The 72,089-nt window shown below is 45.2% G+C and overlaps 1 protein-coding gene across 1 annotated transcript; it reads left to right on the top strand.

Annotated features, from left to right (window-relative positions):
- Window positions 1-11,679: 11,679 nt before the first annotated feature.
- Window positions 11,680-66,715, top strand: SLC14A2 (solute carrier family 14 member 2). Its single transcript, XM_004266048.4, has 19 exons — window positions 11,680-11,859; window positions 20,624-20,804; window positions 21,789-21,978; window positions 24,476-24,604; window positions 29,015-29,207; window positions 33,079-33,226; window positions 34,742-34,876; window positions 36,410-36,459; window positions 36,947-37,121; window positions 52,292-52,414; window positions 54,816-54,898; window positions 55,954-56,113; window positions 56,902-57,091; window positions 57,411-57,539; window positions 58,409-58,601; window positions 61,522-61,669; window positions 62,305-62,439; window positions 63,506-63,555; window positions 66,515-66,715. The coding sequence occupies exons 1-19, from the start codon at window positions 11,680-11,682 to the stop codon at window positions 66,713-66,715; spliced, it is 2,793 nt and encodes a 930-aa protein (XP_004266096.2).
- Window positions 66,716-72,089: the final 5,374 nt, after the last annotated feature.

Below are 72,089 nucleotides of genomic sequence, written 5' to 3'. Positions count from 1 at the left end.
CTTGATTTTTTTCCAAATAGTTTTTCTGTTTTCTTAGTCTTAAAGGGTTATAAAAACCAAAAATATTTCCTGTGATAAACACTTATCTGAAGATCAGCAGTTTCTTTAGTTTCACTTTAATTCATTTTTCTTTTGTTAAGGTCACATAAAATTAAATATAATACTTTTAACTTTAAAAAATATTTTGTAAAGCATGATCCTATTTCTAGAAAATTATTTTTGTCTGTCCATTTCTCTGGCTGCTTGTGACTATAAGCAAAGAGTTGTTTGGAATGATAGATCCCCAATGTTTATGATGGCCTTTTCTGCATCTGGACAATGGAATGAGTTTTTGCTCTCTTCCTGTACTCTTCAGTAGTTTACGTTTTCACAATGAATGTATATGATTTTATGAACATGATAAGTATAAACATGGTTAAATTTTAATTTAATTACAATTAAATTAATTTTAATTTAATTCTTAAAAGAATATGATTATTGGGTGGGTTATACTGTCATATCATTTTTAATGTGTATTCCCAAAAATTTATGTCTTAGAACCTCAGAAGCCCTTGAAGATGTTATAGATGGGTCATCAGTTTTTAGAGGGGTTTTCCTGACTCTTGTCTTAGTGAGTTAGCATACAGACATAATGCAGCCAAAGACAGTGTGTTCAGATCCACAATGAGCCATTTGTCTTCTCCCAAATCTGTGGTCCCCATCTGTACCCCTAATCAAAGCTAGACTCCTGGTAGAGGCAAATCGCTGATCAAGGGGGTCTGTGAATCCTAGAATCCTGATTAAACCCCACTTCTTAGTTCACAGTTGGTTGCATGAGCTTTGTGCGTGAAGGAATTAGGAATATTACCAAAAAATGAATGTAATCATTATATAGAAGGCAAGGCCCTAGGAGAAAAAGGCCTAGAAAATCTGGAAAACAAAAGAAACAGGATACAAGATCCCTTAACACCCAATTCAAAGATCTCTTAAAAGCTGATGTTAGGGAAATGATGATATTAAAAATATTTCTACCAGCAGGCAAGTTTTTGGTTTCCATGACTTTTTTCACACTTGGTCTATGATGGTTTCTCACCGAGCATTTTGAGTGGGACAATCCCTTGTCATATAGGCTTGTCCTGCATATTGCAGGATTTTTAGCCTCCCCATTCTTCCTCCCAAACATCCTAGTTATGTCCCTCAGTCTCTCAGGTCACCAAGAGGTGCTCCCTTGTTTTCACTTCCATAATCTACACTCCCGCCATGGGAACCAGACAATCCCATCCCTGGGCACTTACAGGTTACCTTCTGGTTTCCCTTAGGACAAGAAGGGCTCTTTCTTTCTCACTGTTGAATCTCCAGTGACTGGCACATAGTAGGTGCTCAACAAATACTTTTGAATGAAAGAATAACATCCGATATAAGACCTGCTATGAAGAAATTTTTGGAAGATTAACATTTCTAAATATTTACATCAGCCAATCCACTCTCTTAAAATCCCTGGTAGTTGGAGTCCTTAGAATTTGTGGACAACCCCAGAACATGTGGGTGGATAGAGGTAGAAACTGACACCGGTTGACACCCACCGCATGCCAGGCAGTGAGCTAGGCCCTCTGCATGTGGCCTTGCAAGGTAGTTACCAACATCCTGCTTCACAGTGAGGAAGGATCTGTGTCTGAGGTGGCACTGTGGTGACTGGCAGAGCTGGAATTTGGCTGGACTCCAGAGTCCATGTGCTTTTTGTTCCATCCCAGTGGGATTTGCTCATCAACACTCACCCTCCTTTCAGATGTTCAAGAGAAAACACATCTTCAGAGATTTCACAACAAGCTCAATTTACTTTCCAGTGATGTCCAGACAAATTCCATCTCTTCAGATTTTTGGCTGTTTAAATATAGCCGACTTAGCTCTCCCATTACCTCAGTCAAGCCTCAGGGAGTCAGAAAACAAGCAGCTCGGCAAATACCTTCAGCCACTTCCAAATGCACACATTCCTTGACACCCAACTGATGCAACCCCAAGTGGCTTCTTTGGGCATCTGAAGAAAGATTGTTTTGTCAATCTGATTAGTCATATGGGAGGAGTGAGGGTGGGATGGAGCTGGAATTGTTAAGCTCCTCTTTTCCTTTTTAGATAGCTGGCCCGGGGGCTAATTCTGAGTCCAGATGATATGCCAGGGTGATGAAAAAGAAGCTCCCCGATTCCTCTTCTCTATCCTTCACAGGATTCATGGAAGAGGGGAGGAGGGGGAAGCCAAGCCAAGGGGTGTGGCAGCTTGAAGGCCGTTGCCCCATCAGAGCAGAGACAACTGGCTCAAGGGCTGCTGTCTGCCTGCCCCGCCCCGTCCGTCTCCTCCGCAGCCTGGTTTTGCCCCCTTTCCTTTACTACCAGCACGTCAGCGTCTACAGCGTCTACTGCGCTGTGACTTCATTTTCTCTTTTTTCCTCTCCTCAGTCACATCTTTTCTCCTTCTTCTTCTTCCTCCTCCTCTTCTTCTCCTTCTTCTTCTTTCTTGTGTCTAGAATTCTCCAATCCTTCCACTTTTTCCTTCATTTCTGCCAATCCCAGCTGTATTTCTCTTCTCACTACCTGCACAAAATGTCCCTTTCCACATCAGGTGGGGCTCTCTCTGTCCTCTCCTCTCTGAGAGTGCACACTAATCTCTTGATCACTGAGTGTTTTCCTCTTGTTGTGTTCATCCCCACTGAAGCTTCTGGCAAGGCTGCATGAGGCCGCCACAACCGAAGCCCCCTAACTTCCACTCACCCCAATGTGGGTCCAAGCTTCTGTTCTCTTCGGGGATGGGCAAATCCACAACCCGTCTGTGTCTCCTCTTTACATTCTTGTATGGGCTTACAAGGCAAGGTGAGCATTCGATTTCGATATTCCAACAACTGAATGAGCCTCTGTTTCCATAGGCAGTACATGCTTATTTCTGAACTTGTGCAGCCCTTATAACTAGCTTCCTTGAGAGTAGGCCATTGCTATGACCCTGAGCAGGTTGCATGGAAAGCAGGCACTTAGCTTCTGCAGGCCAAGGCACACACTGGAAAAGACTGGAGTGTTTGCTACATCCTTTCATCTGGAGATAGAGGACGTAATGACATTTAACTAAAGTCATACATCTTTTGTTTTGATTTTGTTTTGCTGTTCTTAAATCTGTCTGGTTTTGCTTGTTTACTGCATGCTCTGACCACTAAGCAAAAAAGTTCTGAATTGAATGAAGATCTTTTCCAGGCCCTCTCCTACAGCTCCCACAGCCCACCCCTGCCACCAGCTGAGACCCCTACATCTGTGCCACTCAGACCTGAAGGAGCAGACATGGGGCTCTTGTTCAAATGCAGATTCTGCTTCTGCAGGTGGGGCTGAGCTCCTGAGTTCAGAACTGGAGCTGATGCTCATCACACATCTTGAGCAGGTGGGAGCAGACTGTATGCAAAACAAGAACAGACTTAGCGACCTAGGTCAGCACTTCTCCATCTGTGCTGCACGTCAGCATCCCTGGGGAGTTTTTAACCATCCCAGGCTGCAGCCCAGACTACTTAAGTCAGAATCTCTGGAGAAGGAGCCCAGGCAGCAGCATTTTTAAAGCTCCCTAGAAAGAGACGATGCCCGTGTGCTGTCAAGGTTGAGGACCTTAGCTCTCAGGGTTTAAAGGAAGGGGCATTCACATCCGGCTGGAGGGAATGGGGAGGTGCTTTGAAAACAATTCATCCCTACTCAGTTCCCACCAAACCAGATGAAAACGGTGGCTTGGGTTCATCATGTGCAGAAAATGGCTTATGTGAAGCCAGTTTTGAAAACTGGGAGACTGGGGTAAAGCCAGCTCCTAAGCATGTTACAGCACATTGAGAAGCGCTGTCTAAAGCCGTGGAGGATGGGGCAGGCGGGATGCCGCACTGGGAGGATCCAGTCCAGTCGCCCCTTCGGCTGGTGCTTAAGAATGACCTGAGATTGAACACCGGCCCCTTAGCTGCCTCCCCTCCCCCTCCCATCAGTACCCCTCACCCCATTCTAAACGCCTCCACTCTGTCCACAGAGGCCTTCCATATTCACCTGACTCTGTTTTAGCTGAATAAGAGGCTCCAAGGACAGCGCCTGATGGGATCTGTCCCAGTTTCTGCACCCTCCCAGGGACAGGCTGACTCCCCTCTCTAATCAGTGTCGCTTTCAGAAAGCAAACATCTGTGCCGGGAAAAAAATTATCAAAGTTTGGTTGAAAAGAAAGGGCGTAGCTCAAGGGCATTACGGACATGCCAAACAAAGCCTTTTGGAGAGGTCAAGTACAGAACTCTCTCCCTGCCACGGTGGCAGATGGGGCTACACACCATCCCAGTTACACACGCAAAGTCCCAGCTCACACTGTGGTCCAGTTCATGAAAGGAGGCATGTGTTTGTACACACGGCATCCAAAGACCAAAAGCATAAACTATATACAGCCAGGCCCCTGGTATATGCATGCGAGGTGAGAGTCCTCCTCAGGGAAGAGTCCAGGACCCGTAGCAAGGGTGTCAGTGATACAGAAAGAGCCCAGGTCTGAGCATTAGGAGGCAGGGTCAGCCCCAGCTCCTGTGTCAACCCCCATGTGACTTCAGGCAGCTAGCCTCACTTTGCTGGGCCTGTGAAGTGAGATGAATACACCATCCTACCTCTCTCCACACATCATGGGATCGTTTGAGGAGACAAATGCAGTTATAGTAGGGAAAGTGCTTTGTAAAGTATGAAATACTATGCGCATGAAGGCTTAAAGCAGTGCAAAATGTGTAGTGCTCATAGTGTGTGCACGTGTATATGTGTGTGCAAGAGATATGTGTGTGTGAGTGTATGTATGATTGTGTGCGTGTGGCGGGGGCATGTACATGAGTGAATGTGTGGATGAGTGTGTGTGTGTGTGTGTGTGTGTGTGTGTGTGTGACTCTTGCACTGTAAAACAAATCCCAGCCACCACATGGGTCAAAGACAAGGTCAGAGCACCTCCGGGTGGTCAGGAAGGTACCGTAGTGATGACAGGGCCAGGCTGTGGGCAGAATCAGGGTGGATAATGCAGAGCACCACACATGACGCAGAATCAAGCCTGAGGGGGCCATGAGGCCAGAGGAGACCTCCTGCCCAAGCCAGCGGCACATGCTCAGGCACAGGGGGCCCAGCCCTCAGGCAGAGCCGCAGGGGAGCGAGAACAGTGGCCTCCTTCAGTGCTGCTTAAGTTTTCCCCCAACTGATGGAAGCACTTGACGCATTGTCCCCAGGCGGTCTGCGGACGTGCCCAAAGCAGCCAGCTACATCCAGAAATGTTTATCTTAAAAATTAAAATGTTTGCACGCTACTCTTTTATAAGCCATGTTTGCTTAAATATACAACAATTTCCCACCAAAAACAATTAGCATGTGGAGCAGTGTGCATATCCCGTCCAGAGGTAATGAGACACTCAGACCTGGAGCACCTGGGAAGCTTTTTGAGCCGTGGCATGACCAAGTAGTGTTTTAAGCTAATATATCCACCACCGGTGGGGAGGTAGAAAGGGATGTGAGCTGGCCTGGAGAGGGGAGGGCCTGGCCCAGAGGGAAAGAATAGACTGATGCAGACAAAGGCCCTCGAAGGGAGCTCTGACGGCCTGGTAATTGCTGCAGTTGGGATGGTGAGGCAGTGGCTCAGTACATAGCCCATGGAAGGGTCATCCCACTTGAAAAGTGTCAGCTGAGAAGGGTGTGGTGCGCGCCTCTGAATGTCCTTCCAAACACAAGCTAGTATCTAAGGCGGAGATCAAAGGTCTGGTCTCTTACCTCCACCTCACATAGACTCCTGAGACTTTCAGCTGAGGGCCCTGGTTAAATTCCCAGCTACAGGCCCCAGCCCTGGCCCTGAAGGAGAGGCCAGAAAGATACGGCCCCCGGCACACTGGCCACCAGCCGTCTAACCCCAGACAGTCTGCTGATGGCCCAGAGGAGTTTTGCTGCCTCCTGACTCCCGTCCCACCCACCTGACCTTCTGGCCCCAGTGAGTCAGGCTCCTCTGAGCCCAAATCAAACTCATTGGGCCGGAGCTGCCAAGAAAAGCTCTGAGCCACTCCTAACAAGAGGCAGCACTTGGACAACATCTTATACAACTGACCCTGAGAAAGGCACCTCTCACCTAGGCCCGGTGGCCTGCCAGGCCCCTTCCTTTCTTCCCCAGCCTATCTGTCTATTGACCAGACCTCTCCCTGGCCTCCCTGGGGATGATCCACCAGCCCATGGGCCTCTTCTGTCCCCATTCCAGCGTCCACTGAGCCCTGCACAGCTGATTTCTCCCTTTCAGCAGCTGTCCACCAAGCTCAGGGATCCGCAGAGCCCCTGGCCTAGGGACCCAGCCTGACTCAGCAAGGTCCTTCAGAGCGAAGTCCCTGCCTTTGATCCTGCTGTCACTGTGATCGTAGCAAGACGGCAGAGAGTCTGGGGGCCTTGTCTGCTGAGCCAAATCAAAGGAAGCTCAAGGGCTCTGCCCTAGAGAAAGGAAGGTTTGGACTCAATCCCTGAAGTGCTCTTATGTGGCACAGGTAGTGCGAGCATCCTGTGCCAACGTGATAGACAGAACCAGAGCCCGCGATGGGTAAAACTCAGGGGCTTGATGTCAGCTCCACAGACCCAAGGGTTTCCAGTAATCAGAGCTGTTCACAGTGAGAGCAGACTGCCTCATGGGATTGTGGGACCCCAGCCAACAGTCAGAGGCACTAAAAAATGGACCTTCTAAGTTTGAAAGAGGCAAAGGATATCCCTTTCCGTCCTACGGTTGTAGAAATTTATGGAAACTCTCCCTTTCCATAATTGTATCAATTGTAAAGTCTTGGGTAAGATTAATCAATTCAGTAAATATTTTGGAAAACATACTAATCACTTTTCCTTCTCCAGAACACTGCAACCTCAGTAACTCAGCTGGGTGGAAGATGACGTAAATGAGGCCATTTTAGATTCACTCCCCATGACAAGGTCACAGGCAGACTTAAACCCAACAAGCCACAGCGAGGGGGAGCTTCAACTGTGCACTGATTCACACCAAAAACTCAAGAAACCCTTCAAAAAAAAAAAAAGATGGGCTTCCCTGGTGGCGCAGTGGTTGAGAGTTCGCCTGCCGATGCAGGGGACACAGGTTCATGCCCCAGTCTGGGAAGATCCCACATGCCGCGGAGTGGCTGCACCCGTGAGCCATGGCCATTGAGCCTGCACATCCGGAGCCTGTGCTCCGCAACGGGAGAGACCACAGCAGTGAGAGGCCTGTGTACCGCAAAAAAAAAAAAAAAAAAAAAAAAAAAAAAAACAGAAACCCCTCAATCACAGGCCCTTACCTCTCATAACTGCAGGAATATGCCAGGGAGGGTGCAGCTTCTCTCCACTGGGCAGAGGCATGTTTTTACATTGCTATTGGAAACAGTCTTTTAGAGAAAAGAGCTAGAAGAAGAATTTCAAAATTAGTACAGTAGAGTGGAAGCCACACTTTCTGATGTTGGGAGGTGAAATGGGGTCCAAGTATATGGACTGAGAACTCACAGTCTGGCTTCTAACACCCAGCTTCGCCTTGGCTGCTGGCTGACTCCGGCTCCAGCAGGCCCACAACTGGGATTTCCTGGCACAAAACAGGTGTGTATTTTTTCAGGCATTTCCTTGGCTGGAGTGCTCGCCTGCCTCTTGCCTGCTCAGCCAAGCCCTAACAGGAAAGCCTGGGCTGGTCTCCCTGAGGCAGGGAGGTTGGGGAACTGCCCTGTGCTTCGACAGCAGTCCCTGCATCCCCCCCACCCTGCCCCACTTTCCCTCCACACCGAGAGTCTGCTGCCTCTCTCCCTGCTTCTCTACCGCCAGAGCAGCAGCTCCGTGCCCCCTGGGATAGCCTAAGGGCACACAGTAGGTATTCAACAGGGAGCTTCTTACAAAGAGGAAGGAGGGCCCAGTCTATCTGGGGAGCCTCCTTGCGGAACGTTGAGGCCTGGCTTTTTGGAGAGATAGGAGGCTGATCCAAACAACCATTTCTGTCCACATTTCTGAGGGAGAAGAGGAGGTGCGGGCAGCCAAGGAGAGCGTTCTCACGCCAAGCAGATAATTATGTGTTCTTGGAAGCAGGTTTCATGGACTGGCTCAGAACTGAACTGGGAATGGGCTCTGAGGGCTGCCGCCTTCTGACGGGACGTGGCTCGGGCAGCGATTTCACTGTCCAGTTTTAACAAGTGGCCGACGCCTTATGGAAACTTTTGAAAGGCATTCTGCTTCAGACCAGCCAGTTTGAACCTCATCTGGTTGCTTTAGCCATCTTTCCCTTCAATTTGGGAGAACACGAAGGGAGGAAAATAAAAATCACTGAGCACCTACTGTGTGCCAAGAACCAAGTCAGCAGTTTCACTGTCCTAAGAACCCGTTAAAGAGGGAGAGACAGAGGCCCATGCAGCAACTCCTAGCAGAGAAAAGAGTGAAGCTGGGCATCTCAGCTTCCACAGCCTTTGCTCTTTCCAAACAGTGACCTTCTCTTTACAAGGCCATTTTTGCTGCACGTCTCGCCCCTACCCCAAAGCCAAAATTCCCCCATTTGAACAGGATAAACATTCCCATGGCAAAGGAACGCTGTGTTCCCCAGAGGAGATGCAATCACGTTGTGGGCTTATGAAATAGGACACTGGGCTGAGGGCCTGGCCCCAGGCTGGAGGGCTGCCTGCCTCCCCCCGCCTCCCCCAGCTGTGCCCTGCAAGGCAGTTGGAGTAATAGAAGGAGCCCAGGGTGGGAAAGTGGGTCTAATCTTGACTCTGCAGCAAGCTGGTGTCTTCTCTGGGTCTCTGCTCCCTGTAGCCGTCACAAGGCAGCAAGTTTGCTTCAGAAAGTGCAGAGAGTTAATCCACGTGAGAAACAACTCTTGCTTTGCTTTCCTGGGCCTTGATTTCTCCATCGGTAATTGGGAATATTATCTGCATACAGGAGGGACTCAAAGGAAGGGAAGATGGAGCCTTTTTGGAGACACTCTGGAGAGTACTTCCGTTGTGCAATCATTCATTCTTTCCATAATCATTAAACATATATTGAGGGTTTATTATGTGTCAGGCTTTCTGCTGAGCAATGCAAATACAGAAATCAACAAGGTAACAGGCCCTGTTCTTAAAGGGCTCATAATATACACACACATTTTTCATCAAAAAAATATATAAATGTTTGAAGTCCCGTAGTTAGAAAACAATTCCTACTCCTGTATTCCTGAGCCGCATCACTATGATTTTTATCATGTTTCCTTGATTATATAATATACATCTTTCTCATATTTTAACATTTCTTAAATCAGGGTGCAACCTGCAATTTTAATTGCCAGCATTTTCTTCTTTCTTGGTTATATATGAAACAATGATACATCTTACAGTTGATAACATCTTAGATTCAATGAAATATGTTTGGGGAAAAAACTTATTTTTCAACTGGATTTTTAATGTAATTCACAGCCACTGAATTTAATACATGATTTTTCCAGAACATTTCTAGTTCATTCAGATATATAGTGTCATGCAGATCGTGTGTCTAGATATCTCACTGCCCCTCACGTTTTCAACTAGGTGACTTGGAAGGAATCGTACCAACAGGCCGGGATGCTGTATCACCTCTTGGCCACCAGAGGGAGAGAGTGCATTGGGAAGGGACAGATTCTCAGGCTTGCGGGCTTTCCCTCTCCTAAACCTTTCCAGGGTGCCCCCTCCAGGGCAGTCTGAAACTCACTGAAACGCCACCTGCAAACTCAGAATAGAGGAAAGGCCCTCTTTCAGAGCCATGGCAGAACGAGAAAGAGGAGTTGGTTGGATCTGAATGATGTTTGCTGACCCATGCTAAAAATCACCCATGGTTCAAATGAGCTCTTCCTGGGAATGAGAACAAGTGCTAGACACAGCAGAGTTTTGCCTCAAAGTGCAGAGCTGGTGGGCAGGCCCACACCTTCTTAAACCATTCAACACCTGAGACCCACAGTGATTTGTAAAGTTCCCCCACTCTAGCAGTTACCTATAGCTTTCCACCCTTCCTTCCCCCTTTTCTTCCTTCCCTCCTTCTCCTTCACTGAACTACTTATTTATCGAATACCTACTATGTGCCAGGCTCTGTGCTAGGAGCTGGGATACAGCAGTATAAGGAAAAATACTGGGTCCCATGAGGACATGTGACAGGAGACCATCAGGGAACGCATCACTGATAGGTGATAATTGACACAAAGGGAAAAGTAGGAGTCACCCAGGTAAAGAATGAGGGAGAAGCCTTCCAGGCAGATGGACCAGCGTTTACAGAGACCCTGAGGTAGAAAGTGCTAGAAGGAGGCCAGTGTGGAGCCCAGTGGCTTTCCCTCTGTAGCCACTGAAGGGATTTAATCAGGAAACAGACATGAGTAGTCTTGAGTGTTAATATGACAACTCTGACTGCCCGTGGAGCACGGCTTGGAGGAGAAATCTGAGAAGAGGTAGAGGTGATCATTTGAGAGTTATTGGAGAAGTGACAAGAAGTAATGACAACTAGGTGGTGATACTGTACATCAAGGTGTATCTTAGAGATAGAATTACTGGATTTGGAGAGTGGAAGAGAAGGGAGCATGAAGTTTGACTCCTGAGTTGTCTGAAGGAGCAGCTTGGAAGGGGGAGGGGACTTTTCCTGGGATGGGCCCCTTTGAGGGAGGAGGACAGGACTTGGGAAGGGAACATTATGAGTTGTCTCAGTGTATTAAGTTTAAGCTGCTTCTGGAACATCCACATGCAAGTATGAAGTAAAGAATTAAATCTATGAATCTAGTGTTTAAAACTGGGCTGGAAATGTTAGATTTGGGAGTTACAGGTATGTAGATGGAAGGTTAACCCATGGCAGCACGGACCAATGAGGAAAACTCTAGCTCATACTGAGATGAGACTGTGTGCAGATCCAAAACCACCTCCCAAAGAAGCAATAAAGTCAAAGTCAAGGAAGACGTAATTGAGCTGGAAGAGGCCAAGGAAGAATGGCTGAGACAGGAAGAGGAGAATTACAGAACTACGAGGGGGCAGGCGGACTAAACTGGAAACTAAGGACGCTGGGCAGAGGTTGTTTAAAACCAAGTCCTGGCATAAGCCCTGGCCCAGTGGTGAAAGGAAAAGGAGCCCCACATGGAGGGACCAGTGCACATAGCCTCCAAGAGATCGTATCAGAGCTGCTTACTGCTCCTGGGGAAGGGAAGGGGGGAGGAGCTGGAAAGGGCACTGAGGGCAGAGGGGAGAGAGGGGGCACTGCAGGCCAACTGTCAGCAATATAAGCTGCACAGCAACTAAGAAAACAAATCTCTCTTAGACCCCCATTTGGTTGGAAGACCCAGATCCACATGTATGTATCAAGGGGAAAATATATGTACAACTAATTACCACAATAAGAGAGTACAATGGATGATATGAAAGGTAGAGAAAAAATATTTTAGTGATTAGAAAAAAAAAAAGAGATCTAGTCTAACTGGGTGGTCAGGGAAATCTGCACAGCAGAAATGGACTTTCTTCTGGGCTTGGAAGAATGGGGGATTTTGAAAGGTACAGGTCACGTGGGTTGAGGAATGGCTTCAGGCCCCTCTGGAGACTGGAGGAGTAGGTCCCTTGTGTCAGGACAGACCTCAGTCCTCCTGGGGCCTCCAACCAGCCTTGGTCAAGTCCCTGAGGCCCCATCCTGACTCACCTGTTCTTTCCCTTTCCTTTCACCAGTCACATGATCCATGAGTGACCGCCGCATGGAAGAGATGTCTGACACTCACATTCACAGCAGTCCTCTCCTGCCAGAGCCTCTTTCCAACAGACACAAACTCTACGAGTCAGAGTTTACCAGCCCTAGCTGGCCCTCAAGCCCCCAGGATACACATCCGGCTCTGCCCCTCCTGGAAATGCCTGAAGAAAAGGTGAGGAACGTCCCTCCCAGGGTGTTTCCTAGGTGGATGGTAGGAGAAAGAGTGTAGAAAGATGCTGCCTCCCAGCACATGTGACCTAATGCCATGGAAGTGTCGCCACTGGGGAGATTCTGCCCCCCATACGTTCTCACACCCACAAGCAGCCCTACTTGGCCTTAGATGGAAAATGTGGCTCTGTGTGCGACATGATTTTAAGGACAAGTAGAGAATGCACACACACACATACCAGTCTTCCAACCAGTCCCCAAAATCTTTCCCCTTACACCTGCACCCTTGAATTACTCTACTATCTCCAAAAGGAAGCCCTCATTCAAACACAGGCCTTCAGCACTCCTTGGACCCAGAAGCACCAAGGCAGCCTGGCTAGCTACAGATTCAGTGGAAGAGAACCCAAGACAGCTTAGGTTTTTTTAATGAGATGTAATTCAGGTACCGTAAAATTCACGCCTTTCAAGTATACATTACAGTTTTTTAGCATATTTACAAAGCTGTGCAAACATCATCATTATCTAATGCCAGAATATTTTTATCACCTCAAAAAGAAAATCCATACTCATTAGCAGTCAGTCCTCATTCCATCCTCCCCCCAACCCCTGGCAACCACCAATCTACTTTCTGTCCCTATGGATTTGCCTACTCTGTACATTTCATATAAATGGAATCATATAATTTGTGGCCTTTTGTGGTTGGTTTCATTCATTTAGCATAATGTTTTTGGGTTCTTTCAGTAGATCATTCCTTTTTATGGCCAAATAATATTTCATTGTATGAATATACTGTATTTTATTTATCCATCAGCTGATGGACATTTGGGTTGTTTCTGCTTTGAGGCTGTATAAGTAGTAATCCCACTATAAGCATCTGTGTAGAAGTTTTTGTGTGGACACGTTTCTATTTTTCTTGGGTATATACCTAGAAGTCGTATTTCTGGGTCATATGGTAAGTCTATGTTTAATATTTTAACAAACTGCCAAACTCTTTTTCCAAAGTGGCTGCATTAGTGTATATTCTCACCAGCAATGTGCACATCGTGCCACTACACCTCCTCACCAAAATGTGTTGTTGTCTTTTTTGTTACAGCCTAGGTGAATGTGAAATGGCATCTCATTGTGATTTTGATTAGCATTTCCCTAATGGCAAATGATGTCGAACATCTTTTCATGTTCTTACTGGCCACTTGTATATCTTCTTTGGAAAAATGTCTTTTCAAACCTTTTGCCCATTTTTTTAATTGGGTTATTGGTCTTTTTATTGTGGCGTTGTAATCATTCTTTTTATATTCTGGATATTAGACCCTGTCCAGATATATAATTTGCAAATAATTTCTCCCACTCTGTAGGTTATCTTTTCACTTTCTTGATAGTGTCCTAGAAGCAGAGTTTTTCATTCTGATTAAGTCCAATTTATCTATTTTTTCTTTGATTGCTTATGCTTTTGGTGTCATATGCAAGAAAACATTTTCTTATCCAAGGTCACAAAGATTTACTCCAATGTTTTAATCTAAGGGTTTTATAGTTTTAGCTCTTACATGTCTTTTATCCATTTTGAGTTCCCTTCTGTATATGATAGTAAGTAGGGGTCCAATTTTAATATTTTACCAAGTGAATGTCCACTTGTCCCAGAATCATTTGTTAAAAAGATTATCCTTCCTCCACTGAATTGTCTTGATATTCCTATCAACAATCAATTGACTATAAATGTATGGGTTTGTTTCTTGACTCTCATTTCTATTGAACTGATTTATATGTTTATCCTTATGGCAATACCACACCACCTTGATCACTGTAGCTTTGCAGTAAGTTTTGAAATCAGAAAGTATGAGTTCTCCAACTTTGTTCTTCTTTTTCAAGATTGTTGTATCTATTCTGAGATCCTTAAATTTCCATATGAATTTTAGGATGCAACTTTCAATTTCTGAAAAAAAATAAAAAGGCAACTGGCATTTTGATAGGGATTGTGTTAAATCTATAGATCAATTTGGAGAATATTTTCATCTTAACAATATTAAGTCTTTCAGTCCTTGGACATAGGTTACCTTTCCTTTTATTGAGTCTTTAATTTCTTTCAATGATGTTTCGTAGTTTTTAAGTGTACAGTCTTGCACCTCTTTTGTTAAATTCATTCCAAAATATTTGATTCTTTTTCATGCTGCATAAATAGAATTGTTTTCTTAATCTTATTTTTCAATTGTTCATTGCCAATGTGTAAAAATAAATCTGTTTTGTATATTGATTGTCTATCCTGCAAACTTGCTGAACTCATTCATTATCTCTAATAGTTTTTTGTAGATTCCTTAAGGATTTTATGTATAAAAGGATGTTCCATCTTCAAATAGAGATAGTTTAAATTCTTTCTTTCCAATATGGGTCACTTTTGTCTGTTTTTTTCTTACCTAATTCCTCTGGCTAGAACTTCCAGTACAATGTTGAATAGTAGTGACAAGAGCACACATCTTTCTCTTGTTCCTGATCTTAGAGGGAAAGCATCCAGTCTTTCACCATTAAGTTTGATATTAGCTGTGGGTTTTTATTATTAGGTTGAGGAACTTCCTTTCTATTCCTAGTCTGTTGATTGTTTTTTATCAGGAAAGGTTGCTTAATTTTTCAAATGTTTTTTCTGTTTATCAAGATAACCATGTGAGTTTTTTTCTTTATTCTATGAAACAATCTGTTGATAGTTTTTATAGGTTGAAACAGTCTCAAATTCTTAGAATTCTCTTTTGGTCATAATCTTTTTTATATTCTGCTTGGATTTGTTTTGCTAGTATTTTGTTAAGGATTTTTGCATCTATATTCATAAAGCATATTGGTCTATAGTTTTCTTTCTTGTGATTACTTTGTCTGGTTTTGATATCAGGATAATAGTAGCCTCATAGAATGTGTTAAGAAGTGTTCCCTTCTCTTCTACTCCTTAGAAGATATTGGTATTAATTCTTTAAACATTTGGTGCAATTCACAAGTGAAGCCACCAGGACTTGGGGTTTTGTGGGAAATTTTGGTTTGGTTTGGTTTGGTTTTTAACTAATTCAGTTGCTTTACTTTGTTATGAGTCAATTCAGATTTTCTATTTCTTCCTGAGTCAGTTTTGGTAGTTTGTGGCTTTCTAAGAATTTATACAGTTCATCTAGGTTATCTAATTTATTAGCATACAATTATTAATTTCTTTATAATCCACCTCCTTATAATTTTTTCTTTAAGGTTGGTAGTAATGCACCCTCTTTCATTTCTGATTCTAGTTATTTCAATCTGCTCTTTTTTTTCTTTGTAAAACTAGTTAAAAGTTTGTCAATTTTGATCTTTCCAAAGAACCAACTTTTCCTTCCTTCTACTTGCTTTGGATTTAATTCGCTGTTATTTTTCTAGTTTCTTAAAGTGAAAGGTTAGGTTGTTGAGATATTTCTTCTTTTTTAACATAGGTATTTATATTTACAAATTTCACTCTACTCAGTGATTTAGCTGCATCCCATAAGTTTTGGTGTGTTGTGGTTTTGTTTTCATTCATCTCAATGAATGAAATATTTTCCAATTTCTCTTCTGATTTCCTCTCTGATCCATGGATTATTTAGGAGTGTGTTGTTTAATTTCCACATATTTTCCAAATATCCTTCTATGTTTGATTTCTGATTTCACTCCATTGTGACCAGAGAACATATTGTGAATGATTTCAATCCCTTTACTGATTTTTTTTTCCTTTACTGATATTTTTATCAGTAAAAATGTTTCACTTATTTATGGCCTAGTATGATCTATATTGGAGAAGGTTCCATGTGCACTATAAAAGGTATATTCTGCTATTGCTGGGTGAAGTGTTCTATAGATATGTATTAGGTCTAGTTAGTTTATAGTGTTGTTCAGGTCTTCTATTTCCTTGATCTTCTGTCTAGTTATTCTATCCATTTTTTCAAGTGGAGTATAGAAGTCTCCAATTATTATTATTGAGTTGACTTTTCCTCCCTTCAATTCTGCCAACTTCTGCTTCATGTATTTTGGGGCTTTGTTAGGCATGTTAGTGTTTATAATTCTTATATCTTCTTCATAGATTGATCCTTTTATCATTAAAATTGTTTTTCTTACTCTCTAGTAACAATTTTTGTCTTAGCAAAAGGTTTATTTTGCTGATCTTAGTATAGTCACTCCAGCTTTTTTTTTTGGTAACGGTTTGCACAATATTATCTTTTTCCATCTTTACAATCTATTTACATATTTGAATATAAATTGTGTCTCTTGTAGACAAGATATAGTTGTATAACTTTTTAAATTCCGTTCTGCCAATCTCTGTCTTTTAATTGAATTGTGAATCCATTTATATTTAATTTAGTTACTGATAAGGTAGGATTTATGCCTGCCATTTTGCTATTTGTTTTCTATGTCTTTTTTCTGTTTCTCTATTATTTCACTATGCCATCTTTTGTCTTAAACAGATATTTTCTAGTGTATCATTTTAATTCTTCTGTCATTGTTTTCTATATGTTTCTAGTTATTTTCTGAGTAGTTGCCCTGGATATTACAACTAAACATCTTAATTTATAACATTCTAGCTTGGATTAAAACCAACTTAATTACAATATTATCCAAAAGCTGTGTTCCTATGTAGCTCTATCCCCACCTCCTTTGTGCTGTTACTGTCATACAAATTATATCTTTATACACTGTATGCCCATCAACACAGACTTACAATTATTTTATGAAGTTGTCTTTACATCAGAAGGGGAAGAAGAGAATTACCAAAAATACATTTATACTGTCTATTGTATTTACCTATGTAGTTACCTTTACCAATGCTCTTTATTTCTTCTTGAGATACTAGTGTCCTTCTTAATGTCCTTTCATATCAGCCTGAAGGACTCATTTTAATATTTCTCATAGGCAGGTCTACTAGCAATAAATTCTCTCAGTTTTCATTTATCTCAGAATGTGTTAATTTCTCCTTCATTTTTAAAAATCTGTTTTGCTGAATATAGAATTCTTGATTGACAGTCTTTCTTTCAGCACTTTCAATATGTCATTCCACTGCCTTCAGACTTCCATGGTTTCTGAAATTGGGTGTTAATTCTATTGAGGATTTCTTGTATGTAATGACTTGATTCACTCTTGCTGCTTTCAAGAGTCTATACAAAATTACTCTTGTCTTTGACTTTTCATAGTTTATGATATGTCTAGGTGAAGATCTCTTTGAGTTTATCCTACTGGAAGTTTGTTGAGCTACTTTGATGTGTCTATTACTGATTTTCATCAAATTTGGGAAGTTGTCCAATATTCCTGCCCCTTTCTCTCTCCTTCCCTTCTGGAATGCCCATTATGCATATGGTGGTACACTTGATGGGTCCCACAGGTCTCTGAGGCTATGTTCATTTTTCATCTTTCTGTTTTCTTTCTGTTCCTCAGATTGGATAATCTCAATTGACTTGCCTTTAGGTTTTCTGATTCTTTCTTTTTTGTTGTTTTTTTTGTTGTTTTTTTTTGTGGTACGCAGGCCTCTCACTGTTGTAGTCTCTCCCGTTGTGGAGCACAGGCTCCGGACGCGCAGGCTCAGCAGCCATGGCTCACGGGCCCAGCTGCTCCGCGGCATGTGGGATCTTCATGGACCGGGGCACGAACCCGTGTCCCCTGCATCGGCAGGCGGACTCTCAACCACTGCTCCACCAGGGAAGCCCTGATTCTTTCTTCTAAGTGCTCCAAGCTGCTGTTGAGCTCCTCTAACAAATTTTTCATTTCCATTTTTATACCTTTCAACTTCAGGATTTCTATTTGTTTCTTTTTTATAATTTCCTCTTTATTGATAATCTCTATTTAGTGAGATTGTTCTCATATTTCTCATACTCTCCTTTAGTTTTTAAACATGGTTTTCTTTTGTTCCCTGATGATATTTTAAGGTGATTTTAAATCTTTGTTTAATAAGTCTGGCCTTCCTCAGGGACAGTTCCTATTGATTGCTTTATTTCCCTTGTCTCATACTTTCTTGTTTCTTTGCATGTCTCATAATTGTTTGTTAAAAAACTGGATGTCTTAAATAATGTGACAACTCTGAAAATCAGATTCTTCCCTCTCCCCAGGTTTTGTCGTTGCTGGCTTGTTTGTTTAATGGCTTGTCTGGACTAGTTCTGGAAAGTCTTTATTTTTTTGTCATTTGTAGCCACTGAAATCTCTGCTCAGTCAGCTTAAAGTTTAGCTAATTATTGGCCAGAGATTTCCTTAAATGCCTGGGATCAGTAAGCTTCTCAGTCTTTGCCAAGGAGAGCTGTCTGTGTGTTGGGGCATCTTCAACACTCACCTAGGCAGTTTTCAACTCCACCTAGCCTTTAATTTCTGCTTTCATAGAGATTCAAACTAAGCCAGAGGTGAGAGCTTAGGGCATTCTCAGGTCTTTCTTGAGCATACATACTGTCCTGGGCATGTGCAAGCCCTACACATGCATGAGGTGTTCTAGATTCACAGCAATATGCCCAAGGCTTTTAAAGCCCCCTTTGGATGTCTCATTCCCCAGTTTTTCCTTTTAAGCTTTTTGATGAGCTTCTTGTTTTCCTCAATTGTTATCCACCACCTCCAGCACATTTTTTTCCAATGTTCTCATTGCCTTAATGGAGGAGAGAATTTGAGGAGGTCCTTACTTCACCATTTCTACTGACATCTTCAAGACATTTAAGTTTTGATGCAGTGATGAGGTTAGAGAAAGCTGTAGACCATCAGTATACAATAGTAACGTAATATGAGCCACACGTGTAAGTTTAAATTTATATTAACTACATTTTAAAAAAGAAAAAGAAAAAGAAGCAGGTGAAATTAATTTATTTTTTATTTAAGTATGGTTGATTTACAATGTTGTGTTAGTTTCAGATATACAGCATAGTGATTCTGTTATATATATAACTATATATATATTATTGTTCAGTTTTATATATATATATATATATATATATATATATGTTCTTTTTCAGATTCTTTTCCCTTATAGGTTATTACAAAATATTGAGTGTAGTTCTCTGTGCTATATAGTAGGTCCTTGTTGGTTATCTATTTTATACATAGTAATGTATATATGTTAATCCAAACTAACCATCCCTCCCCCCACTTCCCCCTTGGTAACCATAAGTCTATTTTCTAAGTCTATGAGTCTATTTCTGTTTTGTATATAAGTTCCTTTGCATTATTTTTTCTTTCAATTCCACATATGAGCAATATCATATTTTGTCTCTCTCTGACTGACTTACCTCATCTAGTATGATAATCTCAAGGTCCATCCATGTTGCTGCAATTGGCATTATTTCATTCTTTCTTATGGCTGAGTAATATTCCATTGTATAAATATACCACATCTTCTTTGTCTATTCATCTGTTGATGGACACTTAGGTTGCTTCCATGTCTTGGCTATTGTAAATAGTGCTGCAATGAACATTGGGGTGCATGTATCTTTTTGAATTATGCTTTTCCCCGTATATATGCCTAGGATTGGGATTGAAGGATCATATGGCAGCTCTATTTTGAGTTTTTTCAGGAACCTCCATGCTGTTCTCCATAGTGGCTGCACCAATTTACATTCCCACCAACAGTGTATGAGGGCTCCCTTTTCTCAACACCCTCTCCAACATTTATTATTTGTAGACTTTTTGATGATGGCCATTCTGACTGGTATGAGGTGATACCTCATTGTAGTTTTCATTTGCATTTCTCTTATAATTAGTGATGTTGAGCATATTTTATGTACCTTTTGGCTATCTGTATTAATCAGGTGAAATTAATTTTAATAATATATTTTATTTAGCCTAATATATATAAATACATATATTATTATTTTAATATTTAATCAATATAAAGTATCACTGAGATCTTTTACACATTCTTTTTTCATACTAAACCTTCAAAACCTACTTCGAGCACATCTCAGTTCAGATTAGCCACATTTTAAGTGCCAAGAGCCATATGGATACTATATTGGAAAGCACAGTTTTAGAGCAAGGAGTCCTGACCCAGGCATCCATAGACAAGATTGACGGGGATATGAACTTGGATGGAAAAACTAATTTATCTTTATTTTCCCTAACATCCAATGAACTTTAACATTTACTTCAATTATAAATATAAGCAAAGAACAACAGCCGTATTAGTAGTACCTGAGATTTTTGTCATTGTCACATGATTGGGTTCCCCGAGAAAGCTGACTCTGAGATGGAGAGTTGGATGTAAGAAGTTTACTGGAGTGTATCCTTGGGGTCAATACTTGTAGAGAAGTAAAGGCAGCAGAATTAGGCAGAAGTTGGGCTGTGATGCAGTCACAATAAAGGCCTCAGGTGAGCCTACGGTGAGTTCTGGAGCTAGAACGGCCCTATAGAGTTGTCCTGAGTTGTTATCCCCCATAGTCACTCATCAATGCTTTAAAATTGTAATTGGTGCCCCTATATGCATAGCAGTTTTTTTTTTTAATACTGTGGTAACTGCATTTCAATATAATTGGTTTTCATTGCAATCTTATTTATTTTATTCATTTACAAACATTCTGGAAGGAAGCCCACAGGCCTACCAAACTGCCAAAGGGGATCCATGGCACAAAAAGTTAAGAACCCTGCTATGAGGAACGTGTAGAAGTCCTGGGAAGAGCAGGCCTGCGTGGGGCACTCTAGACAGCATTGCACAATGGACATTTATTTGTCTCATGATCCTCTACCTTTATCAAAAAATCTGACAATCTTCCCTACCCCCAAATGCCCCTGCTCTCAAAAAGCTATATTATTTGATGTTTTGTCATGGCTTCTCCTTGAAGGATCTTCGGTCATCCAGCGAAGAAAGCCACATTGTGAAGATTGAAAAACCCAATGAAAAGGGTAGAAGAAGAGAAAGTGGGGCAGCCCCTCAGGGCTCTTTGGGCCAAGGGGGCATCAGCCTCTTTCAAGCTGTGGGCTACCTCACAGGCGAGATGAAGGAATGCAGGAACTGGCTGAAAGGTAGGCCAATGCCCAGGGCAGAAGCAGCCAGGCCAGGCCAGAGAGCCAGCCCTCCCTCTGGCTTGGACTAAGGAAGCTGCTCCCACACTCATCAATGGCAGGGCCCCCACATTTGAGGTCCTCCAGCTCAGGGCTGGCTCTGGGTGGCCGTAATGTATCCTACTACCTGAATTCCCATGGTTTCAGAATTCAGTGCATTCCACTGATTTTAGTTCTTTGCAAATTCTTCACTCCTACATGGAACAGATATAGGACAACCACATTAGCAACGTAGAAGCCATTTTCAAACAAACTGAATGGTCATTCCTTCACTTATTCCATAGTCATTTTCTATGTGCCAAGAAAATATTGGCCTCAGCCTCCCCAATGTTCCAGATTCTTCCCTTTTAACATCATTCTTCTCCTAGTTTCCCTAAACTAAATGTTGCAACAAATATACCTAACCTACCCTCCCCCACTTGCCCCCCACTTGTATATATTGTCCTGGAAACCAAACCAGAGAATGAGACAGAATGCATGTCAATACTCAATGTCAATACATAACTCAATGCTGATTTCACAGCTGGGCTAAAATCATTTCTTTCCAAGCCTTTTTTTTCTCCAGACTGTATTCTTTGCTGCTCAGATACCAGCCCTCAACTGAGTCATACAGCTCTACACAAAAAGAGTTTCCTTCCCTCCCCACCTCTTCCTTTGGACCAATAAATTTCCCTTGGAATGTTCCTGGGGCTTCCTTACCAACCAAGGCGATGGCTGGAATAGCATTAAATTGGTCTCAGCATGGTGCCTCAGTCTGTATGGCAAAACTGACACCACTGTGGACTGATTGTCAGGCCACGCAGAGATTCGGGCTGGGCGCCAGACTGAATGAGGGAAAATGTCCTGGCTAGTGCATCCCTGTCTGCCTTGGTTGCCTCGCCAACCAGTGGTCCAGCAGGGAAGCACAGGCTGATCCCTGCTGATGACTCTGCTTATCTCTTTCAGATAAGCCCCTGGCCTTCCAGTTCACAGACTGGGTTCTGAGGGGGGCCGCTCAGGTGATGTTCGTCAACAACCCTCTCAGCGGGCTCATCATCTTCATAGGGCTCCTGATCCAGAATCCCTGGTGGACAATTGCTGGGGGTCTGGGGACAGTGGTGTCAACTTTAACTGCCCTTGTCTTGAGCCAGGACAGGTGAGTTCCTCTCTCTGAGGGTCTTGGGTTCTTGGGATAGACAGGTGGAGAAGTGTTTACTTGAGTGACCTTATCCTAGTATCAGCCAACCACAGTCTCCTGAGTATCAGCTTTAAACATGTCACTGGAGTTCTTTACACAGTTAAACTTCTCCTAAGTTCACAACAAGTGACAGTACCAGGCTCCATCTGACTGTAGAGACTTCTGGAAACACTCCCTCAAAGGCAGGTGCAGAGGAACACTTAAGCTGCTCTTCCTTCATAGAGCCTACAATCTAGTTGAGGGAGATAAGACTAACAGATAAGAAAAGTCTCAGAATAATACAAGACAGTATATACTGGAGAGCTCAGAGAAGGCAGACCTCATTAAGTGTTGGGAAGTTTAGAGAGGGCAGCCTTGATCTAGTAACATTGATGTAGGAGAGAGGAAGGCGAGAGGAGAGGGCAGTGAGGGCGTGGGGGGGTGGCATGGAGAAGGGAACAACAGGAGCTGAAAGGGGGCAGGTTGGGTAGGGGGGTGGGGGTCAGCTCTGCACCGGTGGTCACAAAGCCCAGTAACAACAACAAGCGCATTTTAGAGAACGGGACCATTTCCTCAGACTTTGCCATATGTTATTCCAATGGTTCCCAAACTTTCCTGATGGCCAGAAACACCTGGAGTGATTGTTAAGAAATGTAGTTTCTTAGCACCGCCCCAGTCCCCCTCCCTCCCAGAGATATTCCCATTCAGTGGATCTGGAGGTGGGCGGTGTTTTAAACAAGATTCTCCTGGGTAGTTCTGATGATCAGAGAGGTCTGGGAATGCCCAGAGTCTCAGGTTTTTTTAAATTTGGCAGTCACCACTTCATTTGTAGATCATGAATTTTTAAAAACAGGATTTTTTAAATTAAAATAGTACAGTAAAATAAAACAGATTAGAGTAATCCATATGTAGTAAAGGTAAATATTATTTTGTGAAATTTTTGTTTCAATCATGTTGGGTGTGTGTGGGGGTGGTGAGAGAGAGAGAGAAACTGGGCCATACTATAAAATATGAACACATTCCTTCCTTACCATGGGGTACTGTAAAAATATTGAAAAACACTGTCGTGTCTTGTTACCTGTGATTCTTCCTGCCACTTCACAAGGCAGACAGTGAAGGTAAGAGGGTCCACATTTTGCAAGTGAGAGAAAGAAGGCTAGGAGGAGTAAGGTGCTCACGGAAGGAGCCACAGCCAGTGGATGGCAGGGTTCAGGCTTGGACACGTGACCTGCGTCTTCTAGGCTGGAGGTCAGTGCTCTCCCTGGCACGTGGACAGAGTGGACGGCAGATCCGGGGGCCCCTGGTGACCCCAGAGCCTGGGGAGTGATCCGAGTTGCTTGTGTTATAACCAACGCTGCACTCCTCCAGCCCCCCTGACATTCCAGCTCCACCAAGGCACAGGCGTGGGTTGACTTGTCTCCCATGAGAAGTGTCAGTGCCCCTCTAAGGTGGCCTTGGGGGACCACGCCAATTCTAGCTGGGAGACCATACGAGATCAGATGAATAAGAGGCTGAATTCTTTGGGGTGTAGGTCTGGTAGGTGACAGAAGAAATAGGCTCCAGCCAAGATTTGTGTCTCTGTTTCAAGCAGTGGGTTCCCTATTCCTTGCTGCCACTCACCTACAGCCTCACGGAGAGCTGGCATAGAAATGGCCTCCAACAGGATCAGCTCTTGTCCTACTGTTCCATCACTGTTCGCCAAAACTGCCCTGAGGTGAACTCCATCCAGCCCACCTACAGGTCACCTTCAAGAAGCCTGTGTCCCTTCCTGCTCTGACAGTCTAATTCGCCAACTTCCCTCCTGACCATAATCCACTGGAAAACTTGCCAAGCCATTCAAAGAGCTGCTCCATGGACTCTTTTTTTGCTCCCAGTTTTATGAGGGAAACACACACACATTCCCTGCCTAATCTTCCCAAATATCTTGATTAAGAATCTAAGACAAGTGTGCATTAGCTAAAGACCCAGTCCCTCAGCTTGGTTTCCAAAGCCTTCTCTGATGGGTCCCACCCAACCTACCATGTAGCATCACACTCTTCCCAACTGAGCACTTTTGCTTCAGCCTAACTAATCCTACCCTTCCTTCAAATCCCTCCTCCGCCAGGGAGCCACCCCTGACTACCCCAGTGCTCTCTGAACCCTCCTTTCTCTCTGAAAAACCACACACACACACACCCCTTCCCCGTGACACACCTCAGGTTTCTCTTAGATTTCCCTCTATATAAAGCAGTCTAGACTCCCCTGAGAAGCAAAGGGGAGCTTAGACACAAAGTGCATTATTTAATTCTAGATCAGTAAGGGTAATCAAGGTGTGTGTGTGTGTGTGTGTGTGCGTGTGTGTGATCTAGAAATGTGCCGGCAGCTGTGTGACTACCCTATATTCATTGACTAAGCTGACTTTTTTCTGTGAGCAGCAGGAGGAACAGACCCAGTAAGTGCCAACAAATTCACACAGTACCTCTGTTTTCAACCCCAGGACCACCATCGCCTCGGGTCTCCATGGGTACAATGGGATGCTGGTGGGAATGCTGATAGCTGTGTTCTCCGAGAAGTTAGACTATTACTGGTGGCTTCTGCTTCCTGTGACCTTCACAGCCATGTCCTGGTGAGGCACCTCCTTCTTTCCACTCTCGGACCTACAGGGCCCCAAGGTGCTGTGTCTGACAATGTTGTGGGGCCCAGTGTCTTCATAGTCAACCTGGTTTGTCTCTATCTTGCAAGAGTCCCTGAGTTGAGTTGCAACAGAAGAGGATCATTTTGAGTTTGGAATAACACGGACCTTTCAAAGAGCAAACGTTACATTTTTTTTTTTTGCGGTACGCAGGCCTCTCACTGTTGTGGCCTCTCCTGTTGCGGAGCACAGGCTCCGGACGCGCAGGCTCAGCGGCCATGGCTCACGGGCCCAGCCGCTCCACGGCATGTGGGATCTTCCCGGACTGGGGCACGAACCCGTGTCCCCTGCATCAGCAGGCGGACGTTCAACCACTGCGCCACCAGGGAAGAGTTTTTTTTTTTTTTTTACTGCTACATTTTTTTTTTTTTTTTTTTTTTTTTTTTTTACTGTGCTGACAACCTCCTCTGAATGATAGGCTTAGTAATAAAGGCTAACATTTACTGAGTATTTTCTACATGCCAGGCACAGTGCTAGGCAAGGGAGGACTATTACTGTCCCCAATTTACAGAAGGGAAGGCTAAGGCATGCAGAGGCTATGCAACCTGCCCCAGATGATGAACCCAGAGTCTGCACTATTCAACTCCAGCCTACATGGGAATCGTCTATCCCATGGCCTAACCAAGACCCAAAAGCTGAAACTCACTTGTGATAGAATCAAAGAGCTTTCTTGAAACAAAATGTCTATATTTAAAGCATAGAATCTTTGAACAAGAAGCATCAGTTGAGGTCTTGCTGTGCATTTGCCTCATTTTTCAGAAGGAATAAAAGTCAAGATGAAGGGTGTTAGCAAAAAATAGGCCTCTTACATATGTAATGTTCAGCTCACTTGAACCTACAGTGGTTCCTATAGCGTTCCTGTAGGTTCCTATAGGTTCCTAACCTATAGCGTCAAGGGGTCTGGTCGCACCCACTGTCACATGGTAGCAGGAAGCCTGAGGGGAGCCCATGTCCCCCAGCCCCCTGAACTCTACCACTCTCTGACATGTCGACTGATTTTTAACATCTTTCTTTGGTTTCAAAGTCTGGAGTTACTAAAAACAGTTAGTTTAATTTAGTTTAAGTGCTGTTCCATTACTTTTTAGGAGTGTTTGCAAATAAATTACTACATTAAGCATTCTGGGCAATTTACATTTCTTCTTAGGATTTCTTCGTTAATCTATCAAGACAAAATGCTAACACAGTCATTTCTGTGGGGATTTCCTTAATGTCCCCCACACGCCACGCCTGAGGAGGAGGAGAACTTGTCTTCATTTGCATACATTTGGTTTATAACTACATAAATTAAGCCCCTCAGACACAGTGCACTGGGTGGCAGTGTGTCTGCCGTGCCCCCATCCCCACCCTCACTTCCCAATTTAAAGTGAAAAAAAAAAAAAAGAAAAAAACATTGGGCCCCTACGCTGGCTGAGCTCTGTGCTACTATCCGGGCACTTCATGAATCCACTCACACAATCCTGGAAATCCAATCCACAGCGTAGGTACTAAGTAGTGCTGGAGTTATCCAACAAACAAAAATTTGCTGAGGGCCTGCTATGTGCAGAGACTATTCTAGATGTCGGGGAGAGCTGTGAGCAAGAGAAAGTCTCCATCCTCTGGGAGCTGACATTCTTCTTGGCAAAGATAGAAATAAACTCATCAATTGTTCAGTAAAATGATCGTTTCAAGATATGATATGTGCTTTGAGGAAAGCAAAATGGAGCAAATGGGACAAAGAGTGATCCCAGACTTGGGTGGTCAGGGAAGACCACTTGGAAGAGGAGACATCTGAACTGTCACCTAAATAAGAAAGTACCTGCCATCTGAAGATCTGGGTGAAGTATATTGCAGGCAGAACCAGTGGCATATGCAAAGACACCTACTGGAGAAGTATGATGTGTTCAAGAAACAAGACCAGAGGGGCTGAAGCCCAGTGAATGAAGGAGGGGTGGCAGGAGGTGAGGGCAGAAGTAGATGATGGCCAAGGCCCATACACCTTGTGGATCTAGTAAGCCTTTCTTTTAATTGAAATATAGTTGCTGTACAATGTTATATAAGTTATAGGTGTATAATATAGTGATTCACAGTTTTTAAAGGTTACACTCCATTTATAGTTATTATAAGATTGGTTATATTCCCCGTATTGTACAATATATCCTTGTAGCTTATTTTGTACCTAATAGTTTGTACCGCTCCAGTAAGCCTCTTGAGTTTTACAACTGTGATGAGAAGCAGTTAAAAGGTTTTAAGCAGAGGAGTGACAGGATGTGGTTTAAATTTAAACAAATCACTCTGCTGGTAGTGTGGAGAATGGATTTTAGCTGGAGTGGGAGTGGATGCTAGAAGCATAGTTAGGTCTGCTGCAATAACCCACAGAGGACAGGAATGCTTTAACCAGGGTGATGTCCATGAAGGTGAAGAGAAGTGGTTGGGCTTGGGGTATATTTTAAGGAAGGTAGTTGGCAGGACTTTCTGGGAGGCTGTGGAGTTTGGGGGTGGGGGTGAAGGAAGACTCGGTGCACTCCTATAATTTGCCTGAGCACCTGGGTTGATGGAGGAGACGGAAAGAAAAACCAGTTGATGGTGAGGGACAGGACACACGTCAAGAGTTCTGTCTGGACATATTAAACTTCAGCATTCTGAGTAGAGATGCTGAGAAAGAAATTGGATGTGCAAATCTGGAACTTAGTGATTTGGTCAAGATTAGGAAGGCAGAAGCATATGGAAGATATTTCATCCTTGAAACTAAAGGTTATCACCCAGGAGGAGAGGATTCCAAAAGAGAAGATGCAAGACAGAGCTGTAGGATCTTCCAAGATTTAGATGCCTGGCAGAAGAGTGGAAGAACCACTGAAGGGGACTTGAGAAGGATAAGCTAGAGAAGCAACTAAGTGCAGCGTCGTGGTAGCCCTGACAGAAAGTGTTTCGATCCAGGCGGAGGATCCAACTGTCAAATGAAAGGGGCAGAGAATGACCATGGCAGGAGAGATGTCATCGGTGAACTGGACAAAAGCCATTTCTGTGGTGTGGGGAGAACATCCACCTGACTGGAGTGGGTTTAGGAAAGAATGGGAGTAGAAAAATTGGGGACAACAAAGATAGACAAGTTTTGAAGAGTATTGTTGTGCAGGGGGCAGAGAAAAGGGGCAATATTTGGAGCAGAAATAAGAAAGGGGGAGGATTTTTAAGGTAGAATGTACTAGAACACATTATGTATTTATGAGAGTGACCTGGAGAAAAAGGAGAGGTTGAAGCTGCAGGAGAGAAAGGAGAGAATTGCCAAGAATGAAGTCTTTGAGAGACTGGATCCCAAAGTACAAGGAAAAGAATTGGCCTGATAAGGGAGCAAGGACACTTCCATTATACGAAAAAGGCAGAGAGGAAGAGTATGTGAGAACAAAGCAGTCGGAGTATGAATCTTATGGTCGGGAAAATGAAGCATTTCTCATCTTGTCATTTCTGTTTTCTTAGTGGCGTAAAGCAAGGTGGTTAGCTGAAACTAAAGGGAAGCAGAAAGTGAAGAATTGAGAAAGGAGAAAATGCAAAACTGTTGTCTCAGCAAGTTGGAGAGTTAATTTGCTAGGGACGTATAGTAGGGATTTCAGGCAGTCTTAAATGCCCAATTGAGATTCATCGTACTTAATTAAAAGTGAGCCAATCAACTGCATCACATGAGTTCAAGTTTTGTCCTGCAGCTCACTGCTTGTGGGGGATGTAGAGTGTTGGGTGCCAGGTGGATGGCCCTTTCAGAGGAAACTGAGGCTAAGGAAGGTTAATTTCCTAACGCAGCTCACTCAGCCTGTAAGTGTAGGAGTTAGGATTTGCACCTCGCTCCATCTTTCTCCAGAATCCACTCTCTCCCCAAGGAAGACACCAGGAAGACAGAGGACACAGTCAACTGAAGGTTTCATTTTCACATGGTGGCTCCTAGCATAATTCCAAGTACTTCAGCTGAATTGCTATATTCGTAGCAGCCTCCTCTTAGAAGGTTATCTAAAGCATACAGTCTAAATGTTATCACAGCCCACGATACGTTGTGATGTACATTGTAATGATCCAAAGGCAATACATGACATTTTGTAAGGATAAGATTTTGTTTAGTTTTCTTGGTTTAAGAAACAAGGAAATATATAAATTATTTTATAACATTTTCTATTGAAAACAAGTTATAAGACTTTTAAGTTTTGTTTCCCAAAGATGTAGACTTATATTGAACACCTTATTTCCAGTCCCAGGTAAATGGACCACTCAAGTCTCAAGGGAGCCAGGAATGTCTGTGCCAAGGAGAGGGGATACAGAGCTGACTAGACAGTATAGACTGAAGGATGAGCACAGCGATTAATCCTTTGTCCCTTCCATCTCCAGCCCTGTCTTTTCTAGTGCCTTGAGTTCCATCTTCAGCAAGTGGGACCTCCCGGTCTTCACACTGCCCTTCAACATCGCAGTGACCCTGTACTTGGCAGCCACAGGCCACTACAACCTCTTCTTCCCCACGACGCTGGTGGAGCCCGTGTCTTCAGTGCCGAACATCACCTGGTCAGAGATTGAGATGTCTTTGGTAAGTCACCAGTGGCAGGTGTGTGGGGCCTTGTTTCCACTGCAGACCGTCTCACTCACCACTTTGTGGATTACTCAGGCTCTCATCTTCTCTAGATGCACCTCCAGCAGATGATGGGTCTTAGCAGAGAGGAGGACAGGAAACGGTCACTGCCACCTCCATATGTTCTTTCAATAAACCCCTACTGAGGACCTTATCAGACACTGGGAATACATGGAGAACAAAACATCATCCCTGCCTTCATGACGCCTACACTCTGCACAGGGAAACAGATAATAAACAAGTTTACAGATAAAGGTTAAGTTGACAAGACAGAACGGTGGGATTAAGGGGAAAATATTAAATAAAACAGATAGTTGGGTGAAGGGTCAGGACACTAAAATAATGTTTAAAATTAAGATTTTAAAGATATTATCAATAGAAGATGGGGTTAAATTTTTGTTTATTTTCCATATCAGCGGTTCTCAAGCAGGAGTGATTTTTGCCCTCCTGGGGAAGGCAAATGTCTGCAGAAATGTTATAATTATCAAGACTGGGGAGAAAGGGTGCCACTGGCATCCAGCGGGTAGAGGCGAGGGATGCTGCTAGATATCCCACAATGCACAGGTCAGCCCCTGTCCCACAGCAAAGAATTAACCAGCCCAAAATTTCAGCAATTCCAAAGTTGAGAAACCCTGCTTTATATTCTATCACACATGTACATATTCATTTATTCTACTGATCTCTAGACATCAGAGATCAAGGGATATAATAAAAACCTAACATAAGATTAGATATATAGAATCGTAAAATTTTGCCTTTGTTAATGAATATAGAGATAGCTAACAGCTTACACTAAAGCAAGTTTATTATGTATCAGACACTGTTCCAAGCCCTTAGCTTACTAACTCATTTAACCCTCATCATAACCCAATGCTGTAAGTTCTATCATCATCCCCTTTCACAGACGGGAAAACCAAGGCACAGAGAGGGTTAGATCCCTGAGGTCAAACTGTAGCTAGTGCCTCAAATATTGTTCACAAAATCTGATTTCTGAGCCCTCCCCCCACAGCCAAGTCCTTTGTCTAGATGTGCTTAAACCTCTGGGTGGCCCTGGTGCCGGGCAGACACCAGGTGGGGTGGACAGCACAGGCCCTGCAGCGTCAGCCAAACTCCGAGCCTGAACCTGTCAGAAAAGGAAAGGCTCCCCTGCCCCTCATGGCAAACACTGCTGCCAGCAATGCCAAACCTTTTTCAAGCTTTTGTCTTTTTAAAAGGTTTACCTGAGGCTGAGGTTAGAATGGGATCAGAGGCAGGATTAGGGCCTAAATTCAAGACAATGGAAAAGACAGGAAAAGACAGAGCCCTGCATTTAAGCAAAAGCCCACCCTCTCAAATGGAAAACTGCTGGGGTCAGAGCAGGGACAAAACTAATTTTGAATCATCAATGATCAGCCATCTGGCGACTGGACACACACGGCTTCAGGGGCACAACCCGCTATCCCTGAGCCCTAGGTGTGAGTCTGAGTGACAGCCACAGGGACATGTGGCACTGCCAGAGAGAAAGGGCCACCAAGCCCCCCACCCACCCTGCACGGTGAGGCTGTACTGTCCTGTGCTGAGGGAACCAGAGTGGAGACAGCCACACAGAAGAGGTACCTCTTGTTCATCTTCAAAACAAACAAAGTGGTAGGAGCCAAATCCAGATACCCTGAGGCCCAAGCACACCCTCTGAATTCCCCACCACCACCACTCTGACCACTGGCTACTTTTCTTCTGCACATCCAGATCTGAGTTTTGAAGAATCAATGCCATTTCCCTCTTTCTCTTCAAAACAATGAGGGGAGTGACTTCTGTTTTGTTTAACCAGCTTGTTGTTGTTACACAAGGATTATCCGGAGTACATAGGAGGCCGGTCCTTAGTAAATTTCCACCGCACACCTGACTGCACTGCGCACCAGGGTATTGGCTGTGGCCCGGAGCACAGCTTGGAGGGACCAGGGCCACCATTCGCCAGGCTGAAATTTGGAAACCGGCAGAGCTTCATTCTAAACGCAGGCTTCACTCCAAAGCAGCTCGTCCCCTCATTCTTCTCATTCTTGCCTGCTTGGCCTTTAAACCTGGGTCCCCAGTTGGGAAGGTGGGAGTCGGATTCCCCGCAGCATCCTGCATTCCTCAGATGTAGGGAAGTCATGGAATATTTACTGAGTAGATTTCCAACCTGTTCCCACTCTGAAGCTGAGCTCCCTGGACTGGTACAAGGGTTTTCAGGGTTTCTTTAAATAAGATGGGGCCCCCACCCTGTGATTCCTTGCAGAAGTCTATAGACTCTGGCCCAAACAGTGCTTGGTGATTAAAAGGCCACCCATTCGGAGACAAGAATGGACATAGTTTAAAAGCTCTCTGGGACTCCTCAAATTCTCTAAAGAAATCATACTGACTCCAGAATTAAGTCAAGTTGTTAAAAAGAACAAAATTTCACCAAAGGGAGAAATGCAATGCACTCCCAACATCTACAGTAGATTGTCTGTAGCTAATCCATTGGCCCCCAAGCTCTGTTGTACATTAGAGTCACCAGAGGCCCCAGCCCTGCCTCCTGACCCCCCACACCAGTTAAAACAGAATGTCTGGGGAGGGGCCAGACATCAACATTTTTTTAAAAGAACTTTAGGTGATTCCAATGTACACAAAGTTTGGAAACCACTGAGCTAACCAACACATATTTATTAAGCACCTATTATGGGCCCAGGTAAAGGAGGCCTGTCCTCAAACAGGTCATGTGAGCTGGTAATGGAGAAAGGAGTTGGCAGAACCTTAAAGCTGGAAGATAGTCGGCTAGGACAGCCTCCCCATCTTACGGAGGAGGCCACCAGAGCCCAGATTAGGAGGCGACATGCCAGCGGTTACACAATGACCTCCTGCAGAGCCCCCTAAAAGCTAGAGCTCTCGGGCTTCCCTGGTGGCGCAGTGGTTGAGAGTCTGCTCGTGAGCCATGGCTGCTGAGCCTGCGCATCTGGAGCCTGTGCTCCGTAATGGGAGAGGCCACAACAGTAAGAGGCCCGCGTACCGCAAAAAAAAAAAAAAAAAGCTAGAGCTCTCGACTCCCAAGCCAGTCCTCTCCCTGCCCTGTCAATCTCCCTCCTTTCCTTTTTGCCAAGGTGTGGGTGGTTCAGCTAGGGCAAAAAAAGGCTATCTGACATCACTGCCAAATCAATCACCTCCAATTCCAGCGCCACCCAATGACTCTCAGGCCCAGGGATTTGGGGCTCCATGCTGTTCTCCAGATGTTCCTCACGCTACCTTTCTGCAATGCGAAGTGCTCCTCCAGAGCAGGGGAAGTGGCTTCCCCTCCTTCCCAGGGTCCCACCATCCCCCAGGTAGCACTGAATGTGAGGCAGCCACCAGTAGACTAGGGGTCAAGCTCAGAGGCTCTAGCCTGGGCTTGGCCACAATGAGCTGGCTGACCTTTGGTCAAATCATTCATCAAAATGGCCTAGAATATTTCCAAAATTCCTGGAATATTTCTAGAATTTCAGAAGGTCTAGGGGAAATCCCCTAGTGCCTGAAATCCCCAGTGGCAGTCCAGGGAGGTATCCTCTGGTCCCCTCAAAGCAAAAGCCATGTGTCCCTCAGAAGCACTTCTGTCTGGCCTCTGTGTTGGGGGACCTGCCCGGCTTTGCATGAGGGATGCTCAGATGCCTGCCAGGTGGTGGAGTGAGGAGTTATTTGTTCCAGTTTGTGCCCTCCCACGTTCTCCCACACACTGGAGGGCACAGCCATCCTTCCGTTCCACCCCATTACCCACCCAGGAATGGCTCACTCTTGGCCCTAGGGCCTGGTCCTTGCATTATCAGCCCACGCTCCAGTGACCTGGATTCTATTGACTTTGCAGCTGCTACAATCCATCCCCATTGGGGTCGGACAGGTGTATGGCTGTGACAATCCCTGGACAGGTGGCGTGTTCCTGGTGGCCCTGTTCATCTGCTCGCCACTCATCTGCTTGCATGCAGCCATTGGCTCAATCGTGGGGATGCTAGCAGGTAGGACAGGGCCCCCTCTCTGCAGGGATCATTTTCCTGGGGTCATTTTTCCCCAGCACACAGCAAATTGTCTAGACTTATCTTCACTGGAGTTGTTTTTTTTTTTTTTTTTTTTTTTTTTTTTGCGGTACGCGGGCCTCTCACTGTTGTGGCCTCTCCCGTTGCGGAGCACAGGCTCCAGACGCGCAGGCTCAGCAGCCATGGCTCACGGGCCCAGCCGCTCCGTGGCATGTGGGATCTTCCCGGACTGGGGCACGAACCCGTGTCCCCTGCATCGGCAGGCGGACTCTCAACCACTGCGCCACCAGGGGAGCCCTTCACTGGAGTTTTTAAACACTGTCAGGGCTTGAGAATTATTTTTCCATTTCTCGAGTCTGCAAAGGGAGCAGATTGCAGTAGCAAGATGTGTGGAGAGATGCAAAGGGACTGAGACGTGTTGACCTGTAAGCTGAGCCCCTGGGAGCTGAGGGGTGGGAGGAGGGTAACCCAGTGAGGGTGGGGGCCAGTAGCAGACCAAGCAGAGGTATAAATGACCCAGCCCTTCGAAATTTTGACTAAGCTAAAAGGAAAACTTTTCTCAGAAATTGAATTGCCATTTGACAAATGTCATTTAATTTCTATATATGTGTATATATACACACTTATATATGTAACTGCAGACAGTAGAGTCAGAAATAGACGTCGGGCGCGTTAAGAATAGGAGCCTGTTGATTTATCGCAATATTTTTCAAAAACTTCTTGGAAGCACAACTTTAAAAATAAATTGTTTTATTTGGAAAGAATTTCAAACTTATCAAAAATTATGAAAATAGGGCTTCCCTGGTGGCGCAGTGGTTGAGAGTCCGCCTGCCGATGCAGGGGACACAGGTTCGTGCCCCGGTCCGGGAGGATCCCACATGCCGCGGAGCGGCTGGGCCCGTGAGCCATGGCTACTGAGCCTGCGTGTCCGGAGCCTGTGCTCCGCAACAGGAGAGACCACAACAGTGAGAGGCTCGTGTACCACAAAAAAAAAAAAAAAAAAAAAATTACGAAAATAAAAATAGTCCAAGAGGCACCCACAAATTCTTTACCCAGATCACCTGCTGTTCACATCCTACCCCTTTTGCTTCCCATTTCTCCAACTGTATATATAGATATAGCTATATCTGTATATACATAATGTTTTTCAACCAGTTGAAGCAGAACTTTTTCAATTGAAATCTTTCTTGCTAAAAATGCAGCTGCTCTGGCCAAAGGAGTGGGGAGGGCCTAGAGTCCACCTGTTTGGCTTACCCTCACCATAGAAGTAGTCATACCTCTGAGTGAAATCTTTGAAAAACAGTGGAAACCACTGCTCTCCTCCCATTTTTGGTTTCCTAAGACCAGACACTATTTGCAGAGGATCCTCTGATGAGTAGGGGTAGCAGGTGTGGGGGGAACGACGGAAGAGAGGCCACCTGAGACCTGGCACCAGCATGGGGTGATCTTTGTGCTGCGACCCTGAATCAGCCAGAAATGCAACACCTTGTCCCACAGCCCTGACGGTGGCCACGCCCTTCAAGACTATCTACCTGGGCCTCTGGAGCTACAACTGCGTCCTCTCCTGCATCGCCATCGGTGGCATGTTCTATGCCCTTACCTGGCAGACCCACCTGTTGGCCCTCATCTGCGGTGGGTATCTGGGAAAGCTGGCAACCAAGCCACTCTGCTGTTCCTTGCCCTCCCCACTCCCCTGGTTATGTGACATCCATGGTGGCCACTAATCAGTACTGAGCAGTAGTGATGGAAGGACTGTGGCTGGGGTCCTATCACTAGAGGGTTTAATGGTAGGGTCCCTAACAGCTGGGGGATTTGAGGCTCCTCCACTGTCAGATGGAGTCATCACCACTATTACTGCTACTATATGTACATAGTGTTATAAATTTCACAAGGAAATCCCACACACGTTTCCTCATGTGCTAGTGGCAGTGTTCCTGCCCTGAATAACTCTTCATTCAACCACTATTTGTAAGGCACCACTAAGTTCTAGGCCCTTGGCTAGGCATGGAGAATACAGAGGTGACCACATCCTCATGAAGCCATGGTCTAGCAGAGGAGAAATAATTGCACAATTATTCAGGCTAAGATATCTAAAAAGATGGTTGGAAAGATCCAGTGAGATGATGTATGTACCTGGCAGCACTGAGGTCCCAGAAAATGAGAACATAGCACTAAGGAAGCTTGATTTCCATAGAGTAAACAGAGAAGAGAAGAGAAATGGGCCACGATCATTACACCTGCACCCCAGCACCATGCTCTTAAAGGGCAGAGTATCATCTAGAAGAGCTTTTCCTGTTTTTTCCCCACTTACGTGTGGGGACTGTAAATGACTTCCATGTCTCTCGTATCCTCCTCAGCATCCGGCACAAGGCTGGGCTTGGAGACAGTGGGCTCTGTAAATATTTACCAAGTCAAAAGTGCCAGGTATTTTGAGGTTCAGACTGTAACTGTCTTTGTCCTTCAGAGGAGTGGCAGATTCCTGTGGCTGGAACCATCTGGGAAGGCTTCAAGAGGAGGCTGGGGTTTATCTCAACACTTTCAGGGTGGGATTTGGATAGGCAAAGATGGGGGAAAAGGTGTTCTGGACAGAGAAACAGAGCAAAGGTACAGCGGTAGAAGGAGCTTGTCCAGAGGCACCAGGGGTGTGGATGAGCTCCCCTAACTGTCCAACTACTCTCATCCTATGGGTGAACCCACATGCCTGGCTCAGGGACCCAATAAGGCCCAGCCGTGGTGGGACTTGATTAAGGTCCAACAGCATCACAGCAGCTCAGAATCTTGGACAGGAGGGACTTTATCCAGAGCTCACATAGTCTGACCACTCACCCCCAGACAGATCAGCCTGTGCCAGACCATCACCAAGGTCAGTGTGGACTAGTGAAAGATGCTTATTGACCCCTGACTCTATTCAAGGCCACCATGGAAGTGGGGAGGGGATAAAGGGGTATGTAAGCTTTAATCTCTACCCTCAGAGAACACACAGCCTGATGGGAGATGGGTCACATCTACCTGCAAAGATAACTAATAATGTCAGGCAAACATGCCAGATGTCAGGGTATGGTGCAAACACCAAAGCTGCTGGAGCCAGAGCGGAGCCCTGCTCTTGGGGAGGGCTGGGGGCGGACCCTGGAAAGCTGACTCCTGATGGTCCTTGTTTTTCCACAGCCCTGTTCTGTGCATACATGGGAGCAGCCCTCTCCAACATAATGTCAGTGGTAAGTTTGGGGTCTCCTGACACTACCCTAAAGTGCCCCTCCCCAGCCAGGGCTTCAGGACATTTGGAGTCTTGTGATTGTTTTCTGGTAGCTAGCACTCCATACAACACCCTTGTCAAGGTTTATCCAGGGTCTGTGCAGAGAAGGACTGGCAATAGCATACATGTGCCTCTGAGGGTGTGTGTGTGTGTGTGTGTGTGTGTGTGTGTGAAAGAGAGTATTGTTACTAGCAGTGGAGAACATGGATGGACAGATGGAGGTACTCATGTTTGGCCGGATATGGGAGATCATCCCTGGGGGATTTTCAGCTCCATCATTAAAAGATTCTGATTGTGCCCAAAGGTACCAACACCTCAAATTCAAACCAACTACTCTGACATGATAAATCCAGAAACCAATGCCCCATCCTCAACCCCTACCGCATCCTTCTCCCCCAAGGTCCCCGGAACCCAGGAACATTTTCAGATCCCAGTGTTTTTGATTTCAGGTTGGTGTGCCACCAGGCACCTGGCCCTTCTGCCTCTCGGCACTCACCTTCCTGCTCCTGACGACCAACAACCCGGCCATCAACAAGCTCCCGCTCAGCAAAGTCACCTACCCAGAGGCCAACCGCATCTACTACCTGACAGTGAAAAGCAGTGAAGAAGAGAAGTCCCTCAGTGGTGATTAACCAAGTTACAGGCAGAAATGCTCTTTGCCTGGACTTGGGTCTGCTCCCTGTAATCTCAACTCTGGGTCAATCAGCTGCAGCACTCACTTTCTTTGCTTCTCTTTGTACCCGTGTGGAACCAAACACACCTGTAACTCCCTTTCCCTGGTGCTGATTTTCTCTTCCTGCCCAGATCACCTTAACTAATCATTGTGCATTGTTAGAGGAAGTTGGTGAGGAGCTTGCTGGCACTAGTAGTAAGGGATGTGTTTTCAATGTCATTGGCTTAAGTCTTTTGGAAAGGTGATTAAGAGATGATCTTCTTGGCATGTTTAACTAAATAATAGATGCTGTGATACTGAACTTGCTGAGTGGTTCCTGAGTGGGTGAAAATTCGGGGGATGCAGGCACCACGGTGCACGGAGCTAATGGCTGATGGGCACATACAGCTTTCCATTAAAGAGAGGAATTTCACACAGGTAGTTTTAAAGTAAAAACAGGGACAGCTAGGGCACTGGAAGTGTCTAAATAGGGAGTCTTGAATGTTCAGGGGTCAAAGTAAAGGACGAGAGGGTATTCCGTAGCAGGAAGGAATCAGTAAGTTAGAATCCTATATGACTCATGATGAAGGATAAGCATTTCTCAGTGTAGGTCAAGCCAGCAACTTTAAGCAGGGAATTCAGTTGAGGAAAGTACCTGAGCTCAGTATGTGAGAGGCTGGGGAAATTTATTTCATTTTCCTGTCTGCTTGTGGGTGTTGGAAGCTTTATGAGATTTATGATACTTTAAACAAAGGGTTAGGCTTGAGTAGAAGAAAAAAACTTATCCATGAATTTCATAATTTGCCTTCCCAATTATAGGCATTAGCTTACATTCAATCTTTATTTATATATAGATCAGGGGTTATCAACTTTTTCCCAGAAAGTGTCAAATAGTAAATATTTTTGGCTCTGGGGGCTATACAGTCTCTTACAAACACTCAACTCTGTCATTGTAGAGCGAAGCAGTCTTAGACAATATGTAAATGAATGATGGTAGCTGTGTTCCAATAAGACTTTATTAAGCAAGCAGCTAGATTTGGCCCACAAGCCATAGTGGGCTAGTCCCTGATGTAGATGATCAATATAACGATGCTTAGGAGCTGGAGATCCACATAACAGTTATAGGAGCTGGTGGGAAGTGGGCAGACCCAAAGGACACCACCATGTTCTTTACACCAGATAAACCACAAGGCATTTACATGCTGGGTGATAGTGTGAAGATCCTTAGGAAATGGAGGGCACTCAAGAAACAGTGATCAGTGTGACCGGAAGCAGGAAAATCTGCCCTGAGGCTCTTTCAGAGACTGACAGGCCCGGTGATGAGCACCAAGATGTGCAGTTTTACACGGGGACTTCCTTCCACACACATGTCGGGGAACCACCCCAAGGCTCACCCTCTCCGGCCCCTCGCTCTCTTTCCCCTCTGCCAGCAGGTGCACCACCACGAGAGGAAGAAGAAAACTCAGGCCCTTCAGTGCAGGGGTTTCTAGGCAGGAAGAGGAGGGGGGCTCTGGAATCTCAGGGTTATAAGGGAGCATGCAGGCCAGGTTGTCCCACCATCCTGTGATGAGTGATCCCCTCCATATGGAGGATGAAGGCTTCTGGGGCTCAATCACCCAAAACGGAGGGAGACACCCCACCCCCACCCCGGCTATTCTAACAAGAGATAGAACCAGAAACCCTATTCATTCATTATGGGCAAATTGTCGTAGGAAATCCCCTCTTCTCTCTGTTAAGCCCTTGAGAATCTCCATCCAAAGCACTGGATCTGATGGGAACAGTCCTTCAACCATGCTTTCTATTGGATTTTCAGGAGAGGAAAACTATTTGGATATGAAAAATGCTTTCAGCTCAACTGGACAAGATTATCTCTCCCCCTCCCTTCTCTCCCCACACCACTTCATAGTTTGTCATTTACAAGGTACCACTTTGGTCACTGGTATCTGGGTTGTTTTTCCCTCCCAAGTTCCCCCTTTAACCCCTACAGGAATTAAAAGTTAACTGTAATACGAGCTGCCAAACTCATTTGGAAAAAAATGGATAAAAGCTAAGTTATTCAGAGAAAGGAAAAAGTATGTCCAGCAAGTCTAGAAAAGCCACAGGACCCCAGAAACTCTATAACGCACTGTGATCAAGATGGCCAGGTTGTATATGTACAAATAAAAAAACACATTATCTGCTAGTGTGATGTAAGAAAGAACCGCCGGGGCCAAGTATTATTAATCACTGAATTCTCTGGCCAAGAGAAGTTGTACAGGAGTGATAAAATGTTTTAAAAAAAAAAACTTTGGGGGCTAAGAGGCCGAAAATTGATGGTAATTTTTCAAATTTGGTCAAACAATCTCCTTCCAGAGGCAGAACAATTCTCATTAAGCCAGGCTGGTGGGCAGAAGCGGCATCTCTCTCTCTCAAGTATGGATGAGGGTGGGGTAGAAGTGAAAATCCCCACCCCTCTAAGAAAACTCTGCCCAGTGCAGGGCACTCTTCCCACAGGCCATAGACAGATGCCCAGATGTCCTCTGAAGTAGCCCAAATAGCCTTTCGGGACCTGAGAGCTAGCTCCCTGGAGTGATCTTGTCCCACCTTCACCAGAGCTTCGCCAACTACTGTCCCCTTGAATGAGTATGTTACGAGCCCTAACCTTACAGATTCTCACCACCAACATGGGGTTGCTTGGGAGCAGGCCCCCAGGAGGGAAGGAGAAGGGCTTCAGGGAGCATATCATAGCTGTTTTCCTACTATCACCCCAAACTACCAGCAGCAGCCCTTGGGTATACAAATGATAGTTGAACATAAGTATTTATGGATGAACAGAAATAAGCAGTCATTAAAGAGAGTAGGAATGTATGTGTGGGGTTGGGGATAAGGGGGCTTTAGAGGAGGCACTGTCTTAAACTATCTTTCCCCAACATACCCCTTTCTCCCTCTCTCCACTGTCTCTTCCCTCTGACCTGGCCATCTCACCCTCCCATTTTCATCTTCTCTCCTACAACACTGATGAGTTCTACTATCACTGTGAAATAGTTTTGTTCTATTTTTAGAACAAAAAATTCTATTTTTTGTTCTATTTTTGAGCTGTATTTTTAAATAATCTTAAATCATCTCTCCTGTCTCTTCTATGATAATTGACATAATAAATTTTTTTACTTCTTCTTGGTCAAACTTGGGAGTTTGCTAGGGAATAATCCATTTTCTTTAATTGTAAAATTTTGTTGCCATACTATTACTCATAATATTCTCATGATAATTTCTATCTCTCCTGTTATCTGTTGCTTTGTCTCCTTTTTCATTTCTAATCTTATGTAATTTTGCTCTCTTTTGCTTAATCAGGCTTGTGAGGGCTTCATCCATTTTATTGGTTTGTTTCAAAGAAACAGTTTAGAATTTATTTGTCCTTTTCTACTCATTTTGGTTTTTTTTTTCTATGTGTTTTTCCCATTTTTTCGTGGTTTATTTAAATGGTTTTCTTCCTAATGTTTTAAAATTCATATAAAGTTCCTTTATTTTAGATCTTTCTCTTTTAACAACAAAGACATTTTAAGGCTATTAATTTCCCTCTGAGTACAGCTTTAGCTGTGTACTGTAGGTTTTGGAATAAAGTATTCTATTTTCATCAGTTTTAAACAGTTCATAACTTTACTTTTTATTTCTCTTTGATGCAAGGATTATTTAAGAATGTGTTTTTTAACTTCTAGCACTTTAAACTTTTTGATATTTTTTAACTTCTTATATCTAGTTTTATTGGATTATGAGCAAAGAATATGGTCTGTTCAATCTCTATTTTAAAATGTTATGCATTTTTCTGTGTGGCCAAGTATTTGATTGATTTTGGACATACAAAATGCAGATTTTTGATTTGAAGGAAATACATATTAAATTCATTTATTAATTGCATCATTCAACTCTTCTATGCACTTATTTATTTTTTGTCTATGAATCTTAATTCTGAAGTATTTATTAAAATTCAACTATAATTGTATAGTTTTATTAAACTCTCTTTATATTTCTGAAATATTTGTCTCATATATTTAGCAGCTACATTGTTTGGTGCCTATGGACTATGACTGTCATTGTTTCTTCTTAAATTTTATCTTTTACTATTACAAAGTACCCATTTTTATACTCATTAGTGCCTTTAACCAAATTCCAGCTCAGCTGACATTTATGTTGCCATACTTTCTTTCTGGTATTTTCTTTTTTCTGGTGTATTCTTATCCCTTTATTTTAAACTTTATCATTTCCTTTTAACTTTATCATTTCCTTTTAACTGTTTTTCTGACTTCATTCACTCATTCATCCAGAAGATATTGTATGGGGAACTATTAATATGTTACTCAGGCCCCCCTGACAACAAACCAGGAAAGAATCAGACCAGTTCCTGCCTTCAAGGAATTCACTTTATGGGGATTTGCCTGAGCAGGTGATTAGTTTCACCTGAAGTAAAGGTGAGGATGTCACCACAGACTACCTGTGCCACATAAGATCACAGCACCAGTTTCATGATTTTGAGTGAATTATCTTGTCGAGTTATTCTTCTGTTTAGGAAAAGTATCAAGCATGATATTAAGGGTTTCAGGAAAATTTCTATGCCTCTTCTCCTCTTGTCCTCTATCTTGCCATTATCTGCTGCCCAAACATTCCCAGCCATCCCTTCAGTTCAAGTCTTTGAACCTGTTAAAATGTAAACAGTCCTGGGAAGGTAACACAGTAAGCATGATCAATCACTTGCATCTTAGTTTGAAGGAGTCATTTCTGAGAATAGGTTGGATGAAAAAGGAAGGGAGAGTACAAAGGAAAAAATGGGTAGCACATTCTGAGAGCATCTTTGGCAAGGGAGGGCATGCTGACATGGGGCTGGGCTGGGTGAATGAGGTCTGGAGGCCCCTTTGTTTCATCAGAAATGATGATGAAACTGTCATATTCGGCTTGGAGAAGAAACATCTGGGGCCATGACTGTCTGTAGTATGAGGTAACACATGTGGAAGAAGAAGTCAGTTTACTCAACAATACTTCAGAGCATGGAATACGGACCACTACATGGGAGTGCTAAGCAAGCAGATATTGAGTCAGTGGAGAGGAGTGCTTTTTCACAGTGGAAGTTGCCTGAAAAATGGTTGTCCTCTGAGACCCTGAGCTCAGGAACAGGGCTGGGGGCCTGTTGGAGATGCTTGCTTTGGGTGGATGTAGACCAGCTGACAACTGCAGCCTCTCTTCCAGCTCCAAGTTTCAGTGATTCTATAGCCCTGAGTTCCTACAGAAGAATAAGGGGGAGGTATCATTAAGGTGGCAAAAAGGTAAGAACATGGAGATAAATATATCAAAAGTATACCATTGCTGCCATTATAGCTTTTCCTAGAGCTTGACTAGTTAGCCATTTGGTCAGTCTACCAAAATGCTCAACATGGCTGCTTGTGTGAATGCAAACTGAGGGGCCAGCATCACTCAACTGTGCCTTGTCCTTGACTTTCTCCTCTTCATCACTCTCCCCTCTCCAGGGATTCTTCTTCTGGTCAACCCTCTAAGATCTGCCCATCAAAAAACTTAATCTTCCTGGCCTACTTCTGTGGCTACATCAAACCTGTGTGCCCCAGTTTGTTTGTGCTTCCTGTATGAGTCTGAGCTTTGTCTCCTCAGGTCATAAATGCTGTGAGGGCCTGGGGACAACTATTACCTAAAACCAGCTAGGAGCTGGCAGTTTCAGTGTGGGTATGATTTCCACCCAATAAACCACAGTCTTACCTGACAACTTTAAAAGGTATTCACTTTTTAATGTGAGATTTTTCAACTTGCCTGGGCTTCCCTGCCTCTTGCCATTCAGAGAAGATAGAAGAATCCATAGAGAACACTTCTGTCCCTAATGGAACTAGAATTCCAAGGCCCCAAGGAGGGAGGCAGGGGGCATTGCTAAATAAGTCCTTATTCTCTGTGAACTGATAACTAGGAGTTGCCAGCCCTCCTACAGCTACACAGGCTGCTGGAACAGAATGAAGTAAAGGAAGTAACTTTCCGGGGAACTTCTAGCTCGGCTTTCATTTATTCCACAGGAACTCTAGGCTTTTCCCCTGGAGGAATCTGACCTCCCCAAGTTTGGCTCCTGGAGGTCAATGCAGGCTCCTCCCCCTACAAAGTTGGAAATGCAGAGTTGAAGCCATGAGCATTATGAAGAAGACTTAGTTCTGAAGTAAATTCTGATGACCAAGCCCTCCAGGAGATAATCTGTACGCATAGGTTATCTTGGGGATACCGCAGAATCTGAGCTGTGGCCTCTGGTAAGACCCTCAGGGGACCAGAGTCCACCTCAGTCTTCTGCTTTCCAGGAGCACTCGACTGCCCCTCCCTAATCTAGTGTGCGTGACAGATACTCACCATACTTCTGAGTACACAGCTCCATTTGGCTCATGGAACGTGTGAGAATTTCCTGGATGGCTCCTCCCTCCCAGGTGATCATTTCTTGTCTTTTCAAACTGGTTACATGTTGTACGTGGGTAGCATCTCCCTGTCACTTTTAGATGCTTAAGGGCTGGAGTGAACACACCACAGGAAGTTCAGGAGCCTTCAAGGAGAGGCTAGAGTAAGAGGTCAAGAGATGGGCCTCCAGAGCTGAGCCAAGAGACCAGCCAGCTGGGGGGACAAGGAACGTGTCCTCAGCAGACAGCCATGGGCCTTGAACTTGCAACACCAAAAGAAGGCCCCCTGTGCAGGAAGCTGACCTCTTGTCAGTTCCCCACCCCTCCCTGGAATGTGGGTCCCTCCGGGGCTCCTCCCTCACTCTTTTGTTTGCTTTCCTTCTTCATGAGGCCCTCCGTAATCAGGACCCCTCCTCTGCAGTTCCAAAACACCTGGCCTGGTGAGAAAGGGGCCTTTGACGTCAGTGGGGAGTTTGTCTACTCAGGTGTAGCTAATATCCTCAGTGTGAGGTTCTGTTTCTGAACTTGGGTAGCCACCTCACACCCTGTCACTGAGGGGGGTTGGGGGTATACATGTGCAGGGGTGGGGGTGGGTATACAGTTGATGCTTGACCCATCATACTCACAAAGCCAAACAAAACATGTTTGGATTGGGCCTCATCCCCAGACTCCAGCCCACCAGAGCCCCGCCCCCCCAAAGGCCTCATGGGACTTGGGAGGGCCGCTTCCCTAATATATAGAGCTCAGAGTCCTTTCTGGATGCGGGGGTTAGGTCATGCCCTTCTTGCTCTGAGACAGACCCCAGGACCCAGTCAGCAGAAGTCAGAAGGAGGAAAGGTCTAAAAATTTCCACAAAACCAGAAAGACAGCATCTAGTATTAGGCTGTGCAGAAATAACCATCAAGACGCTGATGGCAATACTGTTCCCCAGCCTGTGCCCTGCCTGTGGTGGGGGGAGTTAAGGGAGTTCATTGAGGTGGGAAGGCAAATTGGCACCCTGAGGAGACAACACTTAGGTAATTGCTTTAAAGGCAAATACTGGAGCAAGAATTCTAAGGAGAGGAGTAACTGGGAGGTGATGCTTGAGGGAGGACAGGGAAGCTATTATCAGGCAGTTCAGGCTCTGGCCCCTTAAAGGAAACCTGCCTGATCAAACCAGTTTGGAGGAACCATGGTAGCCAAACCAGTCTTCCCCGGGGAGTTTAGGAAGGTCGGAGAGTGAGCAAGCTGCAGGAAGAACGTTGTCTTTCCTCTCCCTCTTCCTCCATGGTACCCTTCCTCAAGTGGAAGGCGTGCACAAGGCATAGGGTTAGGAAACACAAAGGGAATTTACAGAAAGCCAGTAAGAGGATGAGCTGCGGGCTCTGGGAACCGAAGGGGTTCGGCTTTAGGGAGAAGTCCAGCGCCTGAGTTGAGGACCAGAGACGCCGCCCAATTGGAAAGGAGCTTCTTCCCAAATCCTGGTGGTCTAGATTCCTCCAGCCCTGTGCAGAAAATCAAAAAGAGCTCAGGTAAGAGGTCCTGGGGGAGAGAAATGAATCAGATAGAGCCCTAGCCAACAGGACCATCTATCTGACTTTTCAAAGGAAGAGAAAAAAGGTAGGCCAATCTTTTTCCATTCCTTTCTTCTGCTGAGCTGCAGGAGGGCAATCCTGGGGTGGGGGACCTTATTAAGAACTCCAGAGAGAGTTCAGATCCTGGAAGCTTGAAGCTGGAAGGGCTCTTAAATAGTTATAGTTCAAACCCTTTACTTTTAGATGAGGAAACCATGGCTTGTCCAGGAACCTGCCCAGGTGATAAATGAGCCTGGACAAATGCCCAGGTGTTCTAACTCACAACCCTGAGCTCTTCTTGCTTATCTAGTGATGGATCCAAGTTAACCCATCAGCCCTCAAATCCCCTTACCACCTTCCTGCCCACTGGATGAGCCTTCATATTATTTATCATCCTTTCCACAACTCTGTAACCCACAGCTCTGACATCAGTATGGTTCCCAGGGCAGCCCCTTGTTGAGCTGACTGTGGGATGCTAATGAGGTAGATTTGAAAACCTTCTTCCCAGGAGTCCTTCCTTACCTGCTGCTTCCAGGGTGGAGGCACCTGGTCCAGGCTCCTTAGCCTTTCTCCTCAGGTCCTGTACACCTTCCACAGACAAGCCAATAGAAGTAGAGCATCTCAGGAACCACAAATATCTTAACATCCCAGCTTAACAGCCCATCTCCTCAATGGCCCTCTCTTACATGGCCATCTTAGATTACTTTAGACATGTTGTGTGTAGCTACAGAGAGTGGATGTAGAAACATCCAGAAGGAAACAGATAGCCATGCCATGAGGAACAACATTCCAGGACATTGAAGTTATCTGATCAGAGAATGGGATCTCCTCAAAAACTGGCCCTAAAGGATATGAGCCTTGGTGAACTTGCTGAAGTTAGGCCATCCTGTGAGTCTTGGAAAGCCCATGGCCAGGCCTCTGCCTACTGTCACATACCCCTTCTCTCAGACTTGTATAGCATCCACACCCTCATTTAAGATTAGAGGGGAAAAATAAGTTTACTCTCAAGTGTCAACTGTGACTAACTGCTATTGGTTGTCTGGAGCTTTGTGTTAAGAAGGATTCTGAGGCTGTATTGAAACTTATTGGGAAAGAGTGCTATGATCAGTTAGCTATGTTTGCCATTGGTAATGCAAAGAAAGGGTGGCAGGGAAGAGGATGTGGGGAAAGGGTGTATGGAAACACTGCCACAAGAGAAGAAGCTGGTATACAATGGCCCAGAATTTCCTTGGGCTTTCATTGGATGGCACAAATGCAATGGTACACAGGTGGGTTCTTTTTATTTGTTTTTGGTGACTTTTGTTACTCCTTTTAGGGTATGATATACTTCATAATTTTTTTTTAAATAAAAAAGTCACAAGTCCATTGGTATCATTTGCGAAGGCTCCAGCTATCTGTAAAACACCTACACTACATGGGAAAAGAATCAAAACCAGGACGTCAAAATCTAGCTCCATGAATAATTAGCTGTATAGCCTCAAGGAAGCTACTTCTCTTTGGGCCTCAGTTTTTTTCTGCTAATGCCTAGACCTAAAGTTCACTTGGTTATAAAGGATTGATAATTTCAAGTAGTTTCATTTGATTGGAAAATTTTCATGTGCATTGTAACTATAAAAGTCCACCATGGCCCTAACTCCAAAAGATGGATCTAGGGTACCTTCTGCAAATAATGGAATGATCCATGTGGCCAAATAAGCCAAGGATGGCTTCACGGAGGAAGTAGAACATAAAGCAGACACTGAAGGGTGCATAGAAACTAGGCAAGAAGAGGCACAGAGGGCCAGAGATAAGGCCAGAATGCCAAGGCAGGGTGTGTGTTGGGCAGAGAAGGCTGAGCAGGTTGATGAAGTCAGCTGTATTGTGGAATACCTGGAAAGCATGGCAGAGGAGTTTGAGCATTATTGTACTCTTGGCAATAGGGAGCCATGTAGATTGTTGAGTAACAGAGTCATGTAATGATATGGTCTAACAGTTGAAGCACAGAATGGATTGAAAGGAGGGAAACTGACAATGTACACAGGTAATGCTGAGGTGTGAGCTCGGTGTAAATAGGGGAAGGAGAGTGAAAACTCACTCTAAAGGAAGGTCAGTCAGGTGTTACCCCAGTGACAGAATGGGCACTCTGACCTTTGCACTCTCTTCAGCCTCATTCATGAGGTTGTAAATGAGGACCAACTCATATATGCTAATTAATATCTTCACGGCATGAGACAGAGACACCAAAGTCCCCCCAATACTCCAAGCCTTCATTTCCTCCTCTATGAGGGGGCGGGTACTCGGTGGGGGGGGGGACTGTATGAGAGGGCTGGACTGGATAATCTCTAAAGCCTTTTCCAATTCTAACGTTCGATGCCTCTGATAGTTTATAGAATGATCTTTGAAAATGTCAGCTAAACACAACTTCACAGAAAAAGATAGCACCTCATTTACCACCCACAGGTATCTATATCACACACACACATACACACACACAGAGTAGCCTTGAAAATTACACATCACAGTGCAAAGCTCAACTTCCACATGGGGAAACATATGCCTAAATTGCGACCAAAGTGTTATCCTGTAGAACTGGGTGTAGGAAGAAATCAAGTTATGTACTATTGTCACTTCAAAAAATCCTGCTGGCATAGTAGCTAGGAAATTACCTCCTGGTGTGTGGTTGTGTCTGCCACAGTAAGTTGGAGGAATAAGAGACCCAGTGATCTGGGGAGGGATGACAAAAGGGTCTTGATAGTAGGTTCCAGATCCTCTATATGTTGGGCATTGCTAGTGATAGATGGACAGTATTGGTCCACCTCCAGGAGACAGGAAAACCTGTTCAAAACCTGAGAAAGACAGCTTGTAGAAGGAGTATAGGTAAAGGCTTGAGTAAAGGTTGATTTTAGTAAAATAGACTAGATCATTTTTCTTCTGAAAGGATGTCATATATGGTTTGGGTTTGTTTTTTTCCCTTCAAAGAAATTGCAGTAAGCATCAAACTTGTATTTGACAGGTGGGCTCTTCTGTAAAATGTTTTTTACCCAGGATATTTGAACGGATTGCATTTTCTGTATGTTAGCAGTCAGTAGAGGTGTGGGTACTATGGGATACTACTCTCCAGGAAAAAAAAAAAAAAGTGCTTCTGAACAAATCATTATGGCTCATGACTATTCTTTTCTTCTCTGAGTCAATGGGAGGAAAGCATCACTGGACTCTTGCCTGTTAAAACACAGGATGGTGGCAATCCTCAAGGGCAGGGACCATGCCCCTGAAATGGTCCTGAACAGCCCCAGTGTGAAGCTACACACATTGGGACACTTGAAAGGCTTGTTAGAGAAGGAGGGGGCAGCAGTTCCTACACCAGGTGGGAAAGCCGAGGAGTTACTCAGCTGCTAAGGTTTACCTGCAGGTTCTCAAGGACAGAGCTTCTCAGCACGTATGTAGCTAAGCCACGAGAGCAAAGCCCTTGGTCCTCGAAGCAGACAGAGGTGGGCTGGTGAGGCCAGAGTCCTCAGGCCCAGGCCGTAAACATCATCATCTGTTTTCTGCACCATGCCACACAGTATTATTTTTATGTGTGCCATGATGCTGGGGGGCAGAGGGAAGGGGAAGCTGGAAAGAACTCCCCAGGGTGAGTTATTGTCAAAAAAAAAATTTGTTCTTGGGCTTCAGAACACCCAGCTGCCCTCTTCCAAGAAGCTTTGGGGTTTTCAACCACCTGGTGTAATCTCTTGTTAACCAAAGCAAATCCCATCAAGCAAGATCTCTGTCTTCAGTGGCCTGTTTTATTCTCTCTCATTAACTGGGTTCTTCTATCCACTCATGAAGGATTTCTGGGTTTCTGGTTGGTTGGTCATAGATGGCCAATCACTTTATCACATCTATAAACTTCCCTTCTTTTCTCCAGGTACTGCTGGAGATAATCAGCTCTTGCCCTGAAACTTCTAAATCCCTACACAACTCAGCTATTACCATCGTTAACCTATGAAAGCCTCACTTTTATTTCAATATGTATCAAGCATTTAACATTTACAACGAGATATGTTATTTTTTTAATAGTTCATACCCCGAAATAGCCAACGGTTGTTCATTTTACTATTCAGAAATTAAAATGTGTAGGATAATTATCCCTCATTAATGTATTCAACAAATACTTCTGAGTGCCTACAATAGGCCAGGCTCATGCTAGGTGCTGGAAGTGCCAATATAAACCTCTGTAAACCAGGCTGTCAAGCATCCCACCGTCCTGTGAAGGTGACAGACAGGAACACGAGGTAGGAGTGGGTGATGATAGGTATAAAATGCCAGGCCTGCCCTGACTTAAGGACCCACCCTGCCCAGAGCACAGGCTGTTCCAGAGACATGGCCTCCCTGAGGAGATACTGACATGAGCGCTGCAAAATTATTTTCCCCAACATTTTGCAAGCATTAATTTCATCTTCATAACAATATGAGAACGAAATAGCAGGTACCCTCCGAAATATCTGTCATCATTCTATAGGTTGGGTTTGCAAGATCAGTTCTGCAGGGTCTGTATATCTCCTTCTGAGCGCCGTGCTTGTGCTTGCAATGAGGGAAACTGTCGATGAAATTACTTGACTTGCAAAATGCCGTGCAGAATGAGCGATGCTGGTTCCCGGCCAGTGTTATCGTTGTTTTCTTTTTTCCCCCACCACACCAATGGAACATTTATTTCTAGAGCATTTGATAGATGTGTTCATGATATTTTTGAAATTGCCTTTATCCATTATGAAAGCCCTGAGAATCTGTCCCAAAGGTAGTGGTAAGTTGCTATCATCTTAGCTTTAAGTATTTTCACAGCCTCAGGAAATGTGTTACTTTCTCTCCAATCTTCCTTGTGGCATCCGTCCCACCTGTCATCCTCACCGCTTAGCCGGCACATCTGGAGGGGCCATCGCCCTCCCTGGGTGGTTGGTCTACAGCTCAGCACTCCCGTCCTGCCCACGGGAGGTTCAGGAGCAACACGATGTCAGACCACATTTGGGGCTATCTCCCCAATCACCCCAAATAAGAAAAAAAAATGTGTTCAAGGAAAAGAAAGATACTCTTCATTTTTGTTTCTGTGGCTGGGACATCGATTCTGGGAACACGTAGTACTGTGGACCCTGACCCACTTTCCTGGGCTCTGAGCAAGCAGCACAATCTAAGTGCTGAAAGCGAAGGGCCAGGGCAGGAAACGGGAGCCAGGTCTTCTGCGGCCATCCGTAGAGCAGCGAACTGGGAGTCTGGAGACCTGGGTGCAGCTCCTGGCTGTGCCATAATTAATAAGCTATGTGACTTGGGTGGGGCGAGGTGATTTCTCTGGATATGGGAGGTAGACTGTGATCTTGAAGATCCATGCAAGTCTGAACCTATGATGCTAAGGTCAAAATATGGCTCTGCGCAGGGCGTGGCTAGGGTGGCTGACCATTGGCACGTGAGAAATGAGAAGCATTGAGCCAGCAGAGGTGTCCTTCCAGCCTGGGAGGTGTACACTGTGGACTGGCTATGGGAGAATGCCCTGCTTTGCCAGATGATGCAATAATACCCCCTCGGTCCTCACTCCCCTGCCCAGAACCTATCTGCAGAGGTGCCCTACGGAAGGCTGACCTTCCACGTGTGTCTTAAGCACAGGGTCAAGGGGGCTTCTCCAGCCTCTGGAGTTATGGCTCCATGGTGACCCACGGGCAGGGTGATGAGTGAAAAAGGAGCTTTTTTCCCATTCCGAGCCTAGAGGGAAGGGACACAGTCACATGTGTGACCTTTCAGTCTGAGAGTATAGACAGAATACCTTCTTTGCTCACACATGTCCCACATACTCCGGTTGTTGGTCCTGCTATATTCTCAGCTTTGCTAAAGTTGTTTCTACATGAGTAGTGTGAACTAGACCAGTTTTTTCAAACTTTAATGTGCACACAAGTCAGTTGGAGATCTCATTTAAAAAGAAAAAACAAAAAACTTATTCCAATTCAGTGGGTCTGAGATGGGACCTGAGAGTCTGCATTTCTAACAAGCTCCCTTGGATGTCCATGAAGCTGGTCCACAAACCAAACGCTGAGCAACAAAGCTGCAAAGAGGACTGAGGGCTGAGAGCCACATGGCTCACTGTTTGTAGGATGCTTCAGAAATCATCTGAGCCTCAATTTTCCATCTTTTGGTGATAACAATGCCCAAGTGAGTTAACTTACAGAAGTGTGCAAATGTAGTAACAGTGTGAAAGCTCTCCAGGCAGCCACTTGATCATCTAACTCTAGACTTCACTGGAACCACAAGCAGAAAGTGTCAGAAGTGTCTGTCTCGGGGACCACCACGTACTCCAATTAGTCAGTGTGGGCCGGGTGTAGTAGGGTTTGGGGCACGCATCATGACAAGCCGTCAGGTGACCTGACACTGTCAATTCTCAGACCCAGTTTGAGAAACTCTGTGCCACGTGGTAAGCTACTCTGTTCTCCACAAGGATAGAAATGTTTCTTGTAGCTGATTGCAGCTTCTTAGCTCCCCACAGAGCAAAGCAATGTGCACAGAAATCACCTGGGGAACATTGTTGAACTGTAGATTCTGATTCCATCAGCCTGGGTGGAAACTGAGATTCTGTATTTCTAACAAGCTCCCAGAGGAGGCTGCCGGTCCAGGGACTACACTTTGAGCAGCAAAACCCTAGATGAGAGGTTCTCAGCCCAAACTGCACCTTAGGGCCACCTCCTAAAACATCTTGGGCATTAAAAACTCCAATTTTTAAAATGGGTCTGGGGTAGGGGTCAGGCATTTTTTTAAGCACCCAGGTGATTCTGATGTGCAGCGAGCACTGAGGACCCACACACACAAACTCCCTACTGCAGGCGGAGGCCAGGCCACCGGCTGAAGGACGGGAACGGGCAGTCAGCTCGGGCCCACCATCCACGCCAGTCCGAGACCAAGTGAAGGAGGTCTTAGAGCAGTGTATTACTGGGGAAACAAGGCAGGCTGGCCTGTCCATATCTTGACACTGATAGGTGTCTGGGATGCAGTTTCTGTGAGGAAAGGAAGTTTCATCGGGAGGAATGGAAAAGAGGGATTTTTCCGCAGATACTGGTGCACTCACTGCTGCAGCTCACGCCACGCTGCTCCTCTGGCTCTGCACATGATTTCCCTGCACTCTCTGCTTGCCTCTCGGGGGGTGGTCCAGGGTGGGACACTGACCTGTCTTGTTTTGCCCCCGGCCAGGCAGCGCTGGGGGGCCGCCGCCCACGACGAGCCCAAAGGCAGATGAGGGCTCGGAGGCTGTGCACCCCAAGCCCAGGAACGTGTTCCACATCGAATGGTCATCCATTCGCAGAAGGAGCAAAGGTGTGCGCTTCCCACTACCCCCCACCCCTGACCCCGCTCCTGGGTCCTTGATCTGCTCACCTCTAAAATGGGGACCATGGCAACACCTCCATCACAAGGTAGTGGGGAGAGCCACAAGGGTGAGGTTCAGTCTCATCACCCTCGACCTCTGACCACAGCCACGGGTTCCAGGGTCTAGACGCCCTGGGGCAGGGAGACTGGAGCCACGACAAGCAGCTGACTCTGTCAGTCTAGGCCAGGAGGTTGCAAACTTCACTGCACATTGGAACCACCTGCATCTCATTCCCGGAAGTGCTAATCCAATTCACCTGGGAAGAAGCCTGGGTGGCAGAAGGAGCTTTAAAAGCTCTCCATGAGGGAGTTCCCTGGTGGCCTAATGGTTAGGATTTGGCCCGTTCACTGCAGAGGCCTGGGTTTGATCCCTGGTCAGGGAACCATCCCATATGCCGTGCAGCACAGCCAAAATACAAAAAATAAAATAAAAATAAATAAAACTTTGCACTTTTAAAATGACCCCAAAAAAAGCTCTCCATGAGATTCTAATGTGCTGCCAAGTCACAACCACTGATCCTGATGCTACTGGTCCTGATGCTGATGCTGGTCCTGATGCTAGACAGTGGTGATGTCTAGACAAGGGAACAGATGGAGAGCCCTGGAGGGGAGGGGCTCCCAAGGTCAAGAGGAGGGTCTAGAGGGCAGCCAAAGCGGGGAAGCCAGAAACTTCAATTTGGACGCTGAGGACATGTTGTGTCAAACAGGGAAGAGCTGGCAGTGGGGGAGGGGTGTGGGGTCAAGTGGGGGTCTCCCCAGTCAGATGCACGGTGGGAGCAGCGTCATGAAGACCCAGGGCAGAGGGGCAATCTAACTTTGCCCTCCAGAGAAGGGAGGCGACTTGCCCAGGGTCACACAGCTGGTGAGGGCATGGCAGGGATAAAACTGATTCCTGGGTTAGCGTCCTTTTACAGTATCACATGCTTCTGGGAACTGGGGCAAGAAAGTCACATGCTTCTGGGAAGCATGTGACTTTCTTGCCCCAGTTTGTCTGAGCCTCCTTGTTTTATAGCCAAAGTAGCCAGCCAGAGAAATGGCCTGGGGTGGTCTGGGAAAACCTCATACACTGGGGAGAGGGCACCAAATTAAATCAAGGACCCCTTTAGCCCAGGAGTTTGTGTTTGACAGAGGCCCCAGGGCATCCTCAGGAAGAAAGCATAGTTTGCCTCAAAAAGTTAACAATCTCCCTGCAAACATATTCTTAGGATAGTGGCTGGGGGCTGGGGTGAAAGAGGGCCTAGCAGAGAGCCCCACGCAAAGGAGCCTGGGAGGCGGGTTAGCAGAAGCTGCTGAAGAGCTGGCGCTTCAGACAGAAGCAGAGAATCCATCAGGATATCAAACACACTAGCCTCACAGTCTAGAGTCATCCTCTTTGCTTCCTACTCTTCCTTTCAAACTTCCTTAATTTGTTTCTCTTACATAGTGTAACTTCCCAACCACACTGGTATTTGCAGTCCCTGCTCCTTCAGATGGGGGAGCTCAGAGCCATTGACGTGTCTCTTCTAGTGTTTAGGTGCCTTGAAATCTCATGAATGCAGACAGAATGGCCAATTGAAGATACAGGGCATTCTGAGCCCAGACAGCCATTCTCACACTGGACCACAAGAGGGCACCAGAGCATAAACAGCAAAACCTCCAAGGGCCTTCTTTCATGTTACTTAAAACCTTTCTGAAATTACTCACCTTTACAAATAAATTATCTTGTAATAATGAAAAATACATTCAGAGCTACTTAATAACAGTTTTCTAGAATTACAAGGACATGCCAAAATCTGTGTCAAGTGACAACACGGATATCACTTGTCTTAATCCAACAAGAAGCTGCTGCTAAAATACCTAAAATTCTAAGACATACATCCTAAAAATACCAAAACAGCTGAGGTTATCCAGTTGGAAAAAGTTGTAGTATAATTTGAACACAGACGTATGGTTCAGGCAGCTTAATGCTTTATGAGCAATAATGCCTCATAAATACCAATCTTCGTGTTCATGTGGAAAAAGAACCCTGGGTTCAGGGCTCACAGACAGCTTTGTTTCCTCACCTAAAAAATAGGGGAGTTGAACAAGATCAGAGCCTCTTAACTAAAAGTCAGCTGAGTCTCTGAATTCCCTAAATTCTTGTAAAATGTCCAATTTACATGAAGATGTGAATTTTTTTCCCCGAAGAGCTTGCCCAATTGGGTGTGTGCAGTAGCAGAGGAGGGGGTCCTCCTGCCCCAGGCGCAGAGGCTGGGGCATCCTCACTGGGGTAGAAAGTGCTGAGTATTCCAACTTGAGCCTTGCAGGAAATTTGCTGCTAAGGTGCCAGGGTAGAGGTCCTAACAGATGATGTTCTCCCTGCCAACTCCAGTATTTGGAAAAGGTGAACACCAGGAAAGGCGCACCAAAGACCCTTCTCCCCACCAATACCGGAAGCCCACGGTCGAGCTGCTGGTGAGTAAAGAGTGGCCCGAATCAGGGGCAGCGCCCACATCACATAGTCCGCAGCAAGGTAGAGAGCTGAGGTCCAGAAAAGACGTCCTCTGATTTAGGCAAACTTTTCTTGAGTTCATATTTCCAGAAACATAATTATGTGGGATAAAGATGTCTACTTTTCAGTTTACTTTATAAAGTTTCATGTTTCTTTTATTTTGATTATTTCTTATCCATCTTCCTCTGAATCCAGCATTCAAGCACTTAGGAAATAAGCTGGTGCCAATTTTCAAAACAGAACATTTACTTGTTTAATTTTATGGACAGTTAAATTTTAAAGACTAGACATGCTAGGGTGGGAGGGGATACTTTCTTCTGGAAAGAGTATGGTACAGTAGAAGTAATATTTGTTTTAAAAAAAGAATCTAAAAATCTGTGGGTAAATCTAAATTCTATCATTTGACCTTGACTTTTACAAATGAGAACCTCTCCATCCATGCCTGAGACCTCATCCACAGAATGAGGATAAAGATGTTGTCTTGTTATACTACAGTCATGAGGGATTGGTTCCAGGACACCTGATGTGTACCAAAATCTGTGGATGCTCAAATCCTTTACATAAAATGGCATAGTATTTGCATATAACCTACGCACACCCTCTGGAATACTTTAAATCATCTCTAGATTACTTACAATACCTAATACAATGTAAATGCTATGTAAATAGTTGTAAGTACAATGTAAATGCTATGTAAAAAGTTGCCAGTGTGCAGCAAATTCAAGTTTTGCTTTATGGAACTTTCTAGAAATTGTTTTTGAGTATTTTTAACCTGAAGTTAGCTGAATCCATGGATGATACAGATGGCTGACTGTGCAAGGCTGTTGCCCATATTAAATGAGGTAAAAGATCAAACAAAACAAAAGATATTCTGGTCTACAGAAACAAAAATGATTAAATAGCAATTTCACTAAATACCAAGTGAAAATCTTAGCTTGTCCCCAAGCAAACAAATCACTCCTCAGTGTGAGAGCCTCAGAATGTGGGAGCTTCTTGCCCGTCTCTTGTCCCTGGACAGGATCTGGACACCATGGAGGAGAGCTCCGAGATAAAGGTAGAAACAGACATCTCCAAGACTTCCTGGATTCAGAGTTCCCTGGCTGCCAGTGGGAAGAGTGTCCGCAAAGCCCTCGGGTACATCACAGGAGAGATGAAGGAGTGCGGAGAGGGACTTAAAGGTAAAGTTTCCGTGAGAGCAGCCCCTGCTCCTATCCCTAAAAATGTCCCCTCTGGTCGTCCCCCAGGAAACACGCTGCACAGATCTCTGTAGATGAGACTGAGTCCCATTTCCATGGATAGTATAGGATAGGATAGGATAGGGTAGGGTAGGATAGGAGTTTCACTCTATGACAGACACGCAGTCTCTCAGGATGTAAATGCCAATACATGTAGGTATACAAGCTCTCAGTTCTGAACGTAACAGTCATGTGCTTTCAAATATCCCCTCAGAATGTCACATTGTACACAACATTGCAAAGCAACAATACTCCAATAAAATTTTGTTTAAATAAAGAATGTCACATTGTAGGACTGGGATTCTAGAGCCAGCATTCTAGAAAAATGCCTGCCCTAGAGATGGATCGTGGGAGAGCCGTGTCTACTATTCCAATAGGTTCCCGTTAGCAATCCTCCAGACCTCAGGCCATGGGTTTGATGCCTGCTGGGCTGCAAGAGTTTTCTTTCTGGATCCCTCCTCTTGAAAATTCATGCCACTCTCACAGGGGCACAGGTCGCACAGGGTACCCACTGCCTGAATGACAACCTAAAGACCACAGCCAGCTCTCAGTGGGTCTGAAGGGTTTTCTGGGCAGTCAGATGCCCCCTCAGGTTCTTGGTGTACCTTCCTCTGTGGCAGGTGACAGCAGGGAGCTGAACCCACCTTGGACGCCCAGCTTCCCTCACCCCCTCGCCCTCTGGGGCCTCGCCTAGAGGTGTAACAGCTGAGCCTTGACTGGTTCTATTTCAGACAAATCCCCAGTGTTCCAGTTCCTCGACTGGGTCCTCCGGGGCACATCCCAGGTGATGTTTGTGAACAATCCCCTCAGTGGCATCCTCATCGTCCTCGGCCTCTTCGTCCAGAACCCCTGGTGGGCCATCTCGGGCTGCCTGGGCACCGTGGTGTCCACCCTGACAGCCCTCATCCTGAGTCAGGACAAGTAAGTCCCAGGAAACCCAGGGTCCAGGCCTGAGACCACACGTATATCCCCGTGGGGACATTCACCAGCCTCACATCCCCACTGCCTGGCTCCCGGCTCAGAAACCCCTCACAATAAGGTCACTAATCACTCAAAACAACCATTCCCTGGTTACTTTTAACAACCACACATTGTCTAGGGGACTGTGAAGGGTTGATGGTTTGAAGGGGAGTGTGGTCAGGCTCCAGCTGAGAAAAGCCTGACTCAGAAGGAAAATCAAGAAGGCAGTGCCCTGCGTCAGGCCTCGGGGAACCCCTTCTTCACCAGCCCTCCCCCCCAGGTCTGCCATCGCAGCCGGACTTCACGGCTACAACGGGGTGCTGGTGGGGCTGCTGATGGCTGTGTTCTCGGACAAAGGCGACTATTACTGGTGGCTTCTACCCCCCGTCATCATAATGTCCATGTCTTGGTAAGTTTGCTTTCAAGGCTGTGGGTGTAGATCAAGGGCTGCCAGCCTTTCTACCCCAACTCCGTGACTGTCTGTCCAAACTGGAGTTTAAAGAAGCATTTCCTTAGCTTGCACATCAGAAACAGCCACTAGAAATAATTACTGATGTTAGACAGCAACAGCACCACTGTGCTAGGTGGTCTGTACACAGTATCTCATTACATACCCTCCTTCACTCTTCATTTTTGTAAGATCTAAAAGAGCCCCTGGTCCTACCCCGGCAGAGCACAGGGAAGAGAACTGAGGCCCACAGAGGTTAAGAGCCATACTATGGGGTCCTGTCAGTGTCTGGAGATCTTCCCATCCCTCCTGCTCCCCCAGTGCTACCCTGTCCTTGGGCACCCTGACCAGACAGGGACAACCTCCCAGTGTGGGCTGCAGGCCCAGCCCTGCCCAGAGCCCTCATACGGCCAGGCTCCAGGTCCTTACTCACCTGCAGAAACCACAGGGCACCCCGGCCAGGAGTGCTCTCTGCCTCAACAGACATTTGCTGAATGATTGAATGAATGTGATTCCCTTCACCATCAGCCCCTTTCCCATTCCTGCGCAGGGAGCCATGTGGCTCTTCAGGGAAGGTCTGTGGCTCCCCGCCTTAGGATCTCCCCTGAAAGCCCTCCTTCTGAAGTTGAGTCTGGGCGTCCACCCTGTTGCTGTGCAGGGGCAGAGGAAGGAGGTCCAGGGGAGGAGCTGCCCAGGGCCAGTCAGGCTGGGAGAGGGAGCCAGCCAGCTGCTTTTCCCTGGGAAGGCACAGGGGGCCCCCTAAACCCACTCAGGCTAGTGTCAGGGCCAGGGGGCATCTTGAACAGCATCTCCTGTGCTTCTGCCCTCAGCCCCATCCTCTCCAGTGCCCTGGGCACCATCTTCAGCAAGTGGGACCTCCCGGTCTTCACGCTGCCCTTCAACATCGCAGTGACCCTGTACCTGGCGGCCACGGGCCACTACAACCTCTTCTTCCCCACGAAGCTGCTGCAGCCCTCCTCCTCCATGCCCAATATCACCTGGTCGGAGGTCCAAGTGCCCTTGGTAGGTATCGTGGAAGGTGGAAGGGCAGCGTCTGTCCAAACTCAGTGTTAAAGTGGCATTTACTTATTTTGCATGTCAGAAACATCCATGAGGGGCTTTCCTGGTGGCGCAGTGGTTGAGAGTCCGCCTGCCAATGCAGGGGACACGGGTTCGTGTCCCAGTCCGGGAGGATCCCACGTGCCGCGGAGCGGCTGGGCCCGTGAGCCATGGCCGCTGAGCCTGCGCGTCCGGAGCCTGTGCTCTGCAACGGGAGAAGCCACAGCAGTGAAAGGCCCGCGTACCGGAAAAAAAAAAAAAAATCCATGAGTAACAACTATTACCAATTATACAGTGCGAGACACTCTACCTCAATATCTCATTAGCCACCAGCTTTTTCTTTCCTCTTTTTAAGAGCTAAAACGGCCATTTTTGGCCACACAATGTCCTATCATAGCACAGGAGGAGAGACTAAAGCCAGATTAAGAGACTGCCTGAGGTCACATGGTTAATCAGTCAGGAGCAAAGTCAAGACTAGAACTCCCGCCTCCTGACTCCTAGACTTGGGTTCTTTTATCTTTTTTTTTTTTTAAAAAGCCTTTTTGATGCTTTACTCCAGTTTCAATCCAAGCGACTCTGTGTATTTTTTTCCTCATTCAATGTCATTGAATCATTGAAGATGTGCACATCACACACACTGCCATCTGTTGGCTCGACAAGTCTCTGCTCCAGCCTGGGGAGCAGCTTCCCCTTGCTCTCTGGGGCATCCTCACACTTTAAAGCACAGGTGTTGCTCCACTAAGAAATATCTATATAACAGAGATTTTTACACTTTTGGCAAGTATTCTGTATATACTGCTGGCCGCTGGAAGTCTGCCAAACTAAATAAGAAGCTACTCTAAAAGCGTTAAGTCAGCCTGGAGAACTATGCCCATCAGCCTTCTTTTCTAACTGGGCACGTTTTCTCTGAGGTCCCCCTACTCTCTGTTACACTAAATGACTCCATAGGCTAGAGCTCACTCTGAACTTTGTTATTGGCAATTCATCAACTAACCACAAAGCCACCTGGGCTTGTTGAAGGGAATTTGTGTCAGAAATAATGGTGCCTAGTTTCTCTGAACAGTTCAAGGAGACAGCAGCATGGCAGGGCAGAAAGAGCCCTCCATTTGTCCAAGACGCATTATCTAGGAAGAGACGTATTCACATTAGCCCCATCCTTGTTGGTGTGTGTGTGTGTGTGTGTGTGTGTGTGTGTGTGTGTGTGTGTCTGTGTGTGTCTGTGTCTGTGTGTCTGTCTGTGTGTGTCTGTGTCTGTGTGTGTCTGTGTGAGTGTACCTTCATGAGCCAAAGGTGAGAAAAGGTGCTGTTAGCAGTTCAGCCCCTCAGGCTTCCCTTTCACGATATTAAACCAATCAGTATCTTTTGAAGTCAAAATTGCTCTAATTGTCGTGCTATGGGGAAATGATGGTAGAAAAGGCAAGTTTAAGATATTTTGCATGCTCCAAACCACATTTTCAATTGAAAAGATAACCAGGAATTTTGTAAAAATGAAAAAAATGGAAAATATTGTACAAATGCTTTAGAACCCCCAAATTTCCAGGAAAGACAAATTCAACGTTTGGTGGTTATTCTTTAAGAAATACTTTTCTGGCCAATTTTGAATGGATTATGGTAATAGTGAGTATGTTTTGTAATTCTGACAATTATAACTAGAGCCTTGAGTTTTGGGGAAACAAGTGGTAGATGTCAGAGAGAGGGTCTAAAGCTCCCAACGATTTTGAGGCCCCACAAGCTCCTCTGCTCTTTGGTGAGGGGAGAGCGTGCTGGAGGGTGCAACCGGCTGGAGACCAGAGGAACCAGCACCACTGCCTCTGCACCAAACTCTCTGCCTGTCCCGCCATCCCCCGCGTGGCGATGCCGGAGCCCAGTCTTGCTCTCTGTCCTGGGATAACGGGGGACGGAGCCCAGAGGGTTGCCCACAAGACTACCCTGCAGTCCTGTCACTGCACACTCTCGTGTGGGGCGAGGGCCCTGGAGCTACAGGACCTCCCTCCCCTGCACCCCAGGAGGAGTCCTCAGAGGACTTGGGCTGAGGGAAGAACTGCCTTATCATGAAATATACACAAGGGGAAGGATGGACCCCAGTGCATCCCAGCAGGGCCCAGAGCCCCTCCTGTAAGCGTTTCTTTGCTCAAGGGCCTTTGGCCAACCTTCCAAAATACAGGACCCAATCTCAGTTGCTGGGGAAGCCCATGTGCCCTGGATCCTTTTCCCAAACTCCAGAGTACGTGTGCAAGTGCCCACTCGACATTGCACCCTGGCCTTCCTGTCTCATTCACACACAGGTCTGCTACCTGAGACACACGGAGGCCTAACACATCAGGGTTCTCCTCCATCAGCCATGTGACAGGTTCATCAATAAAACCCGCAGATGCCAAGATACCACCTGCCCAGGTGCTGCTCTGTGGATACGAGTCCAGCTCCTCGCCCAGACGACGGCACAAACGTGACCACAGCCCAGACATGCTGTTCTTGGAAACAAAAAGGACCATTTTTCCATCTAATATTTAGCCTTCTAGTCATGTTTTTAGCTTTAAAAAAATGTTACAAGAGTTTTTCAACCCCAACTTTGGTTAGACATCTATTACTTTTCTAATGAATAACACCCTCATTTGAAGTATTCAGTTTCTCTTCACTGAGAGTTTAGTGCCTTACACTCATGTTTCTAAATAAAGGAAATGACATTTTAACCCCTTACTGTTCTAAGAACTTAAGATTAAAACAATAAATCTTGTGTGCCTTTTAGAGTGAACCTATTTGAAAATATCTTGGAAAACTGTTGCAAAATATTAGTGTGGAGGGTTTGGCCCCAAACCTTTTCCAGCCAAGCTTCAAGTTGTCTCTTTTGCCTCCATAATTGCATGTGCTCTTGTTGGACCTGCAGCTTTTGAGAGCCATCCCTGTTGGAATCGGCCAAGTGTACGGCTGCGATAACCCCTGGACTGGAGGCATTTTCCTCATAGCTTTGTTCATATCGTCACCTCTTATTTGCTTGCATGCTGCGATCGGATCCGCCATGGGGATGTTAGCAGGTTAGTGTCATTATTAATTAATGGGCCCCTTATTAATGGGCAATAAGGATGCTGTATCTGGGGCCTGCTCCAAAGAAAATGGTGCCATGTGTCTTCCATGCTCCACCGGCTTATTCCTATAAACTCTCCCTCCTTCCATTACACCTGTCTTTCCATTTTGGGTGCCGGTGCCCTCCTACTCCCCTGAGCAAAAGCTGTCCTCAGGAAAGGCTCTGGTGTTAGTCATTTCCACCTCAGTATAAATTAAAAGCTGGGGAGGAGTTGCTTCCAGGCATGTTTATATTTTAAGTCTTATCTCTAATCACGATAAGAAGCATTTGTCCTCCATTAGAGAACATTAAGGTTCTGTTAACCCGCCTTTTTCTGGCAGGGAAGGGACCTTCTCTGGACTGCTCACTCAGACTTCAGATCACTACTCAAAAGGGTCTCTTGTACCCATACCAGCTTAACCACTGATATGCATGTGACCAAGGCCATTTGTTTCCTTTAGATGTTTTTTCACTGAATAGTCAGAAGTCCTTTTTATACATACTTTGGTGTTGATAACTGGTCTGGGTTGAGGACTGTGGAGGGCTTTGGGGCTGGTGGGTGGGCCCACGCGACCTGCACAGCACTCAGCCTGTCTTCTCCCCCAGCCCTCACTCTCGCGACACCCTTTGACTCCATCTACTTCGGGCTGTGTGGCTTCAATAGCACGCTGGCCTGCATCGCCATAGGAGGCATGTTCTACGTCATCACCTGGCAGACGCACCTCCTCGCCGTCGCCTGCGGTGGGTACTGCCAGCGGGATTCCCTTTCCACCTCCGATGATGCCGGGGTCCATGCCCACAGGGAAACCGCCCCGTGGAAATTCTGCTGGTCCTCCAAAGATAAATGGGAGGATGTGTTTGCTTTATAAAAGCGTTTTTATTTTAAGCTGTTTTGAATGGTCCTTTAGTGATTAGTACATTGAAAACTATTCTCAGTGAACACTAAGTGTTCAGCCACATGGAGGTTGTTGGGTTGTTGCCCGTGGGCTGTCTGCTGTGGTTGCTGCTTTCCGTGCTGGTGATTGGAACTTTCCGACAGAGCAAGTCTTATGCAAATTAATCTTTATATGTGGAATTGGGCAGTTTACATCAGATACAGCAGTTAACCTTATGCACCCAAACATTAACCACAGAACCTTCAAATAATGCTTGTAGGAATGCTGAAGAATGTGGTCAGGGCACTCAGTAACTCTCTGATAAAGGTTTGCTGTTGTTAATATCCTAGGGACCATTGGGATGGTTTTAGTGGAGAAAGTGAGAGCTCAGAAGCAAAGCCAAATTACTGTGGCCCGTTTTCACGGAACCTCACCTCTCACCAGCACTTGGGTCTTCCTAGTGGCCAGCCTAGTGGTACCCTCCACACACAAAGCCCAGAAGATGAGGCAGTAGGTGTATTTGGTCTTCCTCAAGCTTAAAGAATGCTGTTCCTCCCTGGAAACCCATATTATGTTAATAACTTGTGATGAAATATCACAGCAGGGAGTTCTGGGATTCACGTGCCTTGGCTGTATAGTAAAATGTTCATTTACGGTTTATGCTCCTAAACGTTCCTTTGCTAGAATGCAAGGTGGTAGGACCCAGGAGAACTGTAACAGCTAAATTCTGGTCCTTTTCAACAAAGTTCATCTGCTGTCTTAGTTGTGCTGGAATTTGCATGGAATTTAACACTTTTCAAAGCTGCCAAGCAACGGAAACATAACTTGATTTTTTTTAACCTGAGAGATAGCATTTGTGGCATGAAACGTATGGGGGGAGAATATGTAAACTCGAGACACTCTTAGTCACCTATTTCTTGGTTCTTTTGCAGCTCTGTTTGCAGCCTACCTGGGTGCTGCCCTGGCTAACGTATTATCTGTGGTGAGTCAACATGGGCTAGGAATGTGCATTACACCCTCCTCTGTATTCTCTCAGCTCCCCAAACCCCTCCTCCAGGAACCCCTTCGCAATCCATCCCTCATGTCTCAAATCACGCTTCCCTCCTTCACAGCCGCAGACAGAAAGAGCTGGGCCTCAAAAGTGTTAATGTCAACACTGGTCAATCAGATCCTGTGGTCACTGGGCCAGTGGGGCTCCGTATAGAAGGACAGTCTGAAGAGCATTATCTTGTAAATCAGACTCGTTTCTTGTAAATCAATCCTCTACAACTAGTTTTAAATCTTCATATTTAATTTTTTTTCCTATGTTTCTAGATCATCTACCCAAGTAGCTTGTGGGCCAGTGTACATCTTTGTTCACCCCATAGCTACTACCAGGGAGTCAGGAGTCACAAGGCAAGGCTTCCAGGAGGACAAGGCCAAGCCCGAGGGAAGCCAGAGCTGGCGGCTGAGGGCCTGTGCAGCAGTCTGAGAGCCCTTCTCTGCCTGAGCCCCAGTGCAGGTTGTGTGTGAGGTTGGGGGAGCCACATGGCCAGCCCAGCCCCCAACACACACAGGAGGGACACTGGCCCCATCGCAGAGCACACAGGGCTCAGCCTACAGTCTATGCCTCCCCCTCCATAAAGGTTCAAGGCCCAGCTCACACAGGCAACCAGGAAAAGTCCCATTGGTCCTGCAGGTGGAGGTGGAGATGGGCATTCCACTAACCTGTGTTTAAATCCCTCCTCCATCCTCAGTGAAATTGCATGGTTTGGACAGAGCATAGGAAGGAATTTTGTAAGCAATAGAATTCGACTTCCCTAATACCATCCTGTGTCCCCCAGTGGACTAAGTCCCTCTTCTGGGCCACATCACGTTTTGTGTTTATATCTGCTACGACGCTTGACAACATTGTGACAAGTCTAGTACACACCAGTCCTCTTCCACCTTCAGCCCTTGTGCTCCTTCCAACAGGGGCCCGGTTGTATTCTTATCTTTATCTCTAGTACCTATTATAGTGCCCAGCTCATAGTAGGTGCTCAAGAAATGCAGAATGAATGAAACCCTAAGGTAGTGAGTCCCCACCATGGGATACATTAGAGCTGGGGCTAGATAGCCGACCTTCAGAAACAGGATGGAGCCTGGCCTCTGAGGCTCCTGTCTGCCTCAGGCTTTCCCACCTCTTCTTGCCCCCATCCTTTCACCCAACTGTCCATCCAGTAAATACGTGTCACGTGCCTTCCTTGGACAAGGTACTAGAAGGGATGCAAACGGGACACTTTGGTTCCTGATCTTAGGAATTTACAGGGTAACTGGCCCCTTCATCTTGTGCAGAGAAGTTACAGGTTATATCACTCTACCTAGACATTTTTCAAAACAAAATCATGTTTATTTTCTGTGTACCTACTATGTTTAAGACACTGTACTGCCCACTCTCAGGGATACAAAAAAAGTGCAAGCTATTAATTCACTCTGAAGGAATTTCCAGTCTCCTTGAGGAACAGGATATAAAAATGTTGAATGACATTTATGAGACCGTTCAAGCCTCTACAGAAGAGGGCACTTAGGAGCCGCACAATTTTGCTTTCTAATCGGCTCCTGCATGTGCAGCCCCGTATCTTCAACAGCACTGCCCTCTGCCTCACGACAATGACCACAAACTGAGGACCATTTACTGAGCGCTTAGTATGCACTAGGCACCAACTCTGAGTAGATATCTTTATCCCTATTTTGCTGTTGAGGAAATAGTTGTCAGAAAGAGGAAATGGCTCCAACAAGGTAACCAGAGCTGAGATTTGGATTTGGGTCTGTGGAACTCCCAGCCCACATCCTTCTCACAGTAGGACTTGAAGGAGATGCTTTCCAAAACACCCTATGCAGTCTTAGCAGGGCTTTGGTAAGACTCACGGAGTGGAATTCTTCAGTCATGGGTGTTCCTTAAGGCTACAGTTCTGGTACCAGGCTGCCATTGCTCCTCCTAAAGTCCCACCCAACAGGGCCATCTTTGACCACACACCAAGTGGAATCACTCCTTCAATGGTACTCCCTGAGGCTTTTACTGCTTATGATAAAAGGATGTTTGGGGGAGAAGGGGCATTGATTTGCTCGGCTTCATAGTTGAATTCGTAGGCTCTTTGCTAACAAGCTCTCCGGGTTATCTCAAATGAAGAGTGGGGAGGGGTATGTAAAAGCCTCAGGGCATCTGAAGATACAAAAAACAGGGGAACATCATGAGAAAGGCTGTTGGGAATGGGAGAGCCCTTGAGGAGAGAGGTAGCTACTCCTGATCTCCAGCTCCCTGGGACTAGGATGTGACATCTCTGCCTCTCTCCATACGTCTGTTCTGTTTCTGTGTCTCTCTGGGATGGGTTTCTTCTGCTGCACAGAGGCCCCCAAATATCCACCCAGCACTGGTTGGCTCTCTAGTTTTTTCAGATCGAGTCTTTGGACGCAGTCTCTGTATCTCTTAGCTCAAATTCTCAAGACAGGGATTCTATTCCCAGGTAGCCTGCCTATGGGAAGCTGCATTTGGGTCAGGTGCTCGCTTATCTCTAGTGCAAGCAGACATGACCAAAGAGAAAAACGTTTTGAACAAAAAATGGCTGCCGATGCTGTTCCTTCCACAGGGGCTTTGGGAGAAGGCGGGGAACAGCCACAAGTCCTAGAGTGGGAGGTAGAGCCTGGCCAGACACCCAAGACAAAATATGTCTTCCACATAAAGGCATATTATAAGAGGGTTCCAGCGGCTGCATTTTGAAGAATATGTGTCCCCTGTTACAATGCAGACTGACCCCAATGGAACGATTTGATTTATGTTGGTCATGAATTAAGTATTTTTCTGCTCAGTGCCCACCAAGCCTCCCCTCCTCCACCCAGGACCCTAGGTGATTGTGAAGGGCCGATGAGACAAGCACAGGCATCTGATGTAACCAAGGCTTCTCTTGTGATCCGCCTCCCCCCAGTTTGGATTACCGCCCTGCACCTGGCCCTTCTGCCTCTCGGCACTCACCTTCCTGCTCCTGACGACCAACAACCCGGCCATCTACAAGCTCCCGCTCAGCAAAGTCACCTACCCAGAGGCCAACCGCATCTACTACCTGTCCCAGGAGAAAAACAGAAGAGCATCGACCATCACAAAGTACCAGGCCTACGATGTCTCCTAAGTTGCCCTTTCCAAAACATGTCACTGTAAATTCAGCCTTCAGCAGGCTGTCCAGGTCCCCAGGCTGAAGGCCACTTAAATTCTCCTTCTGATGGTTCTGTGATTCTGCCCCCAAGCAAGCCTATACCCCAGTTATTCCCAAGAACAGGGAAATAAGTGTGCAGTCCCTATTCAGGAAGTTCTATGTTCTAAGATGCACAATACTTATCAAAAACATGGTTAATTTAGACCTTATATCTATAGCTCACTCCACAAGAGCTCTCTTTGTGGGGAATTTTCTCTCTTTTGCAAAATAAGCCACACCCCTAAAGAGAATTCACCAGGAAGGGGACAGAGATGGGTGACATTGTTAGCCAACTCAGTCATTTGATGCAGTGACGTAGTGTCAGGAAATCAGTCTACAAGGCAAAAGGGCAGGTCTACCCCCAGCTCTGCCATGAGTGAACTCCAACCACTTGGGTAGGTCCATCCCCCCCTCAGCCTCAATTTCTTATTGGTTTCATGACGAGGAGGGGCCCTACAGTCCCTTCCACCTCAGAAGTATTGATTCTTCTCTTTCCTATAAACTGACAAAATCAGCATGACCAATAAATAATTCCTTTAAGTAAAAGATGAAAGGGCTATCTGGAGAAGAGGCAGGACAATTTTAATGTTGTGTGGAGATTTATTCTTGAGTCATGAGATGTTCTCCAGACTTGGGATTAGGAACCTAAGTTCACTGGAAATTCCAACATGCCTTCCTTTACGTAACAATTATTACTAGAAATGTCATCAGATGAAAATTGATCTTTTTCAACATTTAAATCATATTTTAAACAAATGTGTTTCCTTTTATAATATTCATAAGCATACTCTCATTAAATGTTTAAGGTTGCAAGTTGGTGTCAGGGTTTTCTTAAAATGCGGCTCAGCTACATTGTCCACACCGTGCTCATTTGAGGGGCTTTCCACGGTCAAGGATGTGTTTGAAAAGAGATGAGGATGAATAGATAAAATGCATTCTTACCTCTTTCCACAGAATCACTTGCCACCCATTCTGTCTTAACACTGAAAAAGAAACAGCTATGTATTCACTGTAATGACTGTATTACATAAAGTCCAAAACAATAAAAGATACCTCTTCCAAAAAAAAACAGAGAGAGAGGAGGGTGGGTTGAAAGTTATCAGAAGAAGGTTTGATTTGCTTACAAAGGGAATTATACAGTAATGACCATGGTCATTGTTTTCTGTTTCAGTTGAAGTGCAAGTTGTTGCAACCCATCTCATTTCTTAGGGGATAGTCTTGCACCCTAAAATTATTAATCCAGCCCTTCTTGAATGGCCAGTAACTCTTGTTATTTAGTTGCTGTGGTTATAGCATTGAGCTCCTAAAACACAGGGTCCCTTTGCGGGAAGCCACGTGGCTCAGCCTTCCCACCCCTCCCCCAAAAGACAGGGATGAACCACTTATAGTGCCTCAGTGCCCACCCCCTGCACCCTTCCAGGTTAGCATTGTGGGGTGAGGACATAAGGCGGGAGATGAGGGAAGGAAACAAGGGGGAGCGGACAAACTATAAATCCATCATTTAGCAAAAGCTGGTGTCTACGTTTATATTTTCTTTCCTCTGTCAGCCCTGAGATCCCAGCCCTCTTCCATCAGCCCAAAAATACTTGGCTGCCTATTTCTCTTCCAGATTATATCTATCCAATTATGGCTTCTCCAGGAAAACAGAACACTTCTCGCTGGAAACAAATGCCCCACATAGGAAATGGGAACAAGTCACACTCCAGAGGCTATCTCTGAGTTTGTGATCACACCTTGAGGCCAAGAAAGTCTCAGGCTCTATTTTCATGACCAGTGAGTTATGGCTGTCTGAGGATCAAGCATCCGAGAATTTCACCAGAATGCTGTTTATGCTCACAGCTCACTCAGCTGCCCCAGAACCTCTAAGTGATGACATAGAACAATTAAAATACCATTTTTCATGCATTTTCCACCAAAGTGTTATAATCTGGTTTTATTAAGAGCAGGAAACCCTCCACATGCATGCCATTCTGATTATTGACCACTAACAAATCCATTCAGCTGTTCTAAGTATTTCAATATCCTCACCTATAAAGCAAGTTGAGTTGGCCCAGGATACCAAGCAAGGTGGAAATAGATGGGATAAAAGAATTTGATTTATGAAATGTATGACATCTAGAGGTTACCAAAGGATTTCTCCTCCAGCCCTTCAATTCCATGTCAGCAGTGGAGAGGGGAGACAGCTCCAACCAGCTCCTGAAAGCTGGTTACCCAAGTGAGCATATCCCTCCAGTGCCACACTTAGTGACATCACCTTGGTAGCTGGAAATCAGAGAGGGTGGGAGTATTTACACCCCAGAAATTACAAACCTGATCTTTGTTTTCCCGGATGGCCAGTTCACCAGCACACCACTGACACATCAGTTTGGTGAGAAGGAACTAATGTAGGCTTCCTAACCAGAGACTCCAAGACTAGGGCCAAAATATTCAATCCAGCGATGCTACATGGATGCCACTCTACATACAGGAGGCAGCTGAGAGAATAACAAAAGTGTTCTCAATCATAAGATTTACCCACAGAAGCCTGTACTGAAAACACTTTGAGTGGAAGCATCCAAATAAGGAGAAAAATGAAACCAGGAAATGCTGCAAAGGACACAAGAAGTGTAAGGTGATCAAACATGTTTATTGTTTATTAGGACCAAAGGGGAAAAACAGAAGAAATAGACCTACAACTGGAATATCAAATGATGGTGGCAGGGTGGGTGGGGGAAGAGGCAGGAGAGCCTATTAGAGTATTTAGCTTGTACAAAAATTCATACGTTTACAAGGTCCACAGGGAGGAATAAACATGGGTGATAAGGGCAACCACCATGAGAACAAAATCAGAATTATAAATTTTAAACCAGAGGAAAATTCTCTTTGCAATGGAAAGTAAAAAAGGAGTAAAATATTATAGAAAGTCTCCCTTCCAAAAAAAAAATAAGCAGAAGGTAGAAATTAGTCATAATATGACCTTAATTGACCCCAAAAAAAAGTTAACTATTAAATTCACCACTGAAAGACAGACTCTCAGGCTGCATTTTTTTAAAGACTGAACAATTTTCTATTTACAATAAACATTTAAAACAGAAAGACATAAATGTTTGAATACGAGAGGATGAAATAAGATATACTAAACAAATCCGGACTGAAAGAAAGCTAGGGTAACAGCCATAATACCTTGAAAAGTGAAATTAAAGCCCAAAAATAAAGGACAAATAATGATGTAAAGGGAACAATAAGCCAAGAGCACACACTCGTCATCAACACTTGTGGCCTAAACAGTCAGTCTCAAAATACATCAAGCAACAAATGACTGAACTGCAGGGGGAAACAAACAAATTAATAATTGTAGCTAAGATTTTACCAAAACCTCAGAAACAGATCTATCATAAGAACAAAAAATGAGCAGAGATATCAGGGCTATGAACATTACAATTAATAAGTGTGAGCTCTTATGTACATGTAGGATTCCAAACCCTCCCACTCAACACCCCTCAAAAAATGTGTTCTCAAATAGAGAACAGATGTTCTTTTAAAGCACTCATGGAGCAAGCTTGGGGTCCTCATGAGATGCTGGTGGGAAATTGAACACTGTTGCCTTTTGGAGAGCAGGTCCTCAGAATTCAGTCATGTTGAGTATCTACACACCTTGTGACCCAGAAATTCCTGGCCAGAGTATAAACAGTTCCAGATGGGGCTGTTCACCACGGCCTTGGTTGCATTGCAGAGAGCTGGAGAGAGGGCAGAGGCTGAGTGGGGTGCTGCACACCAGGGAGCCAGCACAGCAGGTAGAAGGCCAGAACCACACATAGAGCCATGAGGATAGATCTTAAAAACATAGTGCTGGCATAAAGAGGAAAATGACATTTATAATCATACCAATTCATAAATTTAAAATGCATGCACACAAAATAATAGATATTTTGCAAGCATGCAAACAAAAAAAGAGGTACACTAGAATGTGAGAGAGAAAAGAGAATGGAGCATAGAAATGAAAAGACACACAGACCTTCACACATTCAAGAGAGGGGCTTGCACAGACCAAGAAGATAATATGGAGGGACTAAGCCACATGATTAACTCAATCCTCGGTCAGAAGAAATTATAAAAGGGGTGGGGCATAGTGTGTGCTCTGCTCAGCTCTGTCAGAGCCTCAGAGTGAACGCAGAATTGGGTGGGGTCAACCTGCAAAGCCTGAGAGCATCCCATCTACCTCCACTAGCATATGGAAGCACTCTGGCCACACTACAAACTGAGATAGATAGATGATAGATAGATGATAGATAGATAGATAGATAGATAGATAGATAGATAGATAGATAGATACTTAGATAGATGATAGATAGATGATAGATACTTAGATGATAGATAGATACATAGATAGATAGGTAAATAGATGATAGACAGATATAGATAGATGATAGATAGATAGATAGATAATAGATAGACTGATGATAGATGGGTAAATAGATAGATGATAGACAGATGATAGATAGATAGATAATAGATGGATAGATAGATATAGATAGATAGGTAGATAGACGGATAGATACATAGATGATAGATGACAGATAGATGAGAGATAAATAGATAGATGATAGATAGATAATAGATAGATGATAGACAGATACATGATACATAGATAGATAGATAGATATGTATTAGATAGACAGATGATAGATAGATGGGTAGATAGATGATAGATAGATGATAGATAGATAGATGATAGATACTTAGATGATAGAGAGATGATAGATGATAGATAGATGATAGATGATAAATAGATAGATGATAGGTAGATGGATAGATGATAGATAGATAGATGATAGATAGATAGATATAGATGTGAAGATTTTGCACTTCACCTCCAAATTAGTTGAACATATTTTAACCCCTAGAAGAACAATAGTAAAGAATGTATGTTTTATTTCTTCTTTTAGAGTGTTTTAGAATCTCTGATGAAATGTAGGAATAAGAGGAAATTTTTGTTGCTGTTGAGATTGCAGAAAGGTGGGAAAGAACATTTCTAAAAATGAAAGATGTAGGAATTGAGGATATAAACTGAGATCAGAAAGATCATGAACCTACGAGAAAGATAATAAATTCACAACACCTCCTACAGTCATCAAACCTAGTTGGTGAGTCAGAAGGTAGGTGTGAAGAGGTCCCAGCTGTGAACTAACCTGGTTTTGAATACAGTCCTTACAGGCTGGGAGGTTATCTCAGAGCCTGCAGCTCATTGTCTACAAAACGAGGGCTGTACCTGCCTCAGAGCAGTGTTCATGTGAAGGCTATTTAAGAGCCCTTGGGGTCAAGATGGCGGTGT

The sequence above is a fragment of the Orcinus orca genome, chromosome 15 (assembly GCF_937001465.1).
Source record: "Orcinus orca chromosome 15, mOrcOrc1.1, whole genome shotgun sequence".
NCBI classification, from domain to species: domain Eukaryota; kingdom Metazoa; phylum Chordata; class Mammalia; order Artiodactyla; family Delphinidae; genus Orcinus; species Orcinus orca.
This window is presented reverse-complemented; position numbering and strand designations above follow the sequence as displayed.

Coding starts and splice junctions, on each gene's coding strand:
- SLC14A2 (XM_004266048.4), top strand. CDS start 11,680: ATGAGTGACCGCCGCATGGAAGAGATGTCTGACACTCACATTCACAGC. Junction 20,805..21,788: donor ATGCAGGAACTGGCTGAAAG/GTAGGCCAATGC, acceptor TATCTCTTTCAG/ATAAGCCCCTGGCCTTCCAG. Junction 52,415..54,815: donor CATTCGCAGAAGGAGCAAAG/GTGTGCGCTTCC, acceptor TGCCAACTCCAG/TATTTGGAAAAGGTGAACAC.